The 71277-nt window shown below is 38.1% G+C and overlaps 6 protein-coding genes across 8 annotated transcripts; 3 read left to right on the top strand and 3 right to left on the bottom strand.

Annotated features, from left to right (window-relative positions):
* The first annotated feature begins 1308 nt into the window (after positions 1 to 1308).
* LOC121745951 lies at positions 1309 to 1904 on the top strand. The gene is made up of 3 exons (XM_042139895.1): positions 1309 to 1569; positions 1626 to 1691; positions 1791 to 1904. The coding sequence occupies exons 1-3, from the start codon at positions 1309 to 1311 to the stop codon at positions 1902 to 1904; spliced, it is 441 nt and encodes a 146-aa protein (XP_041995829.1).
* A 15-nt stretch (positions 1905 to 1919) lies between these two features.
* On the top strand, positions 1920 to 7473 carry LOC121745950. The gene is made up of 4 exons (XM_042139894.1): positions 1920 to 2112; positions 3358 to 3884; positions 4205 to 4858; positions 6802 to 7473. The coding sequence occupies exons 1-4, from the start codon at positions 1920 to 1922 to the stop codon at positions 7471 to 7473; spliced, it is 2046 nt and encodes a 681-aa protein (XP_041995828.1).
* A 35014-nt stretch (positions 7474 to 42487) lies between these two features.
* LOC121745189 (regulator of MON1-CCZ1 complex-like) lies at positions 42488 to 49589 on the bottom strand. Of its 3 annotated transcripts, XM_042138996.1 has the most exons (15): positions 49534 to 49589; positions 49382 to 49449; positions 48945 to 49046; positions 48787 to 48849; positions 48443 to 48671; positions 48102 to 48361; positions 47594 to 47747; positions 47071 to 47180; positions 46907 to 46994; positions 46255 to 46590; positions 46104 to 46178; positions 45315 to 45859; positions 44852 to 44960; positions 44553 to 44732; positions 42488 to 42947 (listed from the first exon to the last, which is right to left on the bottom strand). In XM_042138996.1, the coding sequence occupies exons 5-15, from the start codon at positions 48605 to 48607 to the stop codon at positions 42783 to 42785; spliced, it is 2187 nt and encodes a 728-aa protein (XP_041994930.1). In that variant the 5' UTR covers positions 48608 to 48671; positions 48787 to 48849; positions 48945 to 49046; positions 49382 to 49449; positions 49534 to 49589; the 3' UTR covers positions 42488 to 42782. The 3 variants fall into 3 exon arrangements, with proteins under 3 accessions (XP_041994930.1, XP_041994931.1, XP_041994932.1); XM_042138997.1 differs by lacking the exon at positions 49534 to 49589 and having other exon boundaries at positions 48945 to 49065; positions 49382 to 49527; XM_042138998.1 differs by lacking the exons at positions 48945 to 49046; positions 49534 to 49589 and having other exon boundaries at positions 49382 to 49527.
* A 4857-nt stretch (positions 49590 to 54446) lies between these two features.
* LOC121745282 (probable protein kinase At2g41970) lies at positions 54447 to 58381 on the bottom strand. Its single transcript, XM_042139124.1, has 8 exons — positions 58301 to 58381; positions 56312 to 58007; positions 55949 to 56199; positions 55758 to 55884; positions 55188 to 55458; positions 54973 to 55105; positions 54816 to 54902; positions 54447 to 54744 (listed from the first exon to the last, which is right to left on the bottom strand). The coding sequence occupies exons 2-8, from the start codon at positions 56406 to 56408 to the stop codon at positions 54619 to 54621; spliced, it is 1092 nt and encodes a 363-aa protein (XP_041995058.1). The 5' UTR covers positions 56409 to 58007; positions 58301 to 58381; the 3' UTR covers positions 54447 to 54618.
* On the bottom strand, positions 57340 to 58767 carry LOC121745949 (thioredoxin-like 3-1, chloroplastic). Its single transcript, XM_042139893.1, has 4 exons — positions 58463 to 58767; positions 58301 to 58375; positions 57941 to 58007; positions 57340 to 57453 (listed from the first exon to the last, which is right to left on the bottom strand). The coding sequence occupies exons 1-4, from the start codon at positions 58765 to 58767 to the stop codon at positions 57340 to 57342; spliced, it is 561 nt and encodes a 186-aa protein (XP_041995827.1).
* Positions 58768 to 65204: 6437 nt separating this feature from the next.
* On the top strand, positions 65205 to 66463 carry LOC121745948. Its single transcript, XM_042139892.1, has 5 exons — positions 65205 to 65510; positions 65679 to 65741; positions 65868 to 65979; positions 66075 to 66179; positions 66231 to 66463. The coding sequence occupies exons 1-5, from the start codon at positions 65205 to 65207 to the stop codon at positions 66461 to 66463; spliced, it is 819 nt and encodes a 272-aa protein (XP_041995826.1).
* The last annotated feature ends 4814 nt before the right edge of the window (positions 66464 to 71277 follow it).

Raw genomic sequence — 71277 nt, 5'->3', positions numbered from 1 at the left:
ACTCCATATCCAATTTAAATATTGAGATTCCATGTCTTGATAGAAAATTAATTTGAGTAGTTTTAGTTAGCATTTGATTTAATTTGTAATCGGTCAAATGTTGTGTGACTAAAATTAAAATTGATTTATTATATGGATTATCATTAAATTAATTTATTAAGATTTATATGGGTTTGAATTTTTAGTCTACATTTTATGGATTTTGATAGATTATTTGTATCTAGATATATCCTAGTTTGATTAGATTTGGTATTCAAATAAATCCTATAAATCTAGGATTCCATATTTTTTATGGAAGAAATAAATTGGAATTTAATGTAGATTATATCCATAATATATACTTATCATGATATAGATATGTTTGAATTATAATCCTTATCTATAAGATATTGATAAATTTCATTTATCTAGAATATATCTTAAGATGATTTGGATAAGTATTTTTCAATTAAATCCTATAATATCTAGATTTCCTAAACCTAATGGAAAAGGATAAGTATTATAATTAATATTATTATTATTTAATAATAATCGATTAATATTAATTAAAGAAAATATTTGATTAATTATTTATAATTTATTAATTATTAATTAATCAAATTATTTAATTATCTTAGTTTAATATCATGGATTTAATAGAACTACCTATTAATTTGAAATTAATATAGGTGAACTTTCTGCCTAATTCACTTCAGTGATAATTAAAAGAAAAACCATACGTTAAAATAACTAAGCGATAATTATGATCTCTGTCGTATATGGTCTCCAAAGAATTAGTCTATGTATGAAGCGGTTTCTAATATTAACGCGACTCACCTTAGTGGGAGCCTTAATCCTAAGAAATAGCAAGTTCATTGGTTAGACTTCTCAAAATAAAGTTCAATTTTATCTAGAGGTGATTTCCAATATTATCGCAACCCACCTTAGTGGGAGCTTTAATCCTAAGAAATTGCAGAGTTCAGAAGATTAAATTAACTTGTGAGATAACTGTAGAATTTTGTTTGTGGCGTACGACCTTCCCTAGAAGGAGTATCAATACGGAAATGAAATCCTTGGGGTGAATATTCAATGGTACAGGCTTAGGCAACGTTTGTCGGCCATGCCACCTTAGTGGTCTCTGGACTATTCATCGATGTTGTGACCAGAATTTTGTTAAATATGAATTGTTTACTTGACCTCCCTAGAGGCGTACTTAATTCTATTTAACTGTTGTGAGAATCTAAACTGTTTTAATGTTTTTTACTCTTTAGAATCTTACATAGTTTGTAACAATAAGCTATTCATTTTCTCAGCTAAATCCATATCAAGATGTCGTTCAATCCTCTTTCCGCTATTCATAAAGAACACAAACTCGAAGGTCATAACTATATCGTATGGAAACAAAACTTGGATATCGTTCTCTCTGCCGAAGAGTACAAATATGTGCTCACTACTGAATGTCCACCTGAACCTGCTGCAAATGCTTCTGCAGCAGTGAAAGAAACATACAGAAAGTGGTGTAAAGCCAATGAGATGGCGAAGTGCTACATGTTGGCTTCTATGTCAAAGTACTTCAACATCAGTATCAAGGCATGAACACTGCTATTGAGATTATGAACAATCTTAATAACCTTTTTGTTACTCAGAATCGAGCGGCTAAATCTTTAGCCTTTCGAAGCATCATGACTAAGGTTATGAAGGAGGGCACATCTGTGAGGGACCATGTCCTTGAGATGATGAGCCACCTCAATCAAATTGATGTTTTGGGAGGGATCATTGATCCCGAGTCCTAAGTAACTATAATCCTTCAGAGTTTGCCAGCTAGCTATCAGCAGTTCAAGCTCAATTTCGGGATGAACAAGAGGGCTTACACCCTAGCTGAACTATTGACTGAGTTGCAGTCAGCGGAGGATCTTATGGTCTAGACAAAGGCTGCTATGATGAGTTCTAGGCCGTCTTCCTCAGGCTCTAAGCCAGGTAAGGGGAAGAAGAAAGCCCAGAATGTTGTAGCACCAAAGATAGCTAAGGGCAAAAAGAAACGGGTCATGAACAAGAAGCAAAGTGGCAAGTGTTTCAAATGCGACGAAAATGGGCATTGGAAGCCGGATTGTCCTAAAAAGGCCAATGGCTCAGGTATGCACCAAGCTTTCGTTGTTGAATCATGTTTAGCAGTTGTATCTACTCAGCAATGGGTGGTTGATACTGGAGCTACTGATCATGTTTGCTTTGATCTTGATTTAATGCAGGTAACAAGGCAGTTGAATGAAACAGAGATCGAGATCCAGCTGGGCGATGCTACGAGAGTGGCAGCCGTTGCAGTGGGAGACGTTTATTTACGTTTTTCTAGTGATAGAGTTTTAGTGTTGAACAATGTTTTGTTGATACCTTCGTTTAGAAGAAACTTAATTTCAGTTTCTAAACTTGTTTCTAATGGATATTCGATTTCATTTGATGATTCATGCATTATCAAGAAATGTGGTTCTTATATCTGTCGTGGTATCATGGAAAACAACCTTTACACTATAATGTCTACACAGTATATGCAACATAAAATTGAATCTAACTCAACATCGAAAGTTTCTCGAAAAAGAAAATCTCCTTCTGTTTCAATGAACGAAACGTACTTATGGCACCTTAGACTTGGTCATGCTAACCCTACTAGGATTCAAGCGTTGGTAGACCAAGGTCTACTTAAGGATCTAGAAATAGAACCTTATACAACTTGTGAATCATGTTTGGAAGGCAAGATGACTAAGAGACCATTTAAGGTCAAGGGTAATAGGGCCAAGGAAGTACTTGAGCTCATTCATTCTGATGTGTGTGGTCCAATGACTACTCAAGCTAGAGGCGGCTTTCAGTATTTCATCACCTTCATTGATGACTACTCGAAAGTTTGATATGTCTATTTGATGCGTCACAAGTCGGAATCATTTAAAAAGTTCAAAGAATTCAGGGCACTTGTGGAGACGCGACATGGTAAGACAATCAAGGCTCTACGGTCTGACCTTGGAGGCGAGTACCTTAGTAGTGAGTTCTTGGACTACTTATCAGAAGCGGGAATTGAATCCCAATTGACTGCGCCTGGCACACCCCAGCAGAACGGCGTAGCTGAACGAAGGAATAGAACCCTCTTAGAAATGGTTCGATCGATGATGAGTTATGCAAAGTTACCTATTTCATTTTGGGGACACGCGTTGCTCACAGCAAGCTATACCTTGAACAACTTACCATCCAAATCAGTACCTACAACACCACATGAGTTGTGGACTGGACGAAAATCTAGTCTGAGACATCTCAGAGTGTGGGGTTGTCCAGCACACGTGTTGGAGAAAGATCCAACAAAGTTGGAGTCTCGTACTGAGGTATGTTTGTTTGTAGGGTATCCCAGTGGAACGAAAGGCTATGAATTCTATAGTCTACGAGATAAGAAGGTATTTGTTAGCACAAATGCTAAGTTCTTAGAAGAAGACTACATGATGAATCATAAGCCCAGCAGTGAAGTTGCTCTTGAGGAAATAAGAGATACTTCAGTTTCCACAAGCAAAGAACCAATAACACAAGTACAATCTATACCAGAGATATCAACTTTTGTACCACAAATTGTAGAGCCGCGTCGCAGTGGGAGGGTTCCCCGTGAACCAGAAAGATACATTGGTTTGGGTGAGTCATCTGACTTAGACCCACACGGCAATGTATTAGACCCATGGAACTTTAAAGAGGCGATGGCAGATTCAGATAGTCATTCCTGGAAAGAAGGAATGGATTCTGAACTACAATCAATGATAGACAAAGATGTTTATGATTTGTTAGTCCTACCTGAAGGTTGTACTGCCATTGGGAGTAAATGGATTTACAAACGCAAACGAGGACCTAACGGACGAGTCAAAGTCTTCAAAGCAAGACTAGTAGCTAAGGGTTATACCCAGAGAGAAGGTATCGATTACGATGAGACCTTTTCGCCAGTAGCTATGCCAAGTCAATCTGAATTCTTTTGTCTATCGCAACCTACATGGATTGGGAGGTATGACAGATGGACGCCAAGACAGCTTTCCTAAATGGAAGTCTTGAGGAGACCATCTACATGGAACAACCCGAGGGATATGTAGTCAAGGGCAAAGAACACATGGTGTGGAAGCTTAAGAAGGCCATTTATGGCCTCAAGCAAGCATCCCGATCATGGAATATGTGTTTTGACCAAACTGTTAAGTCTTTTGGCTTTGAGAAGTGCCCAGATGAGAGCTGCGTGTACAAGAAAGTTGAAGGTAAGAATGTAGTGTTTATGGTACTCTACGTAGATGACATACTGTTGATTGGAAACAGTAAGAAAATGTTGTCAGACGTGAGAGATTGGCTTTCAAGTCAATTTGAGATGAAAGATATGGGAGAAGCTGGACACATCCTAAGCATTAAAGTTCTTAGGAACCGCCAGAAAAGGATGTTGTGCATATCTCAAGAATCTTACATCGATACGATAGTTAAACGTTTTAGTATGCAAGATTCCAAGAAAGGTTTTCTATATTTTAGCCATGGAATCACCCTGTCTCAGGATATGTGTCCCAAAACACCTATTGAGATAGAAGATATGAGAAGGATCCCTTATGCATCGGCTGTTGGGAGTCTCATGTATGCTATGTTATGCACAAGGCCCGATATTTGCTTTGCCGTTGGCATGGTAGCAAGGTATCAGTCAAACCCTGGTCAAGGACACTGGATTGCGGTAAAGAAAATACTCAAGTATCTGAGAAGAACTAAGGAGTATTCTCTAGTTTACCAGGCATCCGAGATATATCCTTTGGGTTACACTGATTCAGACTTTCAGTCTGATCGGGATTCGAGAAAATCAACCTCTGGATATGTGTTTACTTTAGTAGGTGGAGCCGTAATTTGGAAGAGTGTGAAGCAGAAATGCATCGCAGACTCTACCATGGAAGCTGAATATGTGGCAGCATCAGAAGCCGCAAAGGAAGCAGTATGGTTCAGAAACTTTCTTATTGATTTGAATGTGATTCTGAGTATGCCCAAGAGCATCACTGTTTATTGTGATAATTCTGGTGCTGTGGCAAACTCAAGGGAACCACGAGCCCACAAGGCAAGCAAACACATAGAAAGGAAATATCACATCATTCATGATATAGTGCGGAGAGGAGACATTGATGTGGTCAAGATCGCATCAGAAAACAACTTGGTAGATCCATTCACAAAGGCACTTCCAGCCAGGACGTTTTAACGTCACGTGAAAGGATTAGGTGTTCGATTGACCTAGACCCGCTTTCAGCATAAGTGGGAGGATTTTGCAGTTTGGTATACTCGAAAACTGTTTTGAGTATAAGTGGGAGATTGTTAGAGTTTAGTATGCTAAAAGCATCTTTCGAATGCTTGTATATGTAATAACTCTTTTATCCATTTGTTACCATTTTATGAGAAAGAATATTTTGTTACAATGTATTTTGCTTATGTATTGCTTATGTATTTATGAGATGTTGAAATACGTTTTCCATTTAAATACATAGTTTAAGCAAAATGAGTCTAAGTCTTCTGCATAGTAGATGAGTTGTGAGCAGCGTTCACAGTAGGTAACTTGTCGGTTCTTGCAGAAGTAAAATTGTTTCACAACCTAGATAGGCTTTGACTACCTATCGTGAAAGGTTGCGACATCAGTCCGAAAGTTTCCTTACCTAAGGAAATGAACGACGTCGGTGTGGTATAATACTGAAAGGATCAAACAGTTAGATAAGACTTTCTTGGCTATTTACTGAAAGACGAGGTCTCGGTGATTGTCGTTTCTTAATCATTGTTGACATAACATTTAGCATACGATATTAATTGAAAACTACTTTGACTTATCAAATGGTGAGGGAATTTTGTTGCCCAAGAATCCTGATAGATTGGGTAATGATCATTAATGTCTAAGTGGTGCTATTATTGTTATTGCAATGAATCGTGTGCTGGGAGAGGCCAGTATGATAATATCCTCAAGAGGTGTTTAGAAAAAGGTTTTATTATTCAGAAAACTGGCCAGTTGGAATTTATTCCATGAATAATAAAGAATGTTTCTAAACTAGACCACTCTTGGAAAAAGAAATTAATTAATAATAGTGGATAGCAGACTTGATATTAATTAATGGATATTTATATCTTTAACAAGGGAAATGATTTAATTAAAGAGGAAGTCCCGGAATACTCGTAATTTTAGTTTGGACGGGCAGTCAATATTATATCTATAGTGGATGATAATAATATTTAAGTTTGGGCTTGAATTAAATTGCTTTAATTTAAATAGTGGAAGCTTGAACTGTGGCCCAATCCAATCCTCCACAGATCTCTGGTCTGGCCCAAAATAATTAACTTAATATAAAAGGGAGAAGAAGAGAAGACATATTAATAAATTCTACGTAAAAATTCGATCCCTACAATCTGTAGAGAGAAATTATCGATTTTTTTAGGGTTATTCTTCCGTAGAGATTTCTGTCTTCAATTCTTCTCCAGCTTTTGAGGATTTGACAAGCTTTGCCCACACAAAGGTCAAATTCGAGTTAAAAGGGAACAGAGTAGAAGATCCGTGGTAGAGGCGATTGAAGAAGGAGTTCGAATTCAATTACTTGAATTCATACGGTAAATCGTTGTATTTAATTGCAAATATATTTAGTATGATCCGAGTTATATGTTTATAAACATGGTTCTAGTTTACAACTGAACAAAAAGCTTGTTTAGATGTAAATCGTTCAATCAAACTAAATTGATTTCCGCTGCAAAACCAACACCCTGAAGTACTTCCTGGGGATTGAGGTACTGAGATCACAACGTGGGATCTTTCTAAGACAGAAGAAATATGTACTGGATCTGTTGACAGAAACCGGGCTATTAGAATGCAAACCTGCAGAAAGCCCAATGATTCCAAACTATGGATTGAAAATCGAAGAAGGAGCGAAGTTAGTTGACCGTGGGAAATACCAGAGACTACTGGAAAAATTGATCTACCTTTCACATACAAGGCCTGACATTACCTATGCAGTCGGTGTCGTAAGCCAATTCATGCATAAGCCTCAAGAAGATCATATGGAAGTTGCATTGAGGATAGTAAGGTATCTAAAGGGAACTACAGGGTATGGTGTGTTCCTAGAGAAAAAAGAAAACCTGGAAGTTGATGGATACACGGATGCTGACTGGGCAAGCAACCCAATTGATAGAAGGTCGACAGGGGGGTATTTTACCTTTGTAGGAGGCAACCTAGTCACTTGGAGGAGTAAGAAGCAAAACCTAGTGCAGCACGATAGGACTAAACATATGGAAGTAGATCGACACTTCATCAAAGAAATTCTCGAAGCCGGAGTCATCGAATTTCTGTTTGTAAAATCTGAAGATCAGCTTGCTGATATCCTCACTAAAGCAGTACATCATAAGGTATTCCACGAAGTCTTGGGCAAGTTGAACATCGGAAACACCGTTGCTCAACTTGAGGGGGAGTGTCAAACTATACAAGGAAATGATTCATAATTGACGAGAAGATTGGTAATTGATTTGTAATTAATACCTTGTAATAGGCTCCTAGAATAGGTTGATCTCTTGCCTTAGATAGTTCTTCCCTTCACCTATAAAAGGAGAAATTGTACACTTTTAATATACAAGAAATAAGAGAACTTATATACTATTCTCTACAAACTCTAAACTACAATGGCTTCAATCGTCGCTGCCCCTCTCGATATCCATCTTCAAGAATATATCCATGGAATGAGGTGGTATTCATAACTGGATGAATTATATCTTTGACATTTCAACACTAAGAACGGTGGGTACAGGATGGAATATTGTTTTATTGGGGGACAGTTTTGTCATTTAATGCGAACAAAGAGTCCCAATATTCTATTTCTCAAGTTGAATTCGTATTAACCAAACGCACGAATATGAACTTTCATTGGTGGGCCAATAGCCGCAAATCTCCCCAACAATTATATCTGGGTATTTTCTTAAATTAAAAACTAAAAGTTTACCTTTTTTGGGATATTAACTTTAGGGTTGTTAATTTCAATTTAACTTATGGATCCTCTCGATTCGTCCACAAGTTATTAATTCATCGCACAACCAGAAGCATTACCTCGTATAGTTAAGCAATGCAAATGAAGTCTTGGATATTGTTAAGGGCGTGCCCCTCAACCTAACCGATTTCTCTCTCGGCAACACGGAATCTGCCGGCGCCCGACGTGTAGGGCGAAGGATGTTCGAGTGGATTGTGTGCGGGAGTTCTTCCCCGTCAGGCAATCAGGCTCGTAACTTGTTTCACAAGAATAAATAACGAAATATTTGGGCAATCAACAATCTTTTTATTATTTTTTTCTAATGTGTGAACAAAAGCCCTATTTATAGACTACGGACCCTAGGGTTGATTCGACCTAATCCTATATCCATCGGGAAAGAATCAACAAAGAAAACCCGACTCGACTCATGCTGTAAATAAATAATAAATAAAAAATACTAAGAGTTCAAAGATAAAACAAATAAAGATAAAGTAAATAACTAACTAACGCTAGACTACGCAGACACGAAGTCGCCCCATCTCTTCGGGGCCTTCACGTTCCGTTTCGGCTTTGACGTCGTAATAGAGTCCCCCTCCGTCGGCCGTGACTCTGCTCCCTCGGTCCGGCGTGGTTCAGCCGTCCGCGACGGCTCTACGGCCTGAGGTACCGTATCAACTCCCCCCTCGATAGCAACATCCTTGTCCTCAAGGAGCACATTAGGGAACTTGCGGCTCACGATCTTCAAAGGTTCCCACGTTGGCGACTCCGACCCGTCGGACCATCGTACGAGCACATGATCTTGCGGGCGTCCTCCTAGCCATAGCACCCTCCTATCTAGCACCCGGACCGGGTAGACCAACGGCCTATCCCCACAGAATTCCGTAGGCAAATCGGTGCCCGCCACCTCGCCGTGGCCCGCCACGAACAGGCGTAACAAACTCACGTGAAACACATTATGTATCCGACTCCCCTCCGGCAGCCTCAACCGATACGCTACTTGCCCAATGCGCTCCATGATCTCAAAGGGGCCATAGTTGCGACGCGCCAACTTCGCCGAAAGTGGCCGGGCTACAGAGTGCTGCCTATAAGGCTGCAGCTTCAACAGTACCTTATCGCCGATCGTGTACTCCACATGATGGCGATGCCTATTCGCCGTGGCCCTCATTCGCTGCTGCGCGCGCTCGAGGTTGCGTCGGAGTTCCATAAGGAGCTCGCTCCGCTGAGTGATCAATTCCGCCACTGAGGGCGGCGTCGCAGCCGAAGGAGCCGTGAACACCAAGCTTTGCGGATCTCGGCCATACAGAGCCTTGAACGGAGAAACGCCTAGCCCTGCATGGTGGAAGCAGTTGAGAGCCAGCTCCGCCCACGGAAGGAAGTTGGTCCACTTGGAGGGCCGATCCGCCGTGAAGGCTCGTAGATACTGCTCAAGGCCCCGATTCCTCACCTCCGTCTGGCCATCTGACTGGGGGTGGTAAGCTGTCGTGAAATTCAGCTTGGTTCCACTAAGTCGCATTGCCTCCTCCCAAACGTTGTTTACAAACACTGAATCACGGTCAGAGACCAAGGTTTTGGGAAACCCGTGATGCCGAACTACTGTGTTGACAAACAGGTGCGCTACTCTCATGGCGTCGAACTTGGTGGGCAGGGCCGCGAAATGCGCGTATTTCGATAATCTATCCACAACCACCATTATCACCGTGTACCCGCGCGACGGCGGACGTCCCGTGATGAAATCCATGGACAGATCCTCCCACACCTGCGACGGAATAGGCAGAGGCTGCAACAATCCCGCCGGCTTCTGCGTGGAATATTTCGTGGTGTGACAGACGATACACGACTCCACAAAACGCTTCACCTCCTTCTTCATGTTAGGCCAATAGAAATCCCCGCTCACCCGCCGTAGGGTCCTCTCAAACCTCGGATGGCCTGTTGACGGCGAGCTGTGGTATTCTGTAAGGATGGGCGATCTTGCCGATGAGCGCGACCCTACAAAGATCCGGCGCCCATGATAAATCAGACCATGCGCCCAAGTCAAATGGGGTGGCGCGGTGCCCTCCTTGATCGTCCTCGTGATTTCCCTCAACTCCGGGGAGGATGTCGTTTCACTGCGTAATAGGTCAAGCAGCTTCGGCATGGGTTGGACGACCGCCGCCCACAGAGCCGTGTCGCAGCCGGTCTCGATCGGCGATCCCCCAACAGGCGTTGCGGTGGTCTCGGCCGACTCCCTTTCTGGCTCCTCGCGCCGCGACAAGGCATCCGCTACCCTATTCGAACTCCCCGTCTTATACCCGATGGTGAATTTGTAACCCATGAGCTTCCGAACATATAGTTGTTGGTCCGGGGTCTGGACAACCTGTTGAAGTAACTCCTTTAAACTCTTCTGATCACTCCTAATGACAAACTCCCGACCAAGTAGGTACTGTCGCCACTTCTGTACCGCCTCCACTATTGCGTATAGCTCCTTGTGATAAGTTGACGCCGCATGGCGACGGGGTCCCAACTTCTTGCTAAAATACGCAATGGGGTGATTATTCTGTAGAAGCACCGCTCCTATGCCCCGATCGGATGCGTCCGTCTCAATGCAAAAGGGGTGGTCGAAATCTGGGAGGTTCAAGACCGGTGCTGATGACATTGCTGTCTTAAGGTCCAGGAAACTCGCCCCGGCCTCCGCTGTCCATTCGAAACCATCCTTTTTAAGCAACTCCGTCAAAGGGGCAGCAATCATAGCGTATCCCGCGATAAACCGACGATAGTACCCTGTCAAGCCTAGGAATCCCCGGAGCTGCTTGACGGTCTTCGGTTGCGGCCACGCCGTCATCGCTTCAATTTTGGCCGGGTCGGCCTTCAGTAAACCGTCACTGATCAAGTGGCCCAAGTAATCAACCGTCGTGCTACAGAAGGAGCATTTCGAAAACTTAACGAAGAAGCTGTTATTGTGCAACACTGACAGGACCGCCGCTAAGTGTTCTTCATGGGTCTCTGTCGAAGGACTGTACACCAAAATGTCATCGAAGAAAACTATAACGAATTTCCGCAGCATTGGTTGGAAAATTGCATTCATTGCAGCCTGAAACGTTGACGGGGCATTCGTCAATCCGAACGGCATGACCAGAAATTCAAAGTGGCCGTTGTGAGTACGAAAAGCCATCTTGAAAATGTCCTCGTCGTTCATCCGGATCTGATGGTATCCCGAGCGCAAATCTAATTTAGTGAACACTCGTGCCCGGCCCAACTCATCGAAGAGCTCGTCCGCCGTCGGAATCGGAAAATGGTCGGGCACTGTGGCGTTGTTTAGCGCTCGGTAATCAATACAAAAGCGGAAGGTCCCATCCTTCTTGCAGATTAGGAGGACCGGCGATGAGAAGGGGCTGTTGCTCCTTTGAATAATACCCTGCTCCAACATCTCCTTCACCTGCCGCTCTATTTCATTTTTCTGAAAGTACGGGTAGCGATAAGGTCTCACATTCACGGGCTTCGCCCCTGGCAGTAGGTGTACGCGATGGTCGAATTGTCGCACCGGTGGAAGGCCCTCCGGCACCCCAAACACCTGCCGAAACCGCTCCAGCACGGCCGCGACCCCCGGAGGCAGGTTTGGCGGGAACCCCTCCTCTGCGACGGCTGCCAGGGCAGTATCCTCTGTGTCTAACAGCAACACTTCATAAAATTCACAGGCTGCGTGAGAGGACGACGAAGCGAGCAGTGAATGTAGGTTAACGCGCCTGGGTTGGGGTAGAATCCCCTTCAAGACAATGCTCTTGCCCCCTTGAACGAACTCGAGCGTCTTCCCCACGAAATCGGCCGTCACTTTCCCCAGGGATTCCAACCAATCCATACCCAAAATAACGTCCGGACCATGGATAGGGAGAATATGCAAGTCTACCACGAAGACTGTCCCCTGCACCTCCAACCGTGTATGCCGTGAAACATGAGTACATAGTAGTGCCTCGCCATTCCCGACAACCACTCGAAAAGGCCTTATTGGCGATAAGGGTAGGTGAAGCCCCTCCGCAATCCTCGGATGTAGGAAGTCTCTATCGCTGCCCGTGTCAATCAAGATGCAGATTTCTCTGTCTGCAATCAAACCCGTCACCTTGAGGGGTCGGGATCGCTGGCCCCCATTCATGGCTTGGATATGGGTGATATCCGCTGCCACACCCTCCTCTGGTAGTAATTCACTGTCCGAGCCAGCGTCCCCGTCCTCCCCCGCGTAGCACAACAGACGCTACTTGCACACATGTCCCATTACCCACTTATCGGGGCAGTAATAACAAAGGCCCAACCGTGCCCATTCTACCTTTTCCGCCTGTGAAACCCGGACCATCGGCGATCGCAGCTGAACTGCCGATCGTCCCGAGCCACCCTGTGGCTGAGCCGTCGCGCCTGGTGTCAGGGAAGGCTGCGGCGGCGGGGCAGTGGCCGTCGGCCCCCTCGCGTCCCGGTTCGGCCAGGGGCGTCGCGCACCCGTCGACGGCTGGGGTAGGCGTTCCGCCATGGTATCGGACAGCTCCAGTGCCAGAGCCATGGCAGCAGCCAGGGATTGGGGTCGGTGCAATTCTAGCCATTCCCGCAAATCGGGTTTAAGCCCAGCTACAAATAGGGTAACAGATCTGATTCCGGAACCCCTTTAACACGATTCAGGTATCGTTCAAACGTATCGTGATATTCCAACACCGTTCCTGTCTGTGTCAACTTGGCTATCAGCCCATAGAAGTTCTTGAAGCTCTGTCGATCGAAACGGTGACGTACATCTTCCAAGAATTCCCACCACGTCACGAATTCATTATTTGAGCAATAGTTGAAAACCCACTCCGCCGCTGGTTGGTCGAACAACATGACCGCATAATGCAAACGTTGGGCCTCGGGCATCATTAAATGATTAAAGTAATATTGGACCTTTGAGATCCATGTCGCTGCGTCTGTCCTGTCAAAGCGCGGAGGATGCATTTTAACTCGCTCGAGCTTATCGAACCCTGCCACCTGAAAGCGCTGGGGTGGGTCCCAGCACGAGGGCGGTCGATCCCCCGGTTGAGCGAACACGCCGGTTTGGTCCCCCCCAAATCCCGCGCGATACGTGGTCTCCCTACGGCCCCGACAGTCCATCCCGCTCTCGTGACCTCCACGAGGGAAGTTCCGAGGACGCGATACTCTATCCCCCGAATACCGCCCACGATTACTCCCGGCCTCCCACTCCTCACCGTCCCCCACTCCCAACGGTGGCTCTGCCTCGCGAGATAAGTTCGGTTCGAGATTATCAAACCGTCGGTCCGTTTCATCACGCCAAACGTCCAATTTGTCAAAGCGTTCGAGCAGACGATCCAATTTGAGACTAACCGGATCCTCCGGGGGCGTATCCTCCCCAAATCTTGCGTCGAAATCACTAGCCTCCAGGCCATGGCGCTGAAATCCCCCTTGATCGCGGCGCCCCCCCAAAGGCGGAACACGTCCACCGAACCTGGTCGGTGGATAAGATTCTTGGCGGCTTGAGCCCCACACGGCCTTGCCGTTATTGGTGTATCGCTTCATGAGTACTGGATGAAAGCACCAGTTGTTAAGGGCGTGCCCCTCAACCTAACCGATTTCTCTCTCGGCAACACGGAATCTGCCGGCGCCCGACGTCTAGGGCGAAGGATGTTCGAGCGGATTGTGTGCGGGAGTTCTTCCCCGTCAGGCAATCAGGCTCGTAACTTGTTTCACAAGAAAAAATAACGAAATATTTGGGCAATCAACAATCTTTTTATTATTTTTTTCTAATGTGTGAACAAAAGCCCTATTTATAGACTACGGACCCTAGGGTTGATTCGACCTAATCCTATATCCATTGGGAAAGAATCAACAAAGAAAACCCGACTCGACTCATGCTGTAAATAAATAATAAATAAAAAATACTTAGAGTTCAAAGATAAAACAAATAAAGATAAAGTAAATAACTAACTAACGCTAGACTACGCAGACACGCCCCATCTCTTCGGGGCCTTCACGTTCCGTTTCGGCTTTGACGTCGCAATAGAGTCCCCCTCCGTCGGCCGTGACTCTGCTCCCTCGGTCCGGCGTGGTTCAGCCGTCCGCGATGGCTCTACGGCCTGAGGTACCGTATCAGATATCAAAATTGGAATTAAATAAACATGAAGAGTTACTTTCAATTCCTATAATTCAACAATTAGTTAGCCATGGATGAGGTAAACGAGATCCATAACAAAATAAGTAAACATTAAACTATCACTAAATACAACCAAAAGGGATGAATCTTGTAGATTTAAGTCTTCTCTTGTGCGTTGTGCCTCGGGCTGGTGATGAAGCTAACAAAAGAGGCTAAGTCATGGGACTTCACTTGCACATTTTCTGCAGTCCGTCCACTCATCAGACAGTGAGGCCGAATATGCGAGCTCTAGCGATTCTTCACCGGCTATCAACAATGGCGATCAAGGCCTTGTGGTGTACAACTTTTTGCCGGTGAATGAGTGTTGCTGAGGAAGACAAGGGGAATGGGAATGATGCATTGACTCACTTCAATTTGGATTTAACTCTCAAGCTCTAGAGAGATGTGTTGGTTGATGTTTGCATATGTAATGCTTCAAATTTTTGGGTATTACAAATAATTTGAATTTGAATAAAGAATTAATTGAAAAGATAAGTAAATAAAAAGAGAATATTTAATAAAATAAAATCAAATCAAAGTCTATCCTATTTGGTGCCAATCTGAGGTGAGGTACAAAGAAAAGCCTAAAAGAAAGAAAAAGACCAAAATTTTTAGTTTTACTTTGCAATTATTTTCAAAAATCTTTAGGGTCCGTTCGTTACATGGAATTGGAATTGGAATTGGAATTGAATTGAAATTAAAATTATACGGATTCAATTCCAAATCCTTTGTTCGGTAAAAATGATAGGAAATTGAATTTATAGAAGTTATGCACACACTCACATACACTTACATGAGTGTGTAATATGTATACTGTGTGTGTGGTGTGACGTTGTGTGTCTATGTGTGTGATTGTGTGTGTATGTGTGTGTGACAATGTGTGTTTGTATGTAACTATGTGTGTGTGACAATGTGTGTTTAACTGTGTGACTGTGTGTATGTGTGAGAGCGAGAGATTGTGTGTGTGTATGTGTGACTTCTTGTGTGTTAATGTGTGTGCGTGTGACTGTGTGTGTGTATGTGACTGTGACTACATATGTGACCAAATGGGTGTGTGACTCTGTGTGTGTGTTAACGTATGTGCGTATGACAGAGTGCGTGCGACTGCATGTGTGCGTGTGACTGCTTGTCTGTGTGACTGCGTGTGTGTTAATGTGTGTGCGTGCGAGTGCATGTGTGTGTGTGTGTGATAGTGTGTGACTGTGCGAGTGCATAGTGTGTGAGTGTGTGCGTGTAAGTGTGTGTTACTGTTTGTGTGATTGTCTGTGTGTGTATGACAATGTGTGTGTGTGTGTGTGACAGTGTGTTTTTATATGTGTGTGTGACTATATGTATTGTGTGTGGTGTGTTTATATCGTGTATGAAAGTGTTCAATTTTATAATTATTTGGAATTTCAATTTTCTACTTTTGATATGAAATTCAAATTGTGAAATTGAGATGAATTGGAACTGTAATTCAATTCCAAATCCAGTTTAATTTGTGGTACCGAATATTGGATATGAAATTGAAGGCTTCAATTCCAATTCCACCGATCCTCAATAAATGTCTCATATTTAACTAAACTAGTGTTAGCCCACACGCTATGCGCGACACATAATATTTTTATTTTAGTAATTAGACATTGCAAATAAACTAAATAAAATAAAAAATAACATCATTATATAAGATTTTTAAAAAATTCTATAGTACTCTATAATAACAATATGTTAAACAATTATAGATATAAAATTTTTATAAATTTTAAATTAAACCAACATGAAAATATTTATTAATTACATACTTCAATAAGAAAATACTATCAATATCAAGTTGATATTAAATAAGTATTTAATATACAACTAAGTATAATGATGACAATGATATCTTAATAAATAGATAAAATAATGTACAATACAAATAAAAAACATATACATATAAACATTAGAACAATAGTTCGTAAGACATGAAAAAATTATTATTTTCCTCCTTAAATCTCCAAATTCATGATTTATGTATATGTGCGAAAACAAATGTGATAGTTTATGATCTTCGTCTTCTTTACTTCCTTTCGTCATTTCGTTGCTTTAGGTGTTTCTTTGCATCAAAACTATGGAGTGATTTGTAAAAAAAAACTATTATAGCCTTGGCCCAAACTCGTCTTTTATATATGTATAGATGACAATGAAATCTTCATAAACAGATAAAGTAATGTACAATACAGATAAAAAACATATACATATAAACATTAGAACAATAGTTCGTAAGACATGAAAAAATTATTATTTTCCTCCTTAAATCTCCAAATTCATGATTTATGTATATGTGCGAAAACAAATGTGATAGTTTATGATCTTTGTCTTCTTTGCTTCCTTTCGTCATTTCGTTGCTTTAGGTGTTTCTTTGCATCAAAACTATGGAGTGATTTGTAAAAAAAGAACTATTATAGCCTTGGCCCAAACTCGTCTTTTATATATGTATAGATTCATAGAAAAGTTAGATAGACAAAATAACATTGGATATTTTTGTGTGAAAACCTTATTTTACTATCTCCGGAAGGGAGTAAAAGAAAACTTAGTAGCAACCCTCGCATTCTCCACGTCACTCCCATCATCTCCAAGGCCCAAAAGTTCAAGCTATAATAGCCATCATGAAAATGAACATTATAGCTTGAAGGCATTCTATAGCATTTACATGATAATCAAAAAATACAAAAGATAATATAGCAAAACTAATTTTTGGATATATCAAACACAAAGATCTCAAACCTTTTCTTTTCTCATCATCTCTGTCTTCATCACCTTCTTCTCTTCTTTGTCCTCAACAACAACAAATATATTAACATAAAAATAATAAAAAAATTGAATGCATAAATTGATGGAAATAGAGATCAGTAAACTAAAGAAAAAAAATCTCCAACCACAAAACAGCTGAGAGAGAGACATGATGGCTCAAAACAAACTTTAGTAGTAATAGACAAAGGGGAAAAAACGTCATATAGAAACTGATTCATGTTAATATCGTTGGAGAGTAATTGAAAAACAGGTAGGGAGTGAGTGGATTATAAGTCATCACATCTCCTATATTTATAGTCCAAAAAATAGAATTTTAGGGGACTCTTTCAAAACCTTCAACTTTCTCCACTAACAATTTAAATTTATAATCCTTAAATTTAAAAAATTAAACGACAACCTCATTGTAATTCAAGTAACTCACACTTTGCACAAATATTGGGCATTAAATGCATAATAATAATTATTGAGCATTTAATTATTTACTATATTAATCATATGTATAAATTTTTGTAAAATAAAATGAGAGCAACTTTGAGCACCATCTCACAATTTATTTTACATAACTTTTCAATTACTTTACTGCATTAAAAATTGAAACTTTATTATCAAACGTGGAAGGCGGCGGTTACATAATTTTTCAGCCATATTAGTAACGTTTAGGAAGAAATTATCTAATACTCCTACATAACTAATAAATATTTAAAAGTATGCCAAAAACTTATGAATATTCAAAATTATGCCCAAAACTCGCCTTTTATATTAGTATAGATAGATATATACTCCCTCAGATCCTCAATAAATGTCTCATATTTGACAGGTGTAGGTTTTAAGAAATTGTTTGACTTTGTTAGTAAAAGTGAGTAGAAAAATTTGGTAAAATATAGGTCCTACTTTTATTTATTAGTTTTATATTAAAATGTGAGTGAAAATGAATTAGTGGAATGCAAGCCCTATTACCAAAAATGGTTAAAGTGAAATGAGACATTTATTGGGGACCATCCAAATAAGAAAAATGAGATATTTAATGAGGACCGGAGGAAGTATTATATAAATAATTTCAATTATATCAATAATAAACAAAATTGACAATTATAATGCATAGTTTTGCATATGTAACGCCTCAAGTTTTTGGGTATTACAAATAATTTGAATTTGAATAAGTTTAAAAAATCTAATCTTGGAATTACACTTAGAAATTAAAATAACTAAATTGATTTGGATAGTGAGAGCACCTTAATTAGGCGAATAGTTACATATATTTAATTTAGTTATTAAATATTTGAGATTGAAATAGTTAAATAAAAGTTAAAGAAAAGAATCCGTATGAGATTAGAAGATTTGTTAAAGAAATAATTGAAAAGATCAATAAATAAAAAGAGAAGAAATAATAAAAAAAATACCAAAATCTATCCTATTTGGTGCCAATCTCACGTGAGGTACAACGAGAAGCCTATTAGAAAAAAAAACTTTAGTTTCACTTCGCAAGTTTTTTCAAAAACCTTTATCATAAACATTTTTCTCTCCGAATTTCTCCCTCCCACCTTACCATAAATATCTTTCTCGCACCAGTGGATTATAATTTATATCGACTTCGAGCTTTAAAATCAATCTTTTATCATCATTTTTCGTTAAGAAAGTTCATTATATAAAAAAAGAGATTACTCCGAATAACTTCTACTTTAAAAAATGAAAGTAATTAGATTTATATATTAAGGATAAATTTTTTATATTTTTGCTCGAAATGCACTAGAAGATATTTAAAATGATTTACAAAGTTATCGAGATATGATAAAAACAAATAAAAAATTAATTTACAATAAAAATTAAATGCTTAAAAATTATAAATAAAAAATTATGATACTTTATAAGAGAACCAGAGTAAATATAAACAATTAAATACATTGGTAGAAAATAAAAAAATGTTTTATGAGAAAAATTGATGAAATGCACTTACTCCCTTCGTCCATGAAAAATCGCCGATTTTAGATGTCCACAAAAATAGTCATATTTCTAAAAATAGAAAGCTTCCCTCGCTTACTTTACCCATTTTCTCTCCCCCTGACCATACTTTACTTTTTTTTCTCCATGTCTCTCGTACTTTACTTACTTTTTTCAACTTCTCTTTTACTTTACCAATTTCTCATTAAAACTCTTGCAGTCTATAAATGAGACTATTTTTTGTGGACGAAGGGAATAGGCAAAAAAAATAATAGTGGTATTAAAGAGAACATAATATTGAAAAGGTAAAAATTTAAATGTATTAAGCAGCAAGCAGAGAATATAAATTTAAAAATGTAATTTGCAGGTTTCGAACCCGCGTCTTTCAAAAGAAAAGAGAGCTTCATACACCGAGCCTTCTACCGTTGGGCCACGAACTTCAACATTTTCGGGGTACAGATGTACCCCTTTGTTCAGGTGTAGATCCGGTCTCGAACTATTTCGGCAGGAACAACAGCGCCACCGTTAGCCTTTAGATGTCTATGGCAACCCTCACTTCTAGATTCTTCTCTCACTTGATATTTAATATATAGATAAATAAACTATTTGTCACATACTATGCTTGATACATAATCGCAAACAACCACAAAACAATGGACGTATCACGCAACTGCCAAAACCAAAATAAGTACGCCTCTAGGGAGGTCATAAAATTTAGATTTCAACAATTTTCTGGTCACAATAACGACGAATAATCCAGAGGCCACTAAGGTGGCTGAAACGTGGTCTGTCGTGTGAGAGTGTGTATAATAAATTCCTAGATCGAGCTACCAAGTCCACTGAATCCACTAAACACTAGGTCTAGGAACTCAAGGCGACACGGAAGACTCTGGCTATGGACACACAAACTCTCGCGTTTCAAAGATCCCTCGACCCGTTAGACTATAGACTAGTATAGAGAAGCAAGGGGTTGATACCACGAAGATAGACGCGCAAGAAAGCATCTAGAGATTTTTGGTTAGAAAACGGCTTCTGCCACGCAAACTTTGGTTGAGGTATTCTACTTCTAGACCTAAGCACAAAATTAGACACTAGACCTAGTAAACTGTAAACAACATGCAGTGCTTTAACATCCTTAGAACTACGGAATTTTAAACTTACTTCCTAGATAGAGCAAACGATTACCAACTATAGCTAAACAGAACACAACTAAAAATTGGGGACCAACTTCCTGAAATATCAAACACGTAATTAAAGCTGCAACTAACTAACAAAGTATCTAACTGACAACGACATGCATCACATCAACTAAATCAAACTCGAAGATGGAGAAAACAGAGCATATACCGAGATTCAAACAAAATGTAAAAATTCGGACGTCGAAAACTTGCAAACAACCAGAAATAAAATAGATCTACGTATACTAGGCGGAATGAAATGAAAACACGAAAGCTAGGCATAAATCTCAATCACTCTTCAGATCCAACGTCGGAAACTCAATCCACTCCGGATCCAAGCAGTCCGAACCCAACAGCAACCAAAATCAACTCCATAGTTCTCGATTCACCTAGATCTACTTCGATCAACACCAGATTCAAGCAATTTCACCAAATTCATCAACCAACACAAAACTCAAACATCCAACTCAGCAACTACAACAAACGTAAAATAATGAACACCCATAATTGAAATATTCAGAAACTCATTAATGGCGGAAAATAGAAATTCCATAAACTTAAAGCAATTCGACAGAAAACAGGGCCGAGCTCCGAACGGCGAAGCTCGGTGAAATTCGCGACAGAAAACTAAAATGAAAGCGATTTAAATTGTTTCTTCGCCCTCCACGAGGACGGTGTTACTCCGACGACTAACTAGCAACCAGTAACCCAGAACTACCCTACAATTTTCCCATCAAAACCCAAAAGTGTGTAGAAGTGAAGTGAGCTGCAAACTAAATCTGTTACTGAGGTCCCCACCGATAGGATCCCTCCAGATTCCATGCTTCCTTCCTTATATAGGTGCGGTAGGATCTTCTAGAAACCTTCGCAGAAATCTCCATTCTGCCATTCAGCTTCACGATCCCTCCGTCTAGTTGTTTTCTCCGAATTTGCTCACTTATTCACCATAATTGCATGGTCCTTGGAATCCACCTTCTTTGTTCCTCGACCTGGTGAATTCTTCTACACACCTGGTTTAAAACATGTGTTAGACCTTATAATTGTATGAATTCACCCCCTAGACCTATGCATGAAATTAGCCTTATCAAACTGGTCACACTTAAACCTTCTTGTCCTCAAGCATGAAAGACAAGAAAAAGAAATAAATCGAATTTCAGTGCACAGTTCCCATGAACGACTCTACAAACAAGACACGAACAAAACACCAACTACTAGACCTAGACATACTACAGACTCAAAAAGAAACACTTAAAGAAAAACACACAAGCATGAAATAGTTTCAATTTTTAGGTTATCGTCCCCACAAGCTTAAGTTCTATCCGATTGTCTACAGTCTTCAAATCCTCCTCCTCCCTTCTTTCACCTAAACGGTCTGTCAGTTCATCAAGATAGCCTGTTGACTTCCCCATTGTTGGATTCACTCTATCACTCATTCCTCACCAGGGATGTTAGGATCGAATCACTCTTAAGTTAATGTTATACCACTGATGCATCGGGTTATGAGAGTCTCTCCTTTCTACCGTCTTCTCCTTTCCTAATTTTTTCTGGGTCAGGTTACTTATTGCTTCCTGCCCTTAGATTCCCCATTTTTTCTAATTTTTTTCTATATTCGTCCAGCTTATGCCTCCGAATATATATAATTTCTCTCTTTTTATGCCTCCCCTTGACTTCGTCCAGCTTATACCTCCATTCCTGGACTTCGTCCAGCTTATACCTCCATAACCCATTTTTCTCCTTCTAACTCTTCTCCCTAAACATCAAGCGGCATCCCCTTTTTCACAAGTTAGCTCTCAATATATAGGCTTATAACTCACTCTTAAAGTAGGGCTTCACAACTGAGTTATCTAAGGCATCTTCTATCGTTCTTACTTCATTCAGACCACATTCAGCTTATTAAGGTAAAAAGGCCTCAAAGTTGACATGCATCCTATCTTCAATCGCTCTTACTAAGGGAATCTTACCTTATTATATCACTAGCTCATGCGACACACAAAAACATTAAACCTAGACTAGACCTAAAGACTCCTAATCACGAAAACAAACACTGCACTCACTCCCTCTCCCTCCCACTTCACTCCAGCTTGTCCCAAGCTCTCCTAGTGAAAGGGGGAAACAGGGAAGTAAGAACCTGTACAAAACAAACACAAAAAAAAAACAATACAAAACACGCACAAACAACACAAACTTCTCACACTTAGACCGAACATCGGGCTAAGTGGGATAAGTGCAACAGACAAAAGCCAAAATATGCAAACAAGAACAACTTCTTCTCACACTTATATCAAACATTGGGCTAAGTGTGTGAAGGCACAACACATATATGCAGAATAAAGCATGTTGGGCAAAGAACAAAGATAAAATGAAAAGAAAGAAGAAAAGAAAAATAGAAAAGTAAAAGTTACTTGTTCATGGGGGATTCAATTCGGGGACTAGCCCCCGCGGGAGCCAGACTGGGGCGGTAAGTAAGGTCGGGTCACCTTTGCTTTCTTTCTTGCCGGCGAATCCGGCTTCTCCTTCTCTGCCTCACTCGATTGTTTGGTCAATGTCTTCTTCACAGTCAGGGTCTTTGATGCCGACGGGGCTAGCAAGGGTTTGACGTGGGTGGGGGACGCTGTGGAGATGAACTTCCTGGCCCTGGCTGGGTGGACACCTTGCTGGGTCCAGTAGTCAATTTCGCCTGGGGCGCGGAGCAATTCTCCTTCATCCATTTGGTCATATCATCATCATCAATTGGACAGCCTCCTTCATCTGACCACTGTGGGTCGACGACATCCCCACCAACTCCTTCATACTACCCCGTAGGGCCACCATCTCTTCTCTGACCATCCTGATTTCTGATCTCATCCATCCCACCTCCTTTCTCATCTCCTCAACTTCAATCTTGGCTGTAGACTCGACAACTTCTGGTTCTCGCTTGACCTGGGGTTCCACTCGGCCGACTTCGTAGAAACACACCTCCCTCCCGTGCATGTACAACAACCCCTTGTTGAAAAAGTAGTCAACGTTAAAGGCTTCTGGGGGCTCACACATAACCACCTCAGGGGCCGACTTGGCGATCTTTAGTATTATGTTTCTCTGAAGATAAGCACCTAAAAGGTGACACGTGTACATGTGTCGGGAAGGATTAGCAGTCATTTGGTGGCATGCCTGGGCTAACCAGTAGCCTAAATGCACTCTTACTCCCGTGGCCATGCACCAAGTAAAGTATAAATCCCCCGTTGTCAAAGCCGAGTTCGCAGTCCCCATGAGATTGTAACTGATGAAGGTCTGAGTAAATCGGAGTATGCGATTCTCTATATGAAACCCCTTTGTAACACTTGTTTTAAACTGTCCCACCTTTGGGTGGGTGATGAATTCCCAAGCTGGTTGTGGTTTGAAACCGGGTGTAAACTTCGGCGCTCCAACCACCCGATCATTCCATAGCCCTTCATCATCCTCCGTACGTAAACAGTCCCATTCGGAGGGACCATTCTCGTATACTCATTTCATACTCCACGGTGAATAGGCGGAAAGTGATGGAATCGGCATCCAAGTCAGTGGTTGGTTTCAAACGGAAAGTAGAAAAGAATTCTCGTGCCAAAGCTGTCGGCATCTCTGTTTCACTATGTTTCAGGAGCCAATCGAACCCGATCGCATCTATATACTGCCGGAACTCGTCGTCAGAGTCTATTTCTTTCAACTCCTTCCGCACATACCTCTTTCCCGATTTTTCCAACTTACCAGAACTACATCTCTCTTTGTACGTAGCAGTTCTTTTGGGGTCCTCAAACTTCTTCATTGCTTCCAGTAGCTGTCTGGATCAAAGTTCAATACCTCCTCGGGCTCTTCGATTTCTTCCTCATCTGACTCGCTAGACGAAGGAGGGCCGGCAGGTTCCTTGGCGAAGGGAACCTTAGTTGGGGCTGGGAGTGAAGCTTCCTCAGATTTGTTTCCTGCGGTCGTCTTATCCTTCTTGACCCGGGAAGCAGCAGCTTGCTTTCCCTTCCTTTTCCGTTCGGCCGCCAGGCGGCGCTCCTCCTCTTCGTCTGCTTCCCCGCCAGATCTAGGGGTTTCTTTCTCTAGCTCACCCTCCGTTCCTAAAACGTGGACTTCCTCTCCTGCGGGCATAGTGAGATCCTCGATCTCCTCTCTCAAATTCCGTCTGGCCCATCTTCTAGCTTCCTGTTCATTCATCGGTACTTCTGTAACCACCGGCTGATCGTCCAGTTCTATTACCAATTCCAGCCCGCTCTCCTTGGGCTCCGATCCGTCGTCAGTAATGAGGACTTCTCCCTCTTCAGACAAAATAGGGGTTGCCCCTTCAATGTAGACAGGGGTTTCCCCCTCAGCAACCATTTTCTCAGAAATTAGGGCATCTCCTCCCGCCATCCTTTCTGGGGTCTCGTCCCCAACACATTCGTCAGAAATACCAGGGGTCGCCCCCTCCAACTCACCAAGAACTGGGGTTTCTCCCTCGACTACATCAACATCAGCGATAACAGGGGGTCCCTCAACAACACCAACTCTAGCAGAAATATTAGGGGTTTCCCCCTCGACAGCACCAACTCCAGAGATAACAGGGGTTTCCCCCTCAACTAACGTAATCTGCTCCATCTCCGCAACCAGATCTGTACCTTGTTCCTGTTCGTCGGCCACCGCGACGGTTTTTTTCGGTTCGCCAGTAACCAGTTCTGCTTCTGCATGAACGGTAGACAGTTGGGAAATCATTTCCTCTGGAACTTGTGGCGGTGGTGGTGCGGCAGGCGCGGCCTTCCCCATCATTCTTGTGAGCAGGGCAAAAGCTTTCATCGCCTCTTCCGGTCCTCCAAATTTCTGCATCAATTCTGCCATGAAATTCGTCGTGTTGGAATCGGCAGATCCGGCGGTGCTTCCTGCAGTTGATGTGTTCTCCATTGCTCGAATCTGAAAATTCTCAAAGACTTGAAAGAAATTACGGTTAGGGTTAGTGAAAAGCTAGGTATCGCGAGAGAGAATTCGGGATTTTTAGAGCGAGAGAAAGTTTAGATTGAGAAAATAGAGTATAAGGAGCGAAAATGGTAAAAATGGGTAAGGGCGCGTACGGATGTGCAGGTGGTTGCAGGCGTGACATAAGCAACCGTTCGCCTTCCCATAAAGTAGTATTTGAATTTCAAAACTATTCCACTCCCCTCCCAAACTAAGTTTCTTTGCCCCATGTAAATGCTATTCCCGCGATACCACACTTAGGCAAAAACAAAAGAAAATGAAACGCCAGACGTCCAGGTCAAGGATTCAAAAGTGACAAAACATTTTCCCTGAAAAGTCTGATGTTTCGAAAATATTTTTTTTTTGGAAAATTAATTTTTCTCTTTGTTTGGTATTTTTTTCCTTTTATAAAAACCAGCTAAATATTTACACTTTCAATTAAACACTCTCTAGATTCCCTGGTTCAGTGAATAGATATGAAAAGAAACATTCCAATTTACCTGACCCAGGAATTTGTCGAGAGTTTTCCCCCACAGACCATTTAAGCGATAATAGAGAGTGCGCGTAGCGGTACTTCCTCCACTACACATAACTCAGAATTATCCCTAAAAACCTTCACCCTATGACCATTCACAAGAAATGGAGTAGAGTTTGCGGCACTTCCCTGGATCTCCACTGCTCCATTTGCGCGAAAACTTATGATAGTGTAAGGCCCAACCCATTTGGATTTTAGCTTTCCCGGTAGCAGCTTGAGTCTGGACTAGAACAAGAGAACCTTCTGTCATACTTGTAGTTCGTTGACCCAGAAATTTTTGTCATGCCAAAGCTTAGTCTTCTCCTTATACCACATTGCGGAATCATAAGACTCAAGCCTTAATTCCTCCAGTTCTTGAAGCTGCAGTTTCCTCTCCTCTTCACACGCCTGATGGTTTATGTTAATTTCCTTGACCGCCCAATAGGCCTTGTGTTCCACACCCACAGGCAAATGGCACATCTTACCGAACACTAGCCTGTAGGGTGACATTCCAATAGGCGTTTTATAGGCTGTCCAGTAGGCCCATAGTGCGTCGTCAAGCCTCTTACTCCAGTCTTTCCTTGACGGATTCACCGTCTTCTCTAGTATTGCCTTGATCTCTCTGTTTGATATTTCTGCATGCCCATTTGACTGAGGATGATAAGGTGTAGTGATACGAGTCACTTTTACTATATTATTTTGTTTAGATCATCTTCTATTTTTATTAGTTTGTTGAGATATTTTAGGGGTTATCATATCTTTTTTGTATCCACACATATTATAAATATGTGTGGAGTCTTCCATAATAATTATTCAATCAATATATGAAATTATCATTCTTTTGGCTCAATTGAGTAGCAAACAAGAAACATCTCCTAAGGTTGCCGACGAGGCTGATCTCGCGCTCAACTGCCCCTTTTTTGCCGTCCAAGTCACGACCCAACGTTGGGCGCTCGACAACGACGATATCTCGTTTCTTGATTTTGTGTGGAAATCGACGTTACGGATTTAGGTCCTTAACAACTGGTGCTTTCATTGAGAGATGACACCTGAAGCTCTTGATTCTAGTTTGGAGTCGAAAGAAAAGGATTTACGTATGCATCCTGAAAAGCAGAGCAAAATCGCGAGGATGGACAAGGCTACTTTTGAGATACAAAAGTACAACCTTGAAGAGGAAAGGGAAGAGAAGAGAAGGTTATTTGAGGATGAGATTAGAGTCAAGACTGTAAAATTGGTTACGAAGAAGACCGCAATCAGCAACACAAAATAATATAGTAAAAGTGACTCGTATCATGTAGACAGCCTGTGATGCACTCCATATTTTTTCATTAGAGCTTCTATCATCTGATTTCGGAAGTGCGTCCCTTGATCCGAAATAACAGCCCTAGGCACACCATACCTGCTAAAAATGTTAGACTTAAGAAATTTTGCCACTTTTTTAGCTTCACATGATGTGGTAGCCTTGGCTTCTATCCATTTCGACACATAATCTACTGCCACAAGGATATATGTGTTCTCATACGAAGATGGAAATGGACCAATGAAGTCCATCCCCAAACGTCGAAGATTTCACAAACGATTACTGGGACCTGTGGCATTTCATCCCTCTTAGAAATTCCCCCTGTCTGCTGGCATCTCTCACAGTTCTGACAAAACTCAAAAGCATCCTTATGCAATGTAGGCCAGTAAAATCCACTATCTAACACCTTCCTCGCCTTCTTCCTGAGTCCAAAGTGACCTCCACAAGCTAAGGCATGGCAATGATTCAGCACATCCCTCTGTTCCCATTCTGGAATACACCTCCTAATCACCTGGTCAGCTCCCATTTTCCATAAATACGGGTCGTCCCAAAAATAATACTTGGCTTCGCTTTTCAGTTTTATTTTCTGGGCCCTGGTGATTGATTGAGAACTTGGTACCTCTCCAGTGACCAAATAATTTGCCAGGTCTGCGAACCATGGCTCAGCGTTCAGCTGACATTTCCTTTTCTCAGAATCTCCTTGACCTGTTAACGCCATTATCTCTTCCCAACTGATAGGTCTTGGAAATTTCCCTAAATAGTACAGATGTTCCTTTGGGAATGCATCAGGTATAGCTTCATCCGTTTCTCCTTGGAAAATCCTGCTCAAGTGATCAGCCACTTTGTTTTCTGTCCCCTTTTTGTCTCGAACCTCCCAATCAAATTCCTGCAAAAGTAACACCCAACGGATTAATCTGGGTTTGGACTCCTTCTTCGCCAGCAGGTACTTAATAGCTGCATGATCGGTGAAGACTATCACCCTTGACCCCAGTAAATACGGGCGAAACTTCTCAAACGAGTATACCACCGCCAGCATTTCTTTTTCAGTGGTGTCATAGTTCTTCTGGGCTTGATTGAGCGTTTTCGATGCATAAAAAATCACATAGCTTTTCCCATCAATTTTTTGACCTAGCACTGCCCCTACTGCGTAGTCACTCGCATCGCACATTATCTCAAACGGTAAACTCCAGTCAGGCGCTCTGATAATAGGGGCAGAGACTAGTTTATCCTTTAGTAACTGAAAAGCTTCCTTGCACCACTCATCGAAAATGAAATCAACTTCATTATACAACAGATGGGTGAGTGGTTGAGCGATCCTCGCAAAATCCTTAATGAATCTTCTATAGAACCCCACATGCCCGAGGAATCCTCTAACTTCTTTCTGATTGGTAGGGTAAGGCAATTTTGAGATCACATCAACCTTCACTTGGTCTACCTGTATACCCCTCTCTGAAACTACATGCCCTAAGACAATTCCGTCAGGGACCATAAAGTGGCATTTTTTGAAGTTTAAAACCAAATGCTTTTCCTGGCACCTCCTCAACACAATGTCCAAACTTGCTAGACATGAGTCAAAAGAATTCCCATACACAATGAAATCATCCATGAAAATCTCAATGCAATCCTCCAATAAATCCGAGAAGATACTCATCATGCACCGTTGGAAAGTGCCTGCCGCATTGCATAAACCAAACGGCATCCTTCTGTAAGCATACGTGCCAAAAGGACACGTAAATGTAGTCTTCTCCTTATCTTCTGGATTTACATAGATCTGGAAGTATCCACTGTATCCGTCTAGGAAACAGAAATATTGTTTTCCTGCCAGCCTCTCCAGCATTTGATCAATGAATGGGAGCGGGAAATGATATTTCCTGGTCGCTTCGTTTAGCTTCCTATAATCAATACACATCCTCCACCCAGTAACAAGTCGAGTGGGAACTAATTCATTCTTATCATTCTTGACTACCTGAATCCCTGATTTTTTGGGTACCATGTGAACTGGGCTGACCCACTCACTGTCCGGAATAGAGTAAATAATTCCCAGGGAGAGTAACTTAAAGACTTCTTTCAAAACTTCCTCTCTCATGTTCGGATTAAGCTTACGCTGTGGGTCCCTGCAAGCCTTCGCTCCCTCTTCCAACCGAATATGGTGCATGCAAAGATCCGGACTTATTCCTACCAGATCGGAGAGAGTCCATCCTATGGCTTTCTTGTTCTTTCTGATCACGTTCAGCAACTCCTTCTCCTGTTCCTTGGTCAAGTTGCTGTTGATGATGACGGGAAAAGTCTCATTCTCCTCTAGATAAGCATACTTGAGGCCTGGTGGGAGCACTTTCAGTTCTTTCTTCAAAGTACTTGCCTCCTGGGGCAAGGGATTTTTCTCTGTTCCATCAGATATTATGTCTTTCCTCGACCTAGAACAAGCCTCCATGCTCACCACATGGTGTATCTTCCTTGACATAGCTACTCCTGGATTTTTATAGAATTCCAAGATTGCCTCAGCTAGCTCTTCATCTGATAATTCATTTGTGTTCATTGCTTCACACCATCCAGCCACTTCTCTGTCGATAGAATAACTCATCTCTGGATTTTCAATTTGTTCCTGCATTAATTATGTCTCAAGATATTCCTGGATTAAGGGGTTAATAACATCAATAGCATGCAAATTTTCTACATCAAGAGGTTTCTTCATTGTTTCATCGATGCTAAAGGTATATTTTTCCCCATTGTAGTCAAGACATATAGTCCCATCAAAAACATTAATTATGGTCTTGGTTGTACAAAGAAAAGGTCTTCCTAGAAGTACTCCACTAGACTCAGCAGATTCATTTCCACTCATCTTTATCACATGAAAATCAGCTGGGTACAAGAAATCATGCACTCTGACTATCACATTCTCAAGCACTCCTTCAGGGCAAATGCACGACCTATCCGCTAGCTGAATCACCACTTTCGTATCTACAATACTTACTCCTACCAGTTTCATGTAAATGGAAAGCGGTAAAATATTTATCGAAGCCCTTAAATCACACATGTCATGCTCAAGTTTTACATCACCGATTGAAATAGGTAAGGTAAACATACCTGGGTCAGTGCATTTGGAGGGCATTCTCCGCTTCTGAATCACTACTGACACATTCTCTCCAGTTAGAATCTTCCCACTGGGTCTAGCCTTTCTAGCTATAAATTCCTTAATGAACTTGCTGAACACCGACAACTTCAAGGCTTGTAAGAACGGCAAATTAATCTCCAGCTTCCCAAAAATGTCCATGAAGTCTACCGGTTCTTCCTTCTTTTTCTTAGCTTCCCCTCGACTTGGGAATGGCTTCAGTAACTTCCCTGCTCCAGTAGAACATCCAGCTGAGGGCTCATTAGTTCCTTTTCTTACCTTCTCCCTTTCAAACTCCGGCTCTGGATCTATGAAAAATGGTTCAGCTTCTTTAGGCAATGGTTTCTCCAAATCTCCTGCCCTAAGGTCATCTGTTCTCTCGGGACTGTTTCCCTTTAAGTTCTCGGGTCTAGAGGTTATACCCCTTTTCCCTTGCTTCCTGTGGGGTTTGTCTCCTCATTCATCCTTATCTCTGGACCTTCATACCCCTTTCCGGATCTCAAAGTGATCAGACTGATGTTAGCTCTATCAGGCATCCTTACTGAGGCAAGAATCTTACCTTCATTCCCTCGCATCTCGCTCAAGGAAGTAGCTATCTGTGACATCTGTTTTGCCAACATATCCATTACCGCCTTTTGCTGCTGCTGAGCGTCCTGAAGCTTGTGGACTACATCATTATTCGACTGCAAGTTGTTCTGCATATGCTGCTGAGAACTTACGAGATCATGCACCATCTCATCCAGATTCCTCGGTGTTTTAGAATTGGACTGACTGGACCCTGGGCCTGCATTCGAACCACTTGCTTGATTCTGGCGAATGTTCCCTTGACCTCCCGAGCTATTGTTGAACTGGTTTCCTGGCCCTTGATAGGTGGTTTGGAAGTTCCTCTGGTGTGGTGGTACATAAGAATTCCCTTGATGGTTTTGGTTCCTGTTCCCCCAATTCGGATGATCTCCCTGGTTCCGACTATTCCAGTTGCCCTGCCCCTCTTGATTTCTCCCAGACCAGTTACTCTGCCTCTCCGGTTGAGGTACAAACTGAATGTTCTGTTGTGGTGCTGGCTGGCTCTGGTCGTTGTCCGACCATCTAAAATTGGGATGGTTCCTCCAGGGTGCATCTCTCTGTCTCCCTGGATTCCAACTTCCATCGGAATTCCAACTCCCCATTGCATTAACTTGAGCCGAGTACTCTCCTTCCTGGGGTCCATAATATCACTGAAACTGACTATCTCCTAGACCCGGAGGTTTCTCCTTCTCTTGTGAGGTTGGTGGTTTGGTATTCTCGATGGCGTTCAACAGTGCTTTCTCAAGTCTGTCGATTCTTGCCTCTACCCTCTCTTCATCCTGCTCCCTCAGCGCATTCGCTGAGCCTTTCTTCACAAAATTCCTTGGGCTATCATATGCCTTCTTCACCTCAATCAGCTTTCCTAGAATTTCTCTTGCTTCACTTCCTTTCTTCTTTGTAAAATTTCCCCCACTCAAGGAGTTCATCAAATCCTTTGACTCAGGGTTTGCTCCTTCATAAAACAGATATTAAATCTATACCTCAATCATCATATGGTTCGGGCAAGCATCTAGCAACCCCTTAAATCGTGACCAATATTGACTCAGAGACTCATCATACTCCGGCTTGCACTCCACGATCTCCTTCTTGAGAGCGTTCGTCTTGTTCGACGGAAAGAAGTAATCTAGGAATTCCAATTTAAAGTCCCTCCATGTAAGGATAGAATCCGGGGGTAACCTTAATAACCAAGTGTTGGCTTCCCCCTTCAAGGCAAAAGGAACTGCGCGCAAGCGATAATCTTCCTCTGTTGCGTCATTTGGCCTCTTCTGAATGCTACACAATTTGCTGAATTCATTTAAGAACTCGTACGGGCACTCATTCCTACGCCCAGAGAACGTTGGTAGGATGCCGAGCACGTTCGTCTTGATCTCAATGGACCTCTGTCGCGGATTCATAACTATAGCTTAAGTCGGATCTCCGTCTAGATGAGCAGTGAGCGAGCCGATTTTCGGATCTGGATCGATTATGTTCGCCATGACCCATGTTTCTTCCTCCTCTGTACTTGTTTCCGAAGACGATTTAGGATCCTCCATTCCATATGAGTTCCAATCCTCTTCACTTTCTGAACCAAACGGAAATGGATTTCCCGTAGATAATCCCGATCTGGTGGTGACCGTAGATGCTGAGTCCTTGACTTGCCAAGTAAACTGATCGTTCCTCCACTCAGATGAGCCTCCACAGTATCCAAACCGCGAGCCTCTGCTCATAAACTGAAAATAAAGAAAGAAAAATTAAGAACTATGTACGCCAAAATTCTCTAAACACAATTACAAGTTACGCCTTCCATCCCCGGCAATGGCGCCATTTGAAACGTGGTCTGTCGTGTGAGTGTGTGTATAATAAATTCCTAGATCGAGCTACCAAGTCCACTGAATCCACTAAACACTAGGTCTAGGAACTCAAGGCGACACGGAATACTCTGGCTATGGACACACAAACTCTCGCGTTTCGAAGATCCCTCAACCCGTTATACTATAGACTAGTATAGAGAAGCAAGGGGTCGATCCCACGAAGATGGACGTGCAAGAAAGTATCTAGAGATTTTTGGTTAGAAAACGGCTGCTGCCACGCAAACTTTGGTTGAGGTATTCTACTTCTAGACCTAGGCACAAAATTAAACACTAGACCTAGTAAACTAACAACATGCAGTGCTTTAACGTACTTAGAACTACGGAATTTTAAACTTACTTCCTAGATAGAGAAAACGATTACCAACTATAGCTAAATAGAACACAACTAAAAATTGGGGACCAACTTTCAGAAATATCAAATACGGAATTAAAGCTGCAACTAACTAACAAAGCATCTAACTGACAACGACATGCATCACATCAACTAAATCAAACTCGAAGATGGAGAAAACAGAGCATATACCGAGATTCAAACAAAATGTAAAAATTCGGACGTCGGAAACTTGCAAACAATCGGAAATAAAACAGATCTGTGTATACTAGGCGGAATGAAATGAAAACACGAAAGCTAGGCATAAATCTCAATCACTCTTCAGATCCAACGTCGGAAACTCAATCCACTCCGGATCCAAGCAGTCCGAACCCAACAGCAACCAAAATCAACTCCATAGTTCCCGATTCACCCAGATCTACTTCGATCAACACCAGATTCCAGCAATTTCACCAAATTCATCAACCAACACAAAACTCAAACATCCAACTCAGCAACTACAACAAACGCAAAATAATGAACACCTATAATCGAAATCAACAGAAACTCGTTAATGGCGGAAAACAGAAATTCCATAAACTTAAAGCAATTTGACAGAAAACAGGGCCGAGCTCCGAACGGCGAAGCTCGGTGAAATTCGTGACAGAAAACTAAAATGAAAGCGATTTAAATTGTTTCTTCGCCCTCCACGAGGACGGTGTTACTCCGACGACTAACTAGCAACCAGTAACCCAGAACTACCCTACAATTTCCCCATCAAAACCCAAAAGTGTGTAGAAGTGAAGTGAGCTGCAAACTAAATCTGTTACTGAGGTCCCCACCGAGAGGATCCCTCCAGATTGCATGCTTCCTTCCTTATATAGGTGCGGTAGGATCTTCTAGAAACCTTCGCAGAAATCTTCATTCTGACCTTCAGCTTCACGATCCCTCCGTCTAGATGTTTCCTCTGAATTTGCTCACTTATTCACCATAATTGCATGGTCCTTGGAATCCACCTTCTTTGTTCCTCGACCTAGTGAATTCTTCTGCACGCCTGGCTTAAAACATGTGTTAGACCTTATAATTGTATGAATTCACCCCCTAGACCTATGCATGAAATTAGCCTTATTAGTGGCATGGCCGCCAAATATTACCTAAGCTTTTACCATAAATATTCGTATCCAGGAATTACATTTCTGTTTTGGTACTCTTAGGAAAGGTCGTACGCCACTAACAAAATTCCATAACTATCTTATAGATATGTTTAAACATATGAACTTGCAATTTTGTATTATTATGGCTCCCACTATGGTGGGTCGCGATAATATTAGAAACACGCTTCTAGTTTAAATAATTTACTATTAAGAAGTCTAATCTTATAAACTTGCTATTTTGTAGGATTATTGCTCCCACTAAAGTGGGTCGCGATAATAATAGAAACTGCTTCATATATAGACTAATTTTTGGAGATCATATACAAAACACACTGTTGTAATTATCGATTAGTCATTTTAAACATAGTTTTTGTATAATTATCACATAAGCGGATAAGGCAGATAAAATCCACTTAAAACAAACAAATACCAAATAAATAGATAAGTCCATTTACTTTATGGTAATTAATCACACTGGATAATTGTTGAAAATATTTAATAAATCTGGGAAGATTTAATTAAATAATTAATTCCTTATCTTATCCAAAACACAAATTTTGAATTTGATAGGATTTATCTAGGATAATGGTTATCCAATTTAATTAAGGATTTTCCTAGATAGAATTGAATCTTTCTAAATCCATATATTCTAGATTTTATATGAATAAATCAAATCCTAAAAACAAGATAGACCGACCTTGGATTATCATTATCTTAATCATACTATGATATTTCAGGATAGGGACATATTTATCCAAATTCATAAAATGAAGATAAAATCTAATCACACTAAGATTTGAGGAAATCTTAGATTATTAGAATAACAATCTAGGATATATCAAATCTATTATGATTTATAATAGTTAAAATAATTATTTTATCAAAATCCAATTAGTTAAGGATTACCTTGTATTATCTTTATCCATTTCTATATATTTTATTGATAGAAATTTAATTAGATAGAACTAAATCCATCTTAAATCCAAAATATAATTACAATACTAAATTAATAATTATTTAAATCTTCTAAGATATATTCTAGATAGATATAAATCTATCAATATATATAAGATATAGACAAACCTAATTATCTAAATCTACTAGGATATTTTCTAAATAAAATTAATTCTATAAGTATCCTAAAGATAAAGATAAACATAGATTTTAATTATTCAAATCTACTAAGATATATTCTAGATAGATATGATTCTAACAATATCTCCAAGATACGGATAACCTAGTTAAAATTATCTTAGTCTATTTAGGTGGCGTTCGGTAGCCATGAATAATATCATGGGACTATCCATCTAGTATTAAGTTGTGGGATTATTTTAGTTGGAGGGGGAGGCTATGACTAATTATCATGAGACTATTCATCTAGGATTAAGTTGTAGGATTCAATCTTATTAACCAAACATGATACATATTTAATCATGAGATTTAATCTTGGCAACCGAACACCCCCTTAAGATTTATTCATATAGAATTAAATCAATATAAATCCATAAGATAATAAAATTAATTATTATTATTATTATCCAAATTTATCTTAGATATATCTAGATAGAATCAAATCTATCCAAATTCATAAAATAAGAATAAAACCCAAACTTAATTAATCTATCTAGTCTATCTAGGATTTATACATATACTTAAATCTATATAAATACATAAGAAGAAATAAAATTAATTATTATCCAAATTTATCTAGGTTTTGTCTAGATATATTAATCCATATATCAAAATCCATATAAATAAGGATTAAATCCAAATAATCCATAATTTAATTAAGAATGAAATCTTTAGATAATCCACTTAACATATATTCAAATCTTATTTAAAATTAAATCCATATATCAAAATCCATTAAATAAGGATTAAATCCAAATAATCCATAATTTAATTAAGAATGAAATCTATAGATAATCCACTTAACATATATTCAAATCTTATTCAAAATTAAATCTTGAGATATATCCAAAATCAAATTCCTAGGGTTTAGGAAACCTGAATTCAAACTTGGAAGTAATCTTAATCGAGCCATACTCGATGACACCGCACGAGTCCGGGCAGCCGCCGTCGGCAGGCTCCCACTCACACTACAGGCATGCCCGCTGGACTCCCTCTCACCAGGCATCGACCAGCCTGGAGAGTCTCCTGTGCTTTGATCAGCACCGCCTATCGGATCTGCCCTTTTCGCCAAGCATCATGATACACTCGGATTTTGCATGATTTTAAGGCCATCTTTTGGTCCGTTTTAAATGTCAAATTTGCATTACATGTCCATTATTTGCATATGTTATCTATTTTGGTATTTTTAACATGTTTTGTGTGAAATGTGCATATTTGAGCCTAAAAAGGGAGTCAAAACACGAAATTGGAAATTTGGAGCTGTTCTGCATGTCCAGCGGTCCGCTGCAACATAGCCGGCGACCGCTGGCACCCAACGACCGCTAAGTCAGTAGCGGTCGGCTCCGAGAAAGTTGTGCATAAAGTCAAGACACGCCCAGCGACCGCTGGGAAGTGCGTGGCGACCGCTACCGAGAGTCCAGAAAGTTACGGGATGATGGTTAGCGACCGCTGAAACAAGTGCAGCGGCTCGCCAGCCAAGAGACAGAAGCCTCGGACCAACCCATAGCGACTGAACGCACATTAATTCATGCTTAAGGAAATTTAAACCTTAAATCATGAATTTCCTATGGTTTAGAATTACTGATTTTATTCTCCAAAGAATCGTTGATTGCTTGAGCCTTCTCCACGTGATGTTCTTTGTACTCAACAACGAACATTCTAATTTGTATCTCGAAATCAGATAATGACATTTGGGTGGGCAAAGCTTGTCAGAATAAAAAAGAGCTTGATTCCAAAACTTGTTAGAATAAAAAAGAGCTTGATTAAAAAGAAGACAGAACTTCAGTTCTGTGAAATAAACTTTTTCGTCCACTCCCAGGGGAGCACAAAAATTATGAGTTAATTAACTCTAAATCTCCTTTCTAATCTCATTTAATATAGAGTTATGATGGACCAGATTAGGGGTGCCTGGAAGTTGGACTTGGGCAAAACCTGTTTGTGTTTTACTAATTAAATTGAGCCCCAATTTAATAGAAGCCCGACAGAATATTATTATCAGCCACTATAGTGAAATAATATTAACTGCACGTCCAATCCCAAATTACGAGTAATTCGGGCTTTACCTCTTTAATTTATTATTTCCCGTGTTTAAGATATAAATACCTATTAATTAATTTAAGTATTTTATTTGACTTTAATTAATTAATATCTTTTTTCAAGAGTTGTCTAGTTCAAAATCTTTATTTATTATTTTGGAATAAATTTCAACCGGCTGGATTTCTGAATAATAAAACCTTTTTCGAACACCTCTTGAGGATATTACCAAACTGGACTCACCCAGCACACGATTCATTACAATAACAATACTAGCACCTCTAAACATTGATCACCACTACCCAAGATATCGAGATTCTTGGATTATGAAAAATCCACACCATTTGATAAATCAAGGTAGTGCATAATCAATATCGTATGCTCAATGACATGTCAACAATGATTAAGAAATAACAATCACAGAGACCTCGTCTTTCAGTAATTAGCAAAAAAGTCTCAACTGTTAGATCCTTCAGTGATATACCACACCAATATCGTTTATTTCATAAGGTAAGGAAACATGCGGACTGACACTACAACCTTTCACGATAGGTAGTCAAAGCCTATCTAGGTTGTGAAATTTTGTTTCTCTTCTATAAAGAATTGACTGTGTCACTATCTGTGAACGTCGTTCACGACCAGTCTACTATGCAGAAGAATTAGACTTGTTTGCTTCTTATACATTTTAATGTTTGAGAAACGTCTTATAAATGTACTACCTTCGTCCTTCATTAGGAGTCTTATTTCTTGGCGGCACGAGTTTTAAGAAATGTTAATAAAAGTGCGTGGAAAAAAGTTAGTGGAATACGGGTCCCACTTATACATATTAGTTTTAAATGGAATCTTAGTGGAATGAGTTAGTGGGATGTGGGACTCTATTACCATTTATGGTAAAAGTGAACCGGGGCCTCTATTCACGGACAGACTAAAATGGAAAAACGGGACTCCTATTCGCGGAAGGAGAGAGTATAAGCAAACACCAATGCGATAAAATTACTTCTTCTTGCCTTGGGTTAAAAGTGGATTGTAGAGTTTATTGACATTGTATACAAGCTATTATATCTATGCAACATGCTCGAAATATGCTTTTCAGTATACCAATCCTAACAGTGTGTTGACTCGAGCTCCTTCCCGAGTTCCATATTCGACCTTTCTCGTGCATGAGTTTCCTAATGAACATGTTCAAGCCCTCGAGCTTCTTCTTTGTCATTGCACGCGTCATGGTACTCGAATCGCCTTCAGTGTGTCCGGACTAACGTGCTTCTCGGACTTGGATTCCATGATCGTATCTTCTTCCCCTTATTGGAAATAATTTTTCCACAAATCTGAGTCTTCTCGTTCTCACACATTATTGGGCTCACGTCGGCTCCTCAACATGTTTTCTCTCTTTCTCAGAACCCAATCGGTCCATGGTTCACATGGTAGGAGTGACTCTTGATGCTCGACACTCGTGGTCACATCATGATCCTTGTCGCTTATTGCATAACAATGATGAATCTACCAAGAACGCTGCCGAAGTTTTCATAGGAATGGATGAATGGCCATAAGTTACATGGATGAATCGTCTAATAAGTCGTGGGATGAAATTATTGATACCACAAAAGACTGTAAAAATTTGTTTGATAAGTCGAATAAAGAGAGATAAATCTTAACAAAAATATGATTCGATAATAATCTGAATTCGTCCAGCACCTCTACAAGCCTCTACGTAGACATATTGGAAATAGAAACCAAGAGGAAATCATTTAAAATAAAATATTCTAAAAGGAAATCCTAGTTAGTAGAAGGGATTAATATCAAATCCAATTAATATTGGACAATAATTTTCCATCTACTTATTTGAAATTAACTAAAAAGGAAAATAAATATCAAAAGAAAATAAGAAAATCCTTGAATGATGTAATATTAAAAAATTACATCTTCTACATGTAAAATTCAACTTCCACCTGCCACCCTCTAATTCAGCTATTCTCTTCATACAATATTTATCTTCAATCTCGGACTCCTTAAGCATTCATATTCAATGGGCCTCCTGAATAATTCTTTAACCACATTTTCTGAATTAATACATTCAATTTATCCTTGAACTTCTTGGCTCAGCGTCTAGTAACTGGTTCGATGATAGGCACTTTGATCGGTGACTCTTGGACATAATTATTCTCCCATTCATAAAAAGGATTTGTTCTCAGATCCAATGCATCACCTACATCAAAATGAACTTAAATTAGCAATAATGAAGTAGTGCTTACATCTCCAACCCTTGAAAAGGTCTATTAGTACTTGATAACCTGTGATGTGTTCGATATCCAATGCTTACTTTTAGGTATACTAGATGTACATTGTTGTATACTTGCAGTTATGTGGAGGTCTTAATTGTGTGCTTCATTGGCTATAGGCTTAAGTTTAGGGTTATATATTTGATGTGAAGAGTCTGGTTTTGCATTTATCTTATGCACTTTTAGGGTGACGTTTAGACACAATTTATTGTTATTTCAGTGTCGCATGCATGCTAAAGCACAAAGATAAAGAGCAAAAGGACGAAATGAGGGTTCAAGAAGTAAAAGAGGAATTCATCTCCTAGAGAACACAAATTCCACAGTGGGCGACAAAGTTCGCACTTTGCGAAGTTAACGGATGATTGAGTGAGCCCAGCCATTCTTGGATTCATAGGTGTCGAACACAGTGGACTGTTGGATTCAAATTCTCGTCAGTGGACCGTTGAGTGCAACGTACTTAGTAGGCGCAAGCCAGACCGTCGAGTTCGCACCCTGCGATCTAAGCGACACGCATTTCTATATTAGAAATGGGCAGGGTTATCCATACTTTTATAGGTGAGTCAGGATCGTATGTGGGACAAGATATTAAGAATTTTAACATTTTTTTAAATAAAGAAATTTGTTTATCTGAATCCTATGGAGCAAACCACAAGTATAAATAAGTCTTCAAAACTAGATTTGTGGATTTTTTCAAACCCTGGTAATACAGAACGTATAATACAGTGACAACCAAGATTTGATGAAAGATTGAAGCTTTTATCTACCGAAGACTTACTTTTCTACTGTGGTATTTCAGACAATTAAATTTTTACCATCATTAATGGCTACATCTTCGGATTACTCATAGTTTGTTGTAGGGTTTTCTAAAACATGATTTCCTTTTACTAAATGAATTGAGTTATTTTGTGTTGATGAATTTCTCTCTATTGTGCTTAGTTTCCATCTTTGTTAATTTGAGTCATCCAAATTAATTCAGTATAAGCTATCTGATGTCTCTTTAACTTAGACTTAGGAGTATAGCGTAGTAAATCCTAAGAACTAGAAGCGTGTGAGGTAATAGATTAGTAAGTAGAGTCTATGAGATAGTGATGCATTTTTTATTAGCACTAATAATAACTGCAAGTATATAATGTAGATCTCATATAGCTAAATGTTAGTACCATATTATATCAAACACGGGGAATATAATTACAAATTGGTTACCATATACTTAGCCTAATATAATATTTGGAGAAACATGGTTTGGGGTTTGTAATAACTAAAACTAAATAAACAAGCAATTAAACATATTAAAGTAACAAAAAAAAATTAAACTATTGTTGGAAAACAAAGGAGAGAACTAGGGATATGATTTCACTATTATAGTCTTTTTAAACCACAATTTCGATATCCAAATAAAGAGTAATAGGACGAGTCACCTACTTACTACCGTTAAGATTGTGAGTGCATATTACTAACATTAAGTTTGTCAAACTTTGTAGTAACTTCATTAAGATTAATTAGACATTTATAAATCTCTCACTTTTAGGTTTACCTTTTTGAGATATTAACTTTAGGGTTGGTAATTCCGATCCAACCTACGGATCCTCTCGATTCCTCCACAAGTCATTAATTCATCTTACGATGTCTATCAGACAACAAGAAGCATTACCTTGTAGAGTTAAGCAACATAAATGAAGTCTTGGATTTCATAATTGGAATTAAATTACTTTCAATTCCTATAATTCAACAAATTAATTATCCATAGATGAGGTAACGAGATCCATAACAAAATAAGTAAACATTAAACTAAATAAAACCCGAAGGGATGAATCTTGAAGATTTAGGTCTTTTCTTGTGCCTTATGCCTTGTTCCAAACTCCAAGGATGAATGATGGAATGAAATAGTGTGAATCTTGGAGAATGAATTCTCAACTTTGAATTGGATTGAATGGTGTTGTCTTCACAGTGTAGAATGGGGAGTATTATAGACTTGGAAGCTCCTACTCGGATTCGGTAACAGTTCCAGCCTCCAAAGGTAAGTTTTGGGGTAAATTAGGGCTAAATGCATCCGCCCCTCGAACTCAGCATACTGCTGACGGAGACTCAGCGGAGTTGGGTGGCAATCATGTGCCATTCGTCCGAGTGTAACTCAGAGGATTGGACTTGGCCAAGTTTGAGCATCACCCTCCCCCATTCAGTTGAGTGAAGATGCAACGACAGTGTGGTAGAGAACTCGACTCGGCCGATTGCAAACGTACAAAAATGCATTTTTTTGCTGATAAACACTCATTTTTCCTTTTACTTTCATACTTATGTATAAATAGAACTTGATCGTTTTTATTCCTTAGATTTTGTATAAACATTAACCCTAGATTTTGAATACTTTTTTCCTTCAATGAAGAACATCTTTGAAATTCCATCATTAAAGGTTGCTTATGTTATTCTATATGGTTAAAGTTGCATTTCCTTTCTCCAGGAGAAGGTCCAATGGTCTCATATAATGATCTCTACTTCTGACACAATTCTAAATCATCTCCCTTCTCATCCTTTTGTTTTTGTCAACTTTAAACACCATTTGAGGTTTGAGTTAGTTATAACAAGTCTTGGAAAGTAAGTCAAAGAAATATGGGCATGTAACTACCAAGGCAGAAGTCGAAGCAAATATAGGAGGTTTACATTATGTTTGTTAATCTGGCAAATATCTTATTTTACTTTTTACCAAACACCAATGAATTTGTGTGCAATTACAAACCCAAAGATTAAAATTCAATGACAAATATCATTATACGACAGGACCATCAAAAAGTTATCTATAACAATGTCTAGTCACCACTTTTTAGGTTGTAAGTAATTAAACGATTGGAAGAATTGATAATCTCCTAACTTGGGTTGCGAATACTAACTTTTCTTAAATTGCTAACTTATCAATGCAATGGAGTATTAAAAATATCAATATACTGTGTTGATTAGTTAACAGAGTTAGCAACTTAAGAAAGTTAACAACAAATCACATCTCCGCTTAACTAAAAGATTCATAAACTCGAATTCTCCTCCTTAAATAAAACGTCCGTAAACTCGAATTCTCATACATATTAATAAACTCATCAACACATGTAATATAACTAATCATAGCCAAAAGAGCGCGTGTGTGTGAGTTGGTCAAGCGGTAGAGAAGATGTATGAGGCCAAATGTCCCAGATTCGAGTCCTTCGTTGCGCGACTTTTAAATTTATATTCATTTATCCATAAAAAAATCATAGCCAAATGAGCATTAAAAAAAGATAACCCAAGAAAACAAAAGGTGTGTGAAAAGTAAGAAAGTGGAAAATCAGATTTTCAGTTAAAATTTAGGAATAGAATTTAGTTACAAACTTACAAGTCATAATATTATAAGGAAAGAAACAGTGAAAGCAGAGTGCTGTATTAGTACTGGGACTGGGAGCAATGCGTGCACATCTAGGATTCTTTACAACCCAGCATGTTTTATCAATGGAAAGCAGAGGTGGAGAACAAACAAGAAGTTAAAGCATGTAAAGAACCTTCTATTCCACTCGATAGTTGGGTTTTGGAGGATGTCTCTATAAACCCTAGCCGGTAACTTAGGAATTCAGCTCAGCAACAAAGCGATGATATGTGTTGTGGTCAGGACTGCTCTTGAAGCCGGGAATGAAATCAGAAAAGAACCTGAGAACTGCAGCTAGATGTTGTGGATCTTTAGAAACATATGCTGCTTCCAGAAACAAAGAGGGCCGGACGGTGGTCACCTGAAACCAACACAATTACAGAGAAGCATCTTATTCAGATGTAAATTGGTGAAGTGATAGGAACAGATTTGAGGGATGCCACATGAAGGAAAATCCTGATGCATGTAGAGATTTACCATAAAATACAATGCATTCTGTAACTCGACCAAATTACCAGGAAGACCACAAATGAAAGGTAAACAAAGAGTTCAGATTCAAGTCACACGAATATTAATACCACAAGTGTAGGGGTAGAGTAGGACATACAAGTAAAGGAACTCTCTGGACTTAGCAGATTAATAAGGCATTTCACTTTCAGGGAGTGTATCTATCATAGTGGCCTCAGAGAAGCTTAAACAGAGTCCTTTATGCAGTAGATTAATTGAGCTGTTAGGTTTATCTCCTACTCCCTCTGTCCCACCATAAGCGAGTCACATTCCTTTTTGGGATATCCCACCATAAGCGAGTCATTCACCTTTTCGGCAAAAAATCTTTTCTCTAACTTTATTCTCTCTTTACTGCACTACTTTCTCTCGCTCATACTTTCCTCTCTCCACTTTCACTCTTTAAATATCAATTCCTTAAATCTCGTGCCCAAAAGAAGTGCTTCGCTTATCTTGGGACGGAGGGAGTATTATGTTTATTTTTCCATATTTAGAGGTTTCATTTTGATTAGGAGTATTTTAGGGAGGATGACTTGGTCTTACTGGTCAGCAGTCACAGTAGATTAGTTGAGTTGTTAGATTTATCTCCTATCATGTTTATCTTTTGATATATTGAGTTTTATTCTGATCAGGAGTCTTTTAGAGTGGATGGGCTTGTCTGTACTGGTTCGCAAGATAAGAAAAAGAGGAACAGCCGACAGAAATAAAAGATAACACTCAGTAAAACTAAGAGGCCACACCTCCAAATAGGTAGAGAGCATATAATGAACTTAACTCTATTTCTGAACACTTGAAACGTAAGAAACAAAGGCTTATAAATAAGAAACTGACTCCTGGTCTACAAAGCCTCCTAACCAGAGTAAAACTAAAAATCAAAAGATAAACATAAGACTCCCTCCGTCCCACATTAATTAGGGCATTTCTTTTTGAGACGGAGATTAAGAAATAAGTATTAGAGGTTAAGTTAAGAGAGAATAAAGTAAGAGGGAGCAAAAGTAAAAAATGAGAATAAAAGTTTTGTCAAAAAAAATAAGTGACTCAACTACCTTGGCACGGCCAACTCGAAATACGACTCAACTACCATGGGACGGATGGATTAGGAGATAAACCTATTAACTCAACCAATCTACTGCACAGAGGACTCTGCCAAACTAACACTACTACACTGACTAATAACAAAATACTGCAGCAAGATGCATATCATACAGTTCTTTATCTATATGACTATATCATTTAAACGAAAAGCGAACATTGTTAATTCATATTACATTTATCATTTGCAATAAAATTGACGAATTCATACCATATAAAGCCCATTTTCTTCGGGGAGACCATTCTTAGCAGATGTAACAGATTAATTGAAAATGTACAAATATCATGAACATGTGACTGATCAGATGGAAATTACAGCAAATAAATCATGGTGCAAAAACATTTTGGGTCACAGAATAATGAATATTACCTTGTTCTTCCGTGCATAGCGAAGAGCCTCAAGGTAATAACCATCTTGTACAAGGAGTAAAATATAGTCATGATGCAACGAGAGCTGTCTGAGGATATCCTGGCCCAGCTTCCTAATTTGTTGGTTCTGGCGTCCAGAGTCCAGCAGTTGAAGTGCTACTTCTTTGGAAGGCTCAATAATCTGCATCTTACAGCATGTCATTTCAGTCTCCATTTCATGTTCAAGTAATCCTTCTTTTCAATAATTGACAAAATACCAGATTTTAGTAATTTCTCAAATATTATCAAGCAAAGCGTAACCTTGTTTATGATAAACAATCCAAGTTCAGCATAACGCTCATCCCGGGCCAGGATTTGCACCAACAAGACATAGGTATTGGGATAGACCTTCAATTTTTCCAGGCTACAACTGCAACGTACACAGAAGAAAAGGAATGAGACAAATAAACAAGAGAAGACCAGTGTCCTCAGCTAAGAAAAATAAGCCATTCGAGTATTTAAAGAATGATCATGCAACTTGTTGAGCCAACATACAAAAAGGAATTCATATCAAAGTTGGAAGTGTCAATACAAAATTGGACTTTTAAAATGCAAAGTATAAAAAGGAAAAATCTAGAGATTCATTAATGGCTCCCAGTTAATCCAATTGGAGTTACATCCAAGCTTAATCAGTGTGTCCTGGTATAAAGAAGCTATGCAAATTCTAGTTTACAATAACTTAAAAGATGATACACTCTTTGGGGATAAAATTTTCCATGAATACCTTCGAAGAAAATCAACAATTATCGCTGTCAGATAAGATCCATCTCCCATCATCTCTTCCACTGTTGGAGAAAACACGTAGTTGTAGAAATCTGCAGGTGAAGTAGCAGCTGAAGAAGTTACTTGGGATTGGTTCCTTTGAGAAGCACTAGAGTTTAACTGGTTGTTAGTAGGCCCAAGAGTTTGAGAATGCCCAGTTGGAAGATCTTCACCACCTAACAAACCAGGCTCCAACAGATCCCCCGTTTCTGTTTTTTCAATAGATCCGTCCATGATAGACCTTTTAGAAGAATCATTCCGAGTGACACTTTCAGGTTCTTGGTTGATGCTTCTGGACACATCAATTCCAGTGATTGTCTCACCAACAGCTGCATTAGGAGCATTTGATGGTGAAATTTCTTCTGTTATGCTTCTCTTATAATAGCTTCCTGTTTTGATTGCTTGTGAGTATGCTGCAAGTAAGACATCCATAGCCCTGGCAACCATAGGCACAGGTTTCCTTTCCAAAATAATGGTACGGACAATCGCAAGCGACAACTGTTTAGCCTGAAAAAAATAAAAAATGGCAGATCATACCTTGAATGAAAATTATATTGCAACACTGGCCAGTAGAATGTTGACCTTTCTCACCTGAACTAGCAAAATATAACTAAAAGACATTGGTCTATAAATGGCATTGATGTCATAAATTTCTTATTTCAAACTCAACAACTAATAAATAAGAAGTCCATGAGCTCAACAGTAAAATGTTGGAAAGACTGCAAATGAATTCAAATGGCTGTACTCTAACCTTTTCCGCATCCAGTTTCCTTCTTTGTAAGAATTCAAGAATAAGTTGAACTTCTGAGCTACTAGCCGAAATTCCCTGCAAACGATAGATGTAATTACATAAGAGATCAGAAAGTATCAATCTGCAAGATGATCTCAGCTACCGAACTTGCCTCCAAATCCATACTGATTTTCCACAAAGACCCATTAGAAACATCAAGAACAAGATCGGGTACAAGAAATTGCCACTGATCTCCATAGGTAGTTTCTTCGGTGTCACTCAAATTTTTGGACTCTGAAGCCTCTGAAGTTTTTGTAGAAGTATGAGAAGCTGCAACGTTAGCTCTAGAATATCCTCTCAAACATAATGGAAGCGGGGCGGAAATTGGTACTTGTGAATCTGCATATATATCGTATACAATGACAACTTTTGCTTCCGCTTGATGAACTAGTAAAACATTGTCAACAACACTGACAGCAATTCTATCCGAATAAGCTGGAAGAGAACCCTGAAATGTGAAAGTAAAATATTGTTGCAGAATTCAAAAAAGAATTGACTTAGAGAAATGACAAACCAAATCTTCAGCTGTAGTAACAAGATCAATAATAAAGTCCAATAAAAATAACAATTTATTGCACCTGAAGATTACACATCTATCCAATGTTATAGTATCAAAAACTAAAGGCAAGCACTTTATATAAAATATCAAACCCAGAGAAAGACAATCAGTAGATGCAAAATACAGGCATCTTTTAGGCTGTTAATATATCTAGATTATAAAAGTAACAGAGATTGGGGGAGGGGGGAATGAGAAAAACACTTACTTGTTGTACTACAGCATCTCTATAGAACCTATATGAGCGAAGTAGCATAGCAACTTTATCAAACTGCAGGCAGTATATCCTGCCATACCTGTAAATCAAGGAAAAAATATCAAGACAATGTTAAAATCTTGTGTCTACCCACTATTAAGGTAAAAAGAACATACACAGTGATAATATGGACATCTTCAGCAGCAAGAATAGGGTTACTATTCGCCTCAGGTTTGGCCATCACCATCTCAAACTTAGGTAAGCGGATTATCCCTGCAGATGACAGCTAAATACAGAAATTGCACATTTGTCACAACAATTACATGTATGATACTAATACTATGCATCATTAAATAACTTTTTTAGCCTGTACTGTTTTTTGGATCACTCTAAGACAGACACTTAACAAAGCAAAAGTGAGACCTGAAAAGGTGAAATAGCATTCTTCGTCATGTGTACCACCTTTTACATATACCTTATTAACGTCCTAATAATATGCTACACATCAGCATATACACAAAATAAAGTATGAATATGTCAATAGCCCAGGATGCATTCAGATATTATACTCTCAAGTCTCAATTCCACTAATAAACCTTCATTAGTATATTACTATTTTGACGGTAAAATTCAGTGTCGACGGAGCTAGATAGCAAGACAGGAAATTTTTAGGGTCAGATGCAGGTGAGGACGTCCTACCTGAAAACCAGTAAAACTTTTGCATTGCATTCCTGACGCAAGCAGTACCAACCTGCTTTCATGAGTGTAGATATACCAACTAATGCTCAGTTTCTTAGTCTGGACCAACTGTAGGTTCCGGGACTCAGTACCATATGTGTACATATCCAGCCCACTGCAGTCACATATGGCTTTAAATAACTGAAATACAGTGTATCACAAGCAATCTTGCAGCAAGAAGCATAAAATCATCATTTCATAAAGCACTTTGAGAGCGCAGAGATAAAAATGCAGAGCTGAAAGAAATAAAACAAACAGCTTCAATTCTGGTGAGAGTGCCAGGAAGCAAGTTCGTACATGTAACAGACCTAACAGTGGTAAGACCACAGAACACTTTAGAAATCTTAACACAAATTGATCAACCTCGTACGTTTAACAGACCAAACAGTGGTAAGACCACAGAACACTTTAGAAATCTTAACACATAAATTGAGCATGAGAATCCCAGAATGTTTTCTGAAGTAGTTACCTCGTTTTCACAAAAACAATCTCACAGGTCGGACAATCAGTCCAAAAGAACCCCAGAATGCTTTCTGACTCAGACCTACACTTTTGACTAAAAGTATCTCCAGTATCTTTGTTCCATATTTGGATCTCTTGACTCGATCGTTGAATAGCCAAAAGCTTGAGATCTAATGAATATCGAATAGAAAGGACTGGTCCTTCACTTATTCGATCAGACGAGGGAGCAGCATAAGGATTATATGTAGCAATTTTCCATGAAAATACCTAGACATGGACATGGCATAATATTTAGCCGAAATCAATAGATATAAACCCAGCGTCATGAGTCTGTTCTTAGGTTATTACCTGAGTAGGGGTCAGAGACAGAATCAGTTTATTACTGTCATCATAAAACAAACTCCTTGATCCGGGAACATTGCATCTTAGAGGTGGGTATTGAATATAAACATGAGACAGTGCATTAGATCCACTGGAGCACGAAAGAGCAGAAGAAGATAATTCTCCAGTCATCTTATGTAAGTTCACTTTCTTAAGGTTGTCAGTTATCACCCCAGATAAGTCGAACCAAGTAGATCTGATGAAATGAGCAGGGAGAGAGAGAGAGAGAGAGAGAGCAAATGGATGTCATATTTACTAACAAGAATATAGATAAGTAAAAGGTCACATATTATAGACAAAACTAAGCTTACTAAGACAATTGAAGGCTTATCACTCGCTCGATATGTCATATAAAGTCAAACCTTCCCTCGGAGCTGATGCACAAACAAAAAATTAGCATATCAAAATAAGAAACTTGTAAACTTAACAGGAAGGATAATAGGAACTATGAGATATGAACTAGCCATACCACATTCTGCATGCAATTCTTCAACACAACAAATTCTTTTAAACACATGTCTTTTTCAACTTCTGGAACCCTTGCCGAAACACAGCTACCATATTGTTTGGCCTAAAATGAAAATTGTCATCTACACATAAATATGTGTCTGCATTTAGTGCCAAATCTACATTTGATAGCAACTCTCTTGCGTAGATAATCTAATCATGCCATACTAGTAACAAGAAGAAGAATCATCGTGTTTTGCATCACACGGGAAGCAAAATGCCCAAAATGAAAGACAACATTTGGAACTTCACATATCAGTTCCCCATCAAACGTTGAAATAGGATAATTCTGCATAAACCGATTACACAATTCTCCTCTATTCCATTACGAATCCAATGAAAAACATTTACCAACACTATTTTCATGATTTGAAGACAAATAAGTCAATCGAAACAAACCTGAGCAGAACAATTGAGCAAAATCCGCTTCAGTAAAGACGTTGTAGCATTATTCTTATCCTTCATCACTGAAATTTTACACGAATCACGAAATCAACACCATTATACTGATCAAACAAAGAGAAGTTTGCTGTGTAGATGTGTGACCAAACCTAGATTATTCGACCATCCCGCTAAAAAAATGTGTAATTTTTCACGAAAAAAATTCCGGAAAACGACAGCAGTTCACCTAACCATCAAACGACAACGTTTCAGCAAAATTGACGGAATATGAAGGGGAACAGCCCAATGGACTTCTAGCCAAGGGCCCCGAAGAAGGCCCATATACACAATGCTCTATGCCACCCAGTCCATTTTACTTTTTATTTTATTTTTTTTTCAAAAATCTTCCATGGATAACTTCAAATACAAAGATAGCAATACAAATTTTCAACTTGCTTCGAGCCTTCCCTCTTTATAACTAACGATCTCGATTTGCATAGCAACACCCAATCCATATTTTTGTTATAATAATAATAATGAATAAATAAAAGTACAATTGCGATCATTGCAATTGTATATTTATACAATTGTTAACACTATCGCATTGGCAATTTTCAGAAAGATAAATAAATAAATTTATATATAAATAATATGATGAAATTCGCAATTTAGGTGATTCGCGAAATGTGAAAAAAGTGAATAGAAGGTCATTAATTAAGTGTCAAAATAAGGTTGATAAACCAAACCCCATATGCTGGAGACTTCTTAAAACTATATAAACCTTAACAAAATCCTTGGTTGCCGTCTCTAACTAATGAACCATAGTCACATTACATTATTGGACATTTGGACTTTAGAACTTCATTCGTGAACAATATACATAGTCTATGTTGATTGCTATAGCATTGTTTTATGGATTCCTATTTAACTGTTCACTGTTCAAACAACAAATCAAAATGAAAAGAAACTAACTAATATATAAGAAAATAAAACTACATTTAACATCTAAAAAGCAGGAAAAAAAAAGAATAAAAGAAACAATGTAATACTCCTTCCGTCCCACACTACTTGATACATTTCTTTTTTCGCGGTCATTTTAAAAAAATGATAGTAATAATAGTTAAAGCGGAAAAAAATAAATTAAAAAAGAGAATAATCAAGATAAGATTCTTTCTTATTTTACTCTTTTTGATAAGGATATCAATTTTAGAAAATTCATCAAATTAAAAATCATTTTCTTTTCGAATTTATTTTTTACAACTTTGCATTAACTATATTTAAAATCATACCTAAAGTTATTATATAAATTTAAATAAATTATAATGACATTTTGGTTATTTCTCTCAAAACTTTCCATTTATATAAGTATAAATTTTTTACCACTTTGTGTTAACTTTATTGAAAATCATACCAAATGTTATTATATAAATTTAAACCGATTACAATTGCATTTTTGTTATTTCTCTCAAAACTCCCATATATATCTCCCGTTTTATATATATCGATAGATTATGCATCATTGGACCAAAAGCCACTCCGGGTTGCTTCCATGATTATTTTTGTCTTAATGATGATCAATAATTGTTTTCCATATTCCTTTGCAATGACTTGAATTTTCGACCTATTAGATAATGGACTTGAATTTTCGACCTATTAGATAATGGAGAAACGACTTATTAACTAAAGTGTGCTTCATCATTTTGTTACTTTCACTACTTCAATAGAATCATCACCATTTGTACTTTATTTTCTCGTTACTCAATTAATAAAATAAAACTGCATAAAAATCTGTACGGAATTTAAAATGCTCCACTCAAAATGAGATGAAGAGAGTAAATTGCAAAGCCAAACAATTTGCTTAAACCCTACCTGAAGAAAACACTACACACACAAAAATAAGATATCAAAACAGCAACATGCTCATACAACATCAAATAAACAACACAAAGCCACATACAATAGATAATGTATATGGCTTTATTAGCCTTTATGTCTGATAATGTACTTCTTCTTGACAAAATTTACTTTTTAATTTGTCTATAAGATAACACATTTTTATTTTTGGAAACAACAAAGTAACTTTTTTTCTCCAATTGATACATAACAAATACAGATTTTGCATGTTTTTAAAACATAGATTTGGTTCGTTTTAAATGTCAATTATGAAAATAATGTTCTTAAATTGCATAGGTTATACATTTTGTATTTTGACATGATTGTTGAGAAATGACAGAAAAAAAATAGAAAAACGTGAAAAAAGGCTAAGGTGCAGCAGCCTCAATTCAAGTTGATTTTCCCAGCAGTGTTGAAGTCCAGTTAGTGATTAATACATACAATCCTATTTGCCTTCGAAAGAGCTTCGCATGGATACCTTACATTTCTCAATCGAAGTTATGTGGTGAAAGTTATGATCATTTTACAAACATCGTGCAGTGCAGTCAAAGCTGACGGAAATTATGCGGAAATTCAAGGAACGAAACAAGATACCATATTTTCCATTTCTTATAGGGCACGAAAAATATCAAGAAGTAACATTTTTCTAGCCTATAAATACCCCATAACCTAATTTAAAATATTCATCTCAGAGTCTCTGATCCTTCTCCCTCTCTATACTTCTTCTATCCCATATTCCACATATAATTCTTCTATCTTCCATTGGAACGAAGCTCTGTTGATCCAAGCAAGAGAAGACTGGAGATTGAAGATTCAACATTGGGTTTTATCAATTTCTTTCATGTCCCGTACTTTAATTGTGTTTACTACTTGTCTATGAGTAACTGAACACATTTTGTAGGGTTTTTTTATGAAGACTATTATGGACATGTTTTGATTTATTGAATTGAACATTTTACTAGATCTTGTGATTATTTTGCTTAGTCTTTGCTTTTATTGTTCTTTTGTCTGGTCAACTTTAGAACTATGATCGTTTAGCTATATTAATTGAGAGATAGGTAGTTTTTCGTGGTTAAGGGAACAATCAACAATTGAATTATCTGCACTCGAGAGACGGGATACCTTGTGAGGACTTCGTTCTCATGAGCTTTTGGGAGTTAGAGTCTAAATATTGGAAGGAGACTTCGATAATTAGAATTTAAACAACTAGGTAGGTGCACTCTTGAGAGGGCTTATTCTATTGTTGTGACTTTCCTAATAATCCTAGAGGCACGTAAAGGTAAAGTTCTATGAGATTAATCATCACTAGGTCGTAGTAGTTGGATCCTAAAACTCTATATTTTTCGTTTGCTTTGTATTATTTGTTTTTATGCTTTATGTTTTTGTTTATGTAATTCTGTCTAGTTTATAAATCCAAACAAAAAAACCTCATTTTTCTAAATAGTTCATAATATTCAGCTGCAATCTTATTCCTTGTGTTCGACATCTCGGTACTGACCTTTTGCTATACTAGATCTACCCGGTATACTTGCAAGTATTTTTAGTGATAATAAATAGTGCATCAATACACCCAACAAATTTCTCTCTCCATTTAAAATATTCAACTCTATTTCTCTCTATTTAATACTTACACCTACCTTTTATCTCTCCAATTAAACACATTAACCAACAACTTCTAAAATCTTATGCCAACTAAGAAATGTGTCATCTAGCAAAGATGGAGGGATACTAAAGATGTGTCGTCTATCGAGTTCGGATTTTACACATGACAAAGGAAGGTCAGTCTACCTACATGTCTCAAAATCCTCGATCTTCGTCTTCCAAAACCTAAAATCAGGGCTGCCGAAGTTCTTCACAACAAGCTTCCCATCGATCTTGATCGTAATTTTTGTCTATTGAATCCTAGGTTCTTGACACTAGTTGTTGGGAAATAAACACAATTATATAATGTCGTCTACTTATAGGGACAATGTAAGTAGTGACGGATCTAGGATTAGTAAATAGAGGGGACAGAATATATATTACTAGCTTGGTCTAGAGCAGAAATAGCTAATTTTTTCAATTTTCGGGGCGACGTCAAGTCAAACGGAAGGGACGGACATGATAATTTTATGTCCTAATAAGAGGAAATTAGTCGCACGAAAGGTGCGGTCCCTCCTGCCCCTAGATCCGTCAGTGAATGTAAGGCATGAATTTTCAATAGGTGAGTAGTTCTATATAGAGGATAAAATTGAGAGCACTAATTCAAGTCATATTAGGAAACATGTCCAAAGAAAGTATATATTCCAAGGAAACAAACCATAGATATACTAGGAGGCACATTGGCTTTATTTACGTCATTTAAAATTATATTTAATAGATACACATCATATCGAATTGGATAAACAATAACTCTCTTCATCATTTTTTTCTATTTGTGCTCACTTTGTTTATTTGCCGATTACATAAACATTACCTAATTCAACCATTTAGTTGAGGGTCAATCTAATAAGACAAGAAGACATTATTGCATTGTTGGTTTGGATACAAAATTATAAACTCGGAAACTACTGGAATTGCTAGAAACATACTCCCTCCGTTCTACTAAAATATATGGACCTCCGTCCCATTCAAGATGTCCACATTCTTGAGTGACACGAGATTATAAGAGGAGTTGTTAGGTAGAGTAAGTAGAGAGAAAAAATTAATTGAATATTTTAATGAGGAGAGAGAGATAGAGATTTATTTCTAAATATCGAAAGTAGACATTTTAAGCAGGACAAACTAAAAATAAAATATAGACATTTTGAGTGGTACGGAGGGAGTATGAGCTAAGAATTGACACATCGTCAGAGTGCATTTGTGTCAAGTGTCACATGGTTTGTAATGTAAACATTATTGAATGGAGTCTATTCAAGTCCGCCAAAATCGCGATACGTAGCAAATACAATACGAGTATACACTTTAGTGGTGTTCGGTTTTTTAGATGAAATAATGCCAAAGATATAATCTAGGATTGAGTTGTGAGATTATTTTAGTCATAGGAGGTTAGCTTTGACTAATTATCTCATGATTATCCACATAGGATTGAGTTATGAGATTGAATCTCATGAACCAAACACACTACATATTTAATCCCGGGATACAATCTTGCAAACCGAACACCCCATTTGAATCCGCTATGCCACATAATAAACTCTTTGCTTCTAAACATTATGTCTGCTAAACTTTTTTGGTTTATAACAACGACCATAGATTCATCTGCGTGCGAGGTGTTACATCGTACCACTACTGAAGCAGCAACTATTGTTACATAGGATTCTTTCAAGGAGATGAACAACTTAATTAGTGTTACACTTATGTATGTTGCATCAATGCAGTTTTTACGCATGAGAATCGGGTGCAGCTGGTTTAGCATTTAGAAGCGGCTGCAATGCCTTCACCACGATAGTCATGTTTGGCCGGAAATCTGCTTCATACTGCACGCAAAGCGCTGCGACAGCAGCCATCTGAAAATGGACAAACATCTCCTTGCATTCATCATAATGTAATATAGAGAGAGAGTAGTGTGTTTCTAGACCTTAGCAATAGCCTTTGGTGGAAACTCATCTTGTAGCTTGGGATCAACACATTGCTTCACCTTATCTTCACTCAATCTTGGAGTTGCCTACAAAATGATAAGGCAAAAATTGAATTTATTTTGAAGCAAACACCAAAAAAATCAAGGAAGTACTGACCCAAGTGACAAGACTCTGCTGGCCTTTAGGCATGGTGTGGTCTACTGGCTTCCTTCCAGTGAGGAGTTCGAGAAGCACGACCCCGAAGCTATAGACATCGCTTTTCTGAGTTATCTGCCCTGTCATCGCGTACCTGGTCAAATCAAACTATTCAGCCCCAACACAATTAACCCTCTCTGTAACTAAACAACGAATCGATCAATCAATCAACTGACTCTGGAGCGTGGTAGCCGAATGTTCCAAGGACTCGTGTCGAGTGCAGCCTGGCCGCCGTGTCTGAGGACGAGCTGGTGCTGAAGTCAGCAATCTTGGAAACGAAATCGTCAAACAGAAGCACGTTGCTTGATCTAACATCGCGATGAACGATCGAAGGCTGACACTTTTCGTGCAGGAATTCTAGCCCTTTCGCAGCCCCTAGTGCAACCTTCACTCTCTGATTCCATGTTAGAACAGGCCCAGGCTCAGCTCCTTGCACCCCTTTCCTACCTTCAACAACATATTCAACTCCACCAACTCATGTTATCTATATATATATATAGGGATGTAGAATCGAATGCAAATCTAAATATTGTACAAATTTCAAACTATGATTTGGACCGTTAGAAAATGTCAACCGATGACAAAATAACATCAACAGAAAATCAACACAGTGTCAATGGTTGACGCCGTGTTGACATTATATTGAAATTGTGTAGACATCAAAATCTTGAAATTTTAATCACTACCCATTATAGAGTTCGGAGTTTGTACAGTATATAACCCATTGTAGAGTTTGCATTATATACCATGCAACACATCATGTAAAGTTCCCATTGTAGCATACTCGTAGGCAAGAATTCTCGTATTTTCTTCGAGGCAGTACCCGAGCAGTGCCAAGAAATACTCGTTCTTGAGCCGGGACACCATAGATACCTGCAGAGAGCAAGCTCGTTCCGTTCAGCCTCGAACCTATTCCAAAGATTAAAACCATTTTCACCTGGGCTGGGAAGTCGTCAGAGTCTGGCTCGGCTGACGTGGTGTCGAGCTTCTTGATGGCTGCTTCACGGCCGTCGCTGAGCTTGACGTAGTAGACGCGGCCGTAGGAGCCCTCTCCTATCAAGGCCTTTGTCCCAAAATCACTAGTCAGCCTATTCAGCTCACCCAATGACAATGCTGGTATTTCGATAGGCAACGCTTTCTGCGGTTTCCCATTTCTCGCACCAGACCTCGGCTCTCCTCTGCCATTGCCTACACATTATATTAACATGAAAAACAGACAGATGCCTGCATGGGCAGCGCAGTTGCTTCCAAAGGGGTAGAGTTGCAAGAGTGAGAGACAGGATTATCCATACGTACATACCTCCACCGGCGCCAGCAAAGGGAATACCGGCCTTAGGCGGAGCAGTGGATACGGGCGGAGGATTAGGCTCCTCCTCTGCTCCTCCGCAACACAACATTCTACAAATCCGAGGGTGGATGGATATGTTTAGCTTACGCAAACGTCGTTGATGTCGACGCCCACATTTGCTATCTCTTATGTTATGACCCTATATTCCTTCCTACAACATGTGACATGTAAGAAAATGAGGAAGCTTAACACATTGATTTTCATTCAGAAAACATGAAATCACGATGAAGAATCAAGAGATGGAACCTTAAAGAGGAGCAGAAAATGGAGGGAAAGAAGATGTGAGTTTTTCTGTTTTTTCTGTTTTGTTTTAGCGACAAACACGCATACAAATTCTTATAAACCGCTTACACACAACACCAAATGTTCAAATACTACAAGTATTTTGGTTTGATTAAATTTCTAGACATGCCTCATTTTTTATTGGAAGTTATTGGAGATTAATTCTATTTACGGTAAGTCAAAAATGCAACATTAAAAAATATGGAAAAATACAAATGAATTGAGGCTCAGCTGAGCAATTTATTCCCATAAAAAAAATTCATTTTCCCGCCCAATATTGAAAATCAAAATCGCCGCAGCTGGCGCCATGGAACATGATGACCAGAGAGTCGTAGTGCAATGGTCACTCTACACTCTTTACCGACAAACGTGAGTTATGTGTGTGTTGTGCTGTGCATGTATGATTCTGCAGTTGGAATATGCTCGTGCTCGTTTACTTGAGTTGAATCTTGTTTTAAAACGCATAGGGTGCACGTAGTGTTGGCTTCTTGGGCCGAATTGCCAATGTTTTGATGAGAAAGTGTGTTTGTGCGAACAACTGCTTGATCAGAATGTATTTTTCTATGTTCTCCAATCCACTCTCTTGTTATACAATATAGATCATATTGATATTGGGGGTGTTTAATGGAAGTATTTACATGAAATTTACAAGTAATTAAAAGCAAAAATGCAGTAAAAATGGTTTGTGATTGATTGGTTTACTCAAAGTCAAGTATCATCTGCCTGACTTCTTCAATGACAAGCCATGCCTTGTGCCCACCTATCACTTCCGCCTTCATCTCCCCATCTTTCCACAGCTGCCCAAAACACCTCTTTCACAATCCAAAACAACACAACATAGGAGTATATCTCATCTTCCTTCCGTCCCAATAAATATGAAACATTTGGCTTTCAACACGAGATTTTTTATGTAGTGTTGTTTTGTGACTAAATGAAGAGAGAGGAAAAGATAGAGATGATGTTGTTTCCATTTTAGAAAACGTTTCATTTTTAGTGGGACAATACTACTACTACTTGTGTGAGCTCTAACCTGAATTGTCGGCATTTTCTTCACGAGGGGGGCAGTCAAAAAATCAAGTCTTTGTTAGTCATCAAATTAAGCAAAGTAACTGCTATCTTGGTATAATGGAATAAAATGTGATTCCTACTTCGATTCATTTACTTGGTGCAATGAAATGAAGGCAATGATGGAACGCAAAATACAAAAAAAAAAATCACTTCATTCCTATCCTCATCTCATTCCATCATACCAAGAAGGCTTACGTATGCAATGAAAAACTCAAAATGTAATTCACATACTGATACGTTTCCACGCTTCACCAACGATTGAGGCACGTTGTTCACATCTACGTAGTAGAATTTCATCCTACAATCTCAAACAAATGTACGTAACTTAATCTTCTGATTAAGATGGATGTAGTAGCAAAACATAAATATATATCAGGGTGGTGATAAAATGCAAACGACATCTTTCCTACAAACTCCAAACTATGATCTGAACCGTTAGATTTCAAGATCGATGATCAAATAACGCCAACGCATTGTATTGGCATTTTATGTTGACATCAAATCTTGATATCTAACGGTACATATCATAGTTTGCAATTTGTATAATGTATAGAGTTTGAATTTGATCAGATCCATATATAACTAACTCACTTGGTATCAAATTCAGCAGCTAACTTCTCCAATTTTGGTTTCAGAAATATGCATTTTCTGCACCAGGTTGCCATCCTGTCAATATTTTCCAACACAATTTAAATTCTCAACACAAATTACTGTGTGTGTGTGTGCGTGTGAGCAATCAAAGGAGAGAGAGACCAATCAACAAGAAGGGGCTGAGACAGCTCTTTAGCAGATTCCAAAATCCGATCAAAGTGCTCGCTATCTTGAATCGGCTCCATCTCCACAGATGAAGGCTTGGACAATTCAGGCCAAAACGCCCAACTTCTCAAATCTCTCTTTGCTCGTTTTCTCCACTCGTTTCTGCTTCGATCCAACCCCAAACCCGACCCATTTGGTTTTACCCAGATCGAACCGCTTCCGGAGCTCCATAACTGCTGCTGCGCCTCCTTTTGGTAGATTTCTCGGTACAGAATGTGTGAATTCGGTGACAAAATTGACATGTTTATCAATCTACCCTTTCAATTTGAGAAGCCAAGCTTTAGTTAGATAAGACTTTATCGTCAGCACACATAATAAAGCCGCAATATCTCTTATCTAATTTTAGATATTTTTTGTGATAATACCTTTTTCCATTCGTCAAACCTTCATTTTTCTTTTCTGTATCCTAGTTAAATATTTCATATTCTCCCATCTATAAAAATATATGAATTTAAAATACACAAAACTTAATATATAATTAATAAAATAAAAAAAAGGAAGAAAATGAACTTAAAATGACATTGATGGACAACGAGACTCATATTGTTTTAAAATATTAATAAGTTGTAATCATAGTAATATAAGTGATAAATAAACTGATATAAACAACTTTCTATAAATAAAATAAAAATAGACAGTATACATTTTTTACGAGAGAAATAGAGTATTTCACAATTTCCAATAAACATCTCATATTACTTTTCTTATTTTTTGAAATTGAATTCATATTCTACTCTTACTAATTTTATTCACAATTATTATAAAATTAATATTTAAAAATAAAATCTACACTCTATTAATATTTTCTAAGCAATTTTTTTAGCAAAATCGAACAACTTTTTAAAACCCATACATATTATAAATGGGATATCAATTGACAATTGGACACAATATATTTTACTCCATCCGTCTTCAAAGAATATGCACTTTAGGTTTAGCACGAGTTTTAACATAATATTGGTAAAGTAAGAGAGAGGTAGAGAGAAAATGTAATTAAAGTATTGATAGTGGGGAATGAGTCTCACCTCATTAGAGAGAAAAGAGTTTTCAAATTGGAAAATACATATTCTTATGGAACCGATTAAAAAGGAAAGAGTGGGTATTCTTGTAGGATAGAGGGAGCAGGAGTATGTTGGTGTCCCATTAATCTTGACCTTGCTATGCGTGGTTTGAATATACTCCCTCTGTCTACCATTAGGAGTCTCATTCCTTGACGACACGAGTTTTAAGAAATGTTAAGATTAGTGGGTGAAAAAGAGTTAGTGGTAGAGTTGTCAAGTGGGTCGGGCCGACCCGGCCCGGCCCAGACCCGCTAACGCCCGCCTATATTGAGGCACAGGCCCATGTTTGAGGCGGGCTGGGCTGGACTGGGCTTTTTATAATTTTGCTAAGCCTGGCCCGGTCCGGCGCACTTGCCATGTGGGCCCAAGCAGGGCTGGGCTTTATTTAATTTTTTTTATGTATTTTAATGATATCCTAAATGTATATTATATGCAAAACTAAAACATATAACTTGTATTTATATCTTTTTAACTAAATCCAAATTTAAATAACGTGTTTAAGTTCATTTATTGACTTTATATTAACAATATTTTTCATGTTCTTTATTCAATTTAAAAGTAAATGTATAATTAAAGAAATAACCAATATTGTTAGTTTTGGTAGTAGATGATGACATATGGGTTGATGTTGTATATTTAAAACTACAAGTATATGAACTATCTAAAAAATTTAAAGAATTTAATAATCATTCATCAAATATTAAAGTTTCAATACGTAATACTCCTTCCGTCCCATAAAAATATGTGCACTTTTCATTTTTGTCCGTTCCACAAAAATATGTGCATTCCATTTTTGAAAAGTTAGATCATTTAAATAATATAGGTCCCACTATCCACTAACTATACTTTAACTATCATTCCCATCCTCTCTCTTATTTTACCATACCATTCTCTTCCCTCTCTCTTACTTTACCAATTTTGTCTTAATTCCCGTGCCACATTCAATGCCCATATTTTTATGAGACAGAGGGAGTATTATTAAAGTTAAACTTCAGAACCATCTTTTTTACATCTTGTAGAAAAAAATATAAGAAAAAAATTAGATATAGTCAAGATTGAATATTGCATTCATTATTTAGTTGGAAACTTATGTTGATATTAAACTATTACTGTTTGAGTCCATTCGGAGACATTCAAAAAATTAGAATGATAGAAACAAAATTAACATGTCTTGTGCATAAGATGACCTGCATAAATAGAGAATATACTATATTAGTGATTAACCTCCTAATTACATAAAAAACTAATTATAGAAGGTGGGCCTCTGATGGGCCTGAGCTGGACTGGACTTCATATGGTCCTGGGCCTGGGTTTACAAAATGCCCAATTGGAGTCCATCTCAACTAATGAGCCAAGCCCAGGCCCGCTTCGTTTCACTGGTGGGTCGGGTCAGGCCGACCCCGTTGACAACTCTAGTTAGTGGAATATGGGTTCCACTAGTATGTATTATTTTAAATGAATGTGAGTGGAATGTGGGACCCGGTAAAAGTAAACCGGGACTCTAATTAGTAGGCGGACTAAAATAAAAAAAACGGGACTTTTATTCACGGACAGAGGGAGTAGTGTACAAAAGCTGAGCACACGGGTATACAAGACTTTGGGATGGGGAGTCATTGAAGCTCTTACGTTCACAAGAATATTTAGGACAATTCCCATTTCGCAAAAGGTTACAAGTTTATACGAAATTAATTAAAGTACAATAGACCAAAAGAGAAACCTTAGACATGCTCATAGAGATTCAATTAAGTCCCATCGTTCCACAATACTTGAAGTATTTCTTTGTGGCATGAGATTTAACAAAGTTAAGTTTTGACTGTTTAGTGAGTTAAACAAAGATAAAATAAAATAGGGAGATAATCAAATATGAGAGAGACGAGAGAGTAAGGGAACCTCGAGTCATTTTGGCTCGGTCTCGTCTTGGTGAGACGAAACGAGTACCAGACCCCATTGTGGGTGGCTTGTCTCGCCAAGGTTCGCAGTGAGAAGTGGAGGGGGCGAGCTAGCTCTCCGCACCTCCCCCTCCCCTCCGCGTGGCTCAGTTTCGTTGGGCGGCGACACCCACTTGTGGACCTTTGAAATATTAATTACTTTTAAATTTTTTAAAAAAAGTTAAAAAATAAATAATTTATAAATATCTCATCCATCAAATAATTTTTTTTAAAAAAAATTCTGTCTCCCTCATTTTGTCTAATCTCATTATCAATTCAATTATGGCTGAATTGGGGGGGGTGGGGTGGTTGGTTGTTTGTTGTACACAACTAGCCACAAAAGGCTATCAGCCTATCACCCTATGATTGTGTTAGAGGCGATCGCCGACCGCCGCTTATCAATTAATTTGCCATGTGTTTTTTTGGTTTCTGTATTGAACAACGATATGAATGTATGTGCTCAACTACTCCGACGTATTCAACAATATTTTAAAATGTAGAGCACCAACAATATCCTTTACCGCTAATGACCAATAGTACAGCATGGGGTACAATCTCGCCGCCGGTACCTATCCGAAGTGACAGATCTTGGTGAAGACTCTCAACATGCCGCAAGACCTCAAACGTGTTCTTTTTGTGGCTAAGCAATAGGGGTGAGCAAAAAAATTGAAAACCGAATATCCGAACCTAACCAAACTGAAAATTTAAATTCGGTTCGGTTTTTTCGGTTTTTCGATTCAATTCGGTTTGGGCAAAAAAAAGTTAAAAAATAGAAAAATCGAAAAACTGAATTATATTTTAAATATAATATTATATATATTTATTCTATTAATTTAATATATTATATCATATATATAATATATATTCGCTTAATATATTTTATATAATATGTATTATATGTATATTCTATTAATTTGAAAATATATATACCTATATATATTTATATTCTATTAGTATATATAAAATAATATATATATAGGGATGTATTCATTTCCTTTTTGTATCTTTTGTTCTATTGTTCTTTTTAATCTCAGCCCTACGATTTTGTCATCCGACGGTTAGATTGATGTCACGTGTCATTTAATAATGCAAATTTTCAGTTGAATAATGCACACCGACTAATAATGTAAATTTTTCATCAAATAATGCAGATCATCACAACCATCCAATTCAAGGATCCAAGGGCTGTGATTAAAAAGAACATTGGACTGAAAAGCTGCGAAGGACCTTAACACACCCCTATATATATATATATATATATATATATATATAGAGAGAGAGATGATCATATAATAACCCTCAAATCACGTAATAACCCTATAACTAAATATTAACCACACATATTTTCTAATCTTGTGGTTGAGATTCAAACTTAGATTTACTTCATAAAAAAAGGCGCAGGGGGTAAATATGTCATTTCACTCATTTAATTTTTGAATTTCGCTCCATTCTTTCATTCTCTCTCAGTTCGATTCTCTCCTCTTTCTCAGCGATTTTGTTTCCATATTCCTCAACTCATCGATTTTGTTCCCAGATTTTCTTCCGATTTGGTTCATTATTCTATAATCTCCAGATTTTGTTTCCATATTTCTCGCATAATTGTGAATTGTGACCGGTGAGATGTTTTCAATTTTGCGTTCTTATTTTCATTGATTACCTGTTCAATTGTTGTCAGAATTCGCTTCGATGGAGTTTGTAACAAATAACGAAGGTAACAATCATTATCTATTATTTAGCTTATTGATTGTGTTCATATTTTAATTTATTGATTGTTTTGCTTCATGTATTGAATTTGGTTTTAGATTAATATTAGCTGTCAACTGGCTTATGTTTCTGATGTATTGAACTTCTTATTTAATTATATTATGTAGTGTTAAGATGATACTTTTGGCTTATAAATGTTAGGTGTACTGTATAAAATGATAGTTTTGCCGGATAGAATGATACTCTGAGTTGATAAAATGAAACTTTTGCCGGATAGAATGATACACTGAGTTGATAAAATGATAGTTTTGTCGGATAGAATGATACTCTGAGTTGATAAAATGATAGTTTTGCCGGATAGAATGATACTCTGAGTTGATAAAATGATAGTTTTATTGATTTGTAGGTATGTACATTCCTGCATACAATGATACTCCGAGTTGATAAAATGATAGTTTTGCCGGATAGAATGATACTATGAGTTGATAAAATGATAGTTTTATTGATTTGTAGGTATGTACATTCCTGTATACAATGATACTCTGAGTTGATAAAATGATAGTTTTGCCGGATAGAATGATACTCTGAGTTGATAAAATGATAGTTTTGCCGAATAGAATGATACTCTGAGTTGATAAAATGATACTTTTGCCGGATATAATGATACTCTGGGTTGATAAAATGATACTTTTTGTTTATAAAATGTTAGGTTTACTGCATAAATAAAATGAGAGTTTTGCCGCATAGAATTATACTCTGAGTTGATAAAATGATACTTTTACTGATTTGTAGGTATGTACATTCCTGTTTGTGATGATGCTTTGAAGTTAATGATTGGTATGAAATTCAATACATTAGTAGAAGCATCTGATTTCTATGAACATTATGCTCGTTAAGTTGGTTTTGGCATTCGTAAACTGGGCAACAAATCAGTTCATGGTATTATTAAGTGGCAGTATTTGGCTTGCAGCAGACAAGGCTCTAAGAATTTTATACTTGGTGATGCATCCAAATCAACTGAAGTGTCTGTTAAGAAGCGTAGGTGTCGGTCATTTAGGTGTGAATGTCTTGCTAAGCTCAACTTGAAGTGTCTGTTAAGAAGCGTAGGTGTCGGTCATTTAGGTGTGAATGTCTTGCTAAGCTCAACTTGAGATATTTTTCAGATGGCATGAGCAAAGGGTATGGGGTTTATCAGTTTATTGAGTATCATTATCACTTAATGGTTGCGGATGAGTATAGGCATTTTATGACGGCCAATCGCAGTCTGGATCCTATCCATCGAAGGTTTATGGAGGATTGTGGCAGGTGTAATATTGGTCCCACTCTCACATTCAAACTTTTGAAGGAGATAATGGGTGGACCTGAAAATGTTGGATATGATTATTGATATTAGAAATGGTTATCGCGATATTATGTCCAATATTGATGGTTCAGATGCTCAAATGATTTTTGATTATATGCGTTCTCAAAAGGAATCATCTGATGCCTTCTATTATGAAATTGAGATAGGATCTCATGGAAAGTTAACTAAACACTTCTGGGCTGATGCTATTTCAAGACGAAATTATCATATGTTTGGAGATGTAATTTCATTTAACTCAACATACAACACTAACATGTATATTACTTTTGTTGCTAAAAGACATAAAATGATATTTTCGGCCGATAAAATGATATTCATAGATGATAAAAATGATACTTTTCTGTATGTATGAAAATATAATTCATTTTTATGTTATGTTCTGAAGGTATTGCATGATTTTTGCTCCATTCACTGGAAAAGATAACCATTCCAGAGCAGTTACATTTGGAGCTGGATTGTTATCAAGTGAAGGTAGAGACTTATATGCTTGGTTGTTTGGCTGTTTTGTTCGATGTATGGGGGTAGCACCCAAATTGATTATCACATATCAAGATTGGGGGATGAAACTTGCTGTTCAACAAATACTTTTACAAACAAGGCACCGATGGTGCATGTGACATATTATGGTTAAGGTGTCAGATAAGTTGCCCAAATCCTTGCTTGATAATGAAGATTTCAAAAAAGAGTTGAATGCATGTGTTTGGTCTGATTTGTTAGAGCCTGATGAGTTTGATATAATATGGAATGATATAATGGAACGGTATGGATTAGAAGACGTGCACTGGTTTGGATCGATGTTTGAAGAGAGAGAATTCTGGGTTCCTGCTTATTTTCGAGATTTTCCCATGGGGTCGCTTCTTAGGATTACATCGATGTCTGAATCAGAGAATAGCTTTTTTAAAAACTACACAAAGCCTCGTGCAAATCTTGTACAGTTCATCAATTTCTTTAACTGTGCTGTGGGAGATCAAAGGAATGCCAATTCACGATTGAACTACTTGGATTACTAAACTATTCCTGATTTGTCAACCCAATTGCTTATTGAGAAGCCTGCATCTACAATCTACACTGATTCTATTTTCAAACATGTACAACAGGAAATAAGTATGGTATGTGAGATTGTTTCTATAACTGTTGAGGATAACATCAAGATGCATAAGGTTAAGGACCAATATGGTAGAACATGAGATGTTAAGTATGATTGTAAACAAGACACATTCGACTGTAGTTGTAAGAAGTTTTCCAGAATTGGTTTGTTATGCTGTCATATATTTTGTTTGTTGAAGAATAAGTCTGCAAATCTCATTCTTGAGAAATATTTTGGTCGAAGGTGGTTGAAGAGCTCTTTACTAAAGGCGGCCCATGGTCTACCATCTGAGGAGATACAACCATTTGAACGTGTGCTTAATTTCTAACCTTATTTGTAAAAACTCTTTTTTTCAGTAAGAGAAATGATAGTATTTATTGTAATAATGCTATCTTTTACCTTGCAGATTTGGATGAAAAGCAGGAAGTTAAGAAAAAGTTGTTCTTCAACTTTTATCGATTAGTCCAAAAGTCTGAGGGAAATATGGATCATCTGTCTTTGTTATGTGCTGGTCTTGATGATTTGAAAGAGCATATATTTGGAAATTGTGCAATACCTTCAGTCATTGAAAAGAAAAAGATGGGTGAGGAATTTTATGGAATGGCAGTACCTGATGTAATTGATGTACATCCTCCAGACGTTGTTAGAACAAAAGGATCAGCTAGTGACAGGGTAACAAAGAGGGAGAGTGCAATAAGAAAAGCAAATAAGCCTCTACGACGGTGTGGTAAATGTCATGAGATGGGTCGTCATGATTCAAGAAATTGTGGTAGATTCAATGAGAAGGCAGATTGAAGCCATTTGATATAAAATGACACTTTCAGCCGATAAAATGATACTTTCAGCAGATAAAATGATAGGTATTTTTGGTGTATAAAATGACATTTTTGTTTAATAAAATGATAACATTGGGCTTTTAACATGACACTTTTACCCACTGAAACTATCATTTTATCCCCTGAAACTATCATTTTATCAAGTGCAACTATCATTTTTCCTACTGAAACTATCATTTTATACCCTGAAACTATCATTTTATCACCTGAAACCATCATTGTATCCCCTGAAACTGTCATTTTATCAAGTGCAACTATCATTTTACCTTCTGAAATTATCATTTTATCCCCTGAAACTATCATTTTATCCCCTGAAACTATCATTTTATCCCCTGAAACCATCATTTTATCAACTCAGAGTATCATTATATCCGGTAAAACTATCATGTTATCAACTCAGAGTATCATTGTATGCAGGAATGTACATACCTACAAATCAATAAAACTATCATTTTATCAACTCAGAGTATCATTCTATCCAGCAAAACTATCATTTTATCAACTCAGAGTATCATTGTATGCAGGAATGTACATACCTACAAATCAATAAAACTATCATTTTATCAACTCAGAGTATAATTCTATTCGGCAAAACTATCATTTTATCAACTCAGAGTATAATTCTATTCGGCAAAACTATCATTTTATCAACTCAGAGTATCATTCTATCCGGCAAAACTATCATTTTATCAGACAAAAGTATCATTTTAATCTAACAAAACTATCATTTTATCAAATAAAACTATCATATTTCGTTTATATAAGGGAAAATTTGTCATTTCGTTATAAAATTGGCGCGTCGAAAGAAAATGTGAACTAGACGCTGAATTCAATTTCTCTCTCACTCAAACCCTTCGAATTGCATTCAAACCCTTGCTTCTTCAGTTTCGAAGGAAAAACCATTCAACTTCTGAAATATGACGACGGAAAAAGCTCTAGTATCATCGAAGAATGGTTGGATAAAGTTTTTTACTTATTTCACTTTTGTTTTTGCTCGATTTTATCATTTTGCCTGTGATTCTCGTTTTTTTAGATTCTATAGTTTTTTAGTGTAAATTTAGAGTTACATATGACAGCATGATGAATTTACATTGAATTTACATTATATAATGACATAAACCGTTTAACACACTGAAATCTTTTGTGTATTAGGAAAGAACATTCGTGATGTTGCTGCTGATAATGATGATAGACTATTAATGATGGCTTCAGAAGGTAAAATGATAAATCTCATGTGTATTAATGATAAATCTTTACATTGAAAATGATAGTTTCAGAAGGTAAAATGATAGTTGCACTTGATACAATGATGTTCTCAGGGGATAAAATGATAGTTTCAGAGGATAAAATGATAGTTTCATGGGATAAAATGATAGTTTCAGAAGGTAAAATGAATGTTGCACTTGATAAAATGATGGTTTCAGGGGATAAAATGATAGTTTGAGGGGATAAAATGATTGTTTCAGGGGATAAAATGATAGTTTCAGGGGATAAAATGATAGTTTCAGGGGTTAAAATGATAGTTTCAGGGGAAAAAATGATAGTTTCAGGGGATAAAATGATACTTTGACTTTATATAATGACCTAAACCGTTTAACACACTGGATCTTTTGTGTATTAGGAAAGAACATTGGTGATGCTGCTGCTGCTGATAATGATAGACTATTGGCAGATGAAATAGAACGTATACGAAATAACAAGAAAAGAAAGAATGATGCAAGTAATAGTAAGGCAGCTTCAAAGAAGGGCAAGAAAATAGTTGTTCAAGATGATACAGCCATTCAGACACCGACTTTGGCAGGAAGAAGGAATACTGACTTCTTTGTTGACATGCTCAAATCTCTAAACAAGAATCAAAGAAGAGGTGTTCGAGAGATTGGGTTTGGCGCACTCCTAAACTTCAATATAAGAAGTTTCCCAAGATCATTGGCATATTATCTGATTTACAACTTTAACCATAAAAGTTCATCAATTAAATTGAACAGCGGGGATTCACTGTTTTTAGATGATGAAGATGTTCATATAACTCTTGGGTTCCCGATTGGATCTTTACCTATGAATAGGATCAAATTTCAGAAAAATATCGACATCAAAACTCAAATTGGTAGATTCTGTAAAGGTGGAGAGAAAAAAATGGTGCCAGCGTATGTTGTAGAGCAGATGATGAAAGACAAAGAAGGTGGTGAGTGGTTCAAATGGAATTTTATGCTTCTCGTGGAGTATGCCTTGATTAACACTCCTGCTGATGAAAGAGTTTTTTCCATTATGTTTCTCTTGCTCGTTTTCCACCTCATCATCTTTTTCCTTCTCCATATCCTTTTCCCGATTAAAATTTTGATTCTCATCAGGAGTGTAGTCATATTCCGGTATCAGAGTGAAGGTAGGGAACTCATTCCTATTTTTCAGTATACATGTCCTCTCAGCAGCTTTAGTTAGCTCAATCATGATATCGATCCATTCAGGATCGTCAATTTCATCATTGCTCATAGCATGGGTCATTGTTTTCTGACTTTTTATAGCATGCTGCACACCTTCCTCTCTCAATCCCATTGCATTTCTTGTTGTATCACAGATTATCTTAAAGCTATTAATGTTCCTGAGTTCATCCGGCACTGCTTCATGGACATCAACCATCTTCAACATTGAGGCTTTACAATCCCTGGCAGCTTCCTTCCATTTATCTATGAAAGTCTTTTCTTGACTTCCATTGGTTGTCCCTCTTCATCATGATCATTCATCTTCAAAGCTTCTACATCTTCAGGTTCATCATCTTCATCTTCAGATTCATCATCTTCATCATTCTCTTCATGTGGATGCTTTTTATATCGGTCATACTTATGACCCAGACCAAAATCTGAATCATTCATTTCTGCTCTTTGTCTTTCTTTCTACAGTTCGGCAGTCCATCCTTTAACTGTTGGATAACATCTTGGCACCATTTTTTTTCATAGACAATTCTGTCCACGTAACAAGCCTACATTAACAAAAACAAAATATTAGTTTTTCTGTAAATAGATTCATAGACAATGGAAAACAAATATATTCTTACCACTACAAAGATAACTGGTCCGGTAAATATCTTTGTTGTGTTGTTTTTCCATCTCTTTTGTGTTTCATGCAATTTAGATATGACATAGCTACACCAATTGTATTGTTTGATCTTCTCAACATCAGCTATGTAATCTAAAATTTGTGGGCTCATATTTCCATCAGCAGGAGTGTTAATCAAGGCATACTCCACGAGAACCATAAAATTCCATTTGAACCACTCACCACCTTCTTCGTCTCTCTCCATCTGCTCTACAAAATACTTTGGCACCATTTTTTTCTCTCCACATTTACAGAATCTAGCAATTTGAGTTTTGATGTTGATATTTTTCTGAAATTTGATCCTCTTCATAGGTAAAGATCCGGTCGGGAACCCAAGAGTTATGTGAACATCTTCATCATCTAAAAAAGTGATTCCCCGCTGTTCAATTTAATTGATGAACTTTTAGGGATAAAGTTGTAAATCAAATAATATGCCAATGCTCTTGGGAAACTTCTTATATTGAAGTTTAGGAGTGCGCCAAACCCAATCTCTCGAACAGCTATTCTTTGATTCTTGTTTAGAGATTCAAGCATGTCAACGAAGAAGTCAGTATTCCTTCTTCCCGCCAAAGTCGTTGTCTTAATGACTGTATCATCTTGAACGACTATTTCCATGCCCTTCTTTGAAGCTTCCTTACCATTAGTTGCATCATCATTCTTTCTCTTCTTCTTATTTCTTATATTTTGTATTTCATCTGCTAATAGTCTATCATCATCATCATCACGAATGTTCTTTCCTAATAATCAAAAGATTTCAGTGTGTTAAACGGTTTATGTCATTATATAAAGTCAAAGTATCATTTTATCCCCTGAAACTATCATTTTATAATTTAAAACCATCATTTATCTGCACAAATATCTTTTTATCTACCCAAAGTATCATTTCATAATCTTAAACCATCATTTTATCAAGTACAACTATCATTTTACCTTCTGAAACTATCATTTTCTAAATTTCAATGAGTTCAAAAAAGCAGAGAGAGCATAACTTGTCACTTAAGTAGAACAAAACACTACTCACAAAATCAACACAAAAAAAATTGCTTCTAAACCAAAGCGTTTTACGAGAATCTCTGGCAAAATGATAAAATCGAGCAAAAACAAAAGTGAAATAAGTAATAAACTTTATCCAGCCTTTCTTCGATGATGCTTGAGCGTTTTCCTTCGACATATTCTAGAATTTGGATGATTTTTCCTTCGAAACTGAAGAAGCAAGGGTTTGAAATGCGATTCGGATGGTTTGAGTGTGAGAGAAATTGAATGCAGTGTTTAATTCACGTTTTCTTCTTACCCGCCCAATTTTATAACGAAATGACAATTTTGCCCTTAATATATCCGAAATATGATAGTTTTGTTAGATTAAATCCAGACCACATATTTTTAAAATGTGTGGTGGAGATTTAGTTGTAGGGTTATCACACAAATTGGTGTTATCATTATAATGCACCCCTATATATATATATATATATAGGTGTGATCAAATACAAACTCCTATCTATAATATAAACTACAAACTTTAATCCTACACACTCCTTGTAAGTAATCAACGGTTAGCAATGGGATTCATATGTCAATGTGAACGCCTAATACAAATTCTGTCACTGGGGGAATGTCAACAATGTCAACGCTTAAAGTTTGTATAGTTTGTATTATAAAGAGTTTGTAGATTATCATGACCCTATA

Source organism: Salvia splendens, chromosome 8, assembly GCF_004379255.2.
Source record: "Salvia splendens isolate huo1 chromosome 8, SspV2, whole genome shotgun sequence".
Taxonomy (NCBI): domain Eukaryota; kingdom Viridiplantae; phylum Streptophyta; class Magnoliopsida; order Lamiales; family Lamiaceae; genus Salvia; species Salvia splendens.
The sequence above is the reverse complement of the archived record's forward strand: the minus strand, read 5'-3'. Positions and strand labels throughout refer to the sequence as shown.

What these genes read in the sequence shown, in the direction of transcription:
- LOC121745951 (XM_042139895.1), top strand. Translation starts at nt 1,309, where the DNA reads ATGTCGTTCAATCCTCTTTCCGCTATTCATAAAGAACACAAACTCGAA. An exon ending in ACTTCAACATCAGTATCAAG is followed by an intron (nt 1,570 to 1,625) that starts GCATGAACACTG and finishes TTTGTTACTCAG; the next exon opens with AATCGAGCGGCTAAATCTTT. An exon ending in TTATGAAGGAGGGCACATCT is followed by an intron (nt 1,692 to 1,790) that starts GTGAGGGACCAT and finishes ATAATCCTTCAG; the next exon opens with AGTTTGCCAGCTAGCTATCA.
- LOC121745950 (XM_042139894.1), top strand. Translation starts at nt 1,920, where the DNA reads ATGAGTTCTAGGCCGTCTTCCTCAGGCTCTAAGCCAGGTAAGGGGAAG. An exon ending in AAGTCTTCAAAGCAAGACTA is followed by an intron (nt 3,885 to 4,204) that starts GTAGCTAAGGGT and finishes GGCTTTGAGAAG; the next exon opens with TGCCCAGATGAGAGCTGCGT. An exon ending in TTACTTTAGTAGGTGGAGCC is followed by an intron (nt 4,859 to 6,801) that starts GTAATTTGGAAG and finishes TTTCTAAGACAG; the next exon opens with AAGAAATATGTACTGGATCT.
- LOC121745189 (XM_042138996.1), bottom strand. Translation starts at nt 48,607, where the DNA reads ATGACTGGAGAATTATCTTCTTCTGCTCTTTCGTGCTCCAGTGGATCT. An exon ending in AAAGTTTTACTGGTTTTCAG is followed by an intron (nt 47,181 to 47,593) that starts GTAGGACGTCCT and finishes TTCTGTATTTAG; the next exon opens with CTGTCATCTGCAGGGATAAT. An exon ending in GATTGTTTATCATAAACAAG is followed by an intron (nt 44,733 to 44,851) that starts GTTACGCTTTGC and finishes TGTAAGATGCAG; the next exon opens with ATTATTGAGCCTTCCAAAGA.
- LOC121745282 (XM_042139124.1), bottom strand. Translation starts at nt 56,408, where the DNA reads ATGTTGTGTTGCGGAGGAGCAGAGGAGGAGCCTAATCCTCCGCCCGTA. An exon ending in CTGACGACTTCCCAGCCCAG is followed by an intron (nt 55,885 to 55,948) that starts GTGAAAATGGTT and finishes TGCTCTCTGCAG; the next exon opens with GTATCTATGGTGTCCCGGCT. An exon ending in TTTACATGATGTGTTGCATG is followed by an intron (nt 55,459 to 55,757) that starts GTATATAATGCA and finishes ATGTTGTTGAAG; the next exon opens with GTAGGAAAGGGGTGCAAGGA.
- LOC121745949 (XM_042139893.1), bottom strand. Translation starts at nt 58,767, where the DNA reads ATGTCAATTTTGTCACCGAATTCACACATTCTGTACCGAGAAATCTAC. An exon ending in CAGCCCCTTCTTGTTGATTG is followed by an intron (nt 58,376 to 58,462) that starts GTCTCTCTCTCC and finishes AAATATTGACAG; the next exon opens with GATGGCAACCTGGTGCAGAA. An exon ending in TGAAGCGTGGAAACGTATCA is followed by an intron (nt 57,454 to 57,940) that starts GTATGTGAATTA and finishes GGATTGTGAAAG; the next exon opens with AGGTGTTTTGGGCAGCTGTG.
- LOC121745948 (XM_042139892.1), top strand. Translation starts at nt 65,205, where the DNA reads ATGGTTAAGGTGTCAGATAAGTTGCCCAAATCCTTGCTTGATAATGAA. An exon ending in CAAAGCCTCGTGCAAATCTT is followed by an intron (nt 65,511 to 65,678) that starts GTACAGTTCATC and finishes CATGTACAACAG; the next exon opens with GAAATAAGTATGGTATGTGA. An exon ending in TCTGTCTTTGTTATGTGCTG is followed by an intron (nt 66,180 to 66,230) that starts GTCTTGATGATT and finishes CAATACCTTCAG; the next exon opens with TCATTGAAAAGAAAAAGATG.